At 46.7% G+C, this 60,697-nt stretch overlaps 1 protein-coding gene and 1 long non-coding RNA gene across 3 annotated transcripts; one reads left to right on the top strand and one right to left on the bottom strand.

The window, feature by feature from the left end:
* Window positions 1-35,151: 35,151 nt before the first annotated feature.
* Echdc3 (enoyl-CoA hydratase domain containing 3) lies at window positions 35,152-52,887 on the bottom strand. Its single transcript, XM_069990349.1, has 5 exons — window positions 52,630-52,887; window positions 48,251-48,372; window positions 45,640-45,737; window positions 42,941-43,141; window positions 35,152-35,972 (listed from the first exon to the last, which is right to left on the bottom strand). The coding sequence occupies exons 1-5, from the start codon at window positions 52,785-52,787 to the stop codon at window positions 35,661-35,663; spliced, it is 891 nt and encodes a 296-aa protein (XP_069846450.1). The 5' UTR covers window positions 52,788-52,887; the 3' UTR covers window positions 35,152-35,660.
* Window positions 35,891-39,060, top strand: LOC138805564 (uncharacterized). 2 transcript variants are annotated; one of them, XR_011365584.1, is made up of 4 exons: window positions 35,891-36,002; window positions 36,307-36,463; window positions 37,407-37,940; window positions 38,639-39,060. It is a non-coding gene; the product is annotated as an uncharacterized lncRNA (long non-coding RNA). The 2 variants fall into 2 exon arrangements; XR_011365585.1 differs by having other exon boundaries at window positions 37,404-37,940.
* Window positions 52,888-60,697: the final 7,810 nt, after the last annotated feature.

The following is a 60,697-nucleotide window of genomic DNA, read 5'->3' as shown; positions in this document are numbered from 1 at the left end:
AATGTATTTCTTATGTGTATGATGTCATTAGAAGGAAGTACATCAGAAAGATCACAGATGTGCTTTTTGGCTGTGATTATGTCTGGCTTTGTTAATTAGCATCAGTTGTTGAATAGGTCTCCATTTTGACATGTTCATATATATAATATAATATATATAATATGTAATATATGATGTGTACAATGTACTTTGATCAGATCCACCAGATCTATCACTACCCTCCTGCTCCTCCCCTGGCCAATCTTCACCAACTTTTGTTCCATTTTCACATGTGTACATAAAGTATTTGGGTCATCTGCACACTCTCCATTTACCTAGCTCCCTTCTACTAAAACTTGGACTGTGATTCTTAAAGTAGTATATATGTTCTAAATGTTCTGTTGTGACTATATTGCTTTTGTGATGAACAGAACCTGCCAAAGCTTAGCTGTCTGGCGATCTCAAACTTCCATGGGCATTGTTTGTTTGGTTTTTTTGGGGGGGGCCTGAACTCTGGGCCTGGGCGCTGTCCCTCAGCTCTTCAGCTCAAGGCTAGCACTCTACCACTTGAGCCACAGCGCCACTTCCGGCTTTTTTCTGTTTGCTTATGTGGTGCTGAGGAATTGAACCCAAGGCCTCTTGCATGCAAGGCAAGCGCTCTGCCACTGAGCCACCTTCCCAGCCCTTCCATGGGCATTGTTAGAAGGAAGATGATTGCACTTTAAAAAAAAAATCAGGTGCCTGTCGCTGTGGCTCACATACAAGAGGTGGCTCACAAGAGGCTGAGATCTGAGGATTGTGGTTCAAAGCCAGCCTGGGCAGGAAAGTCCATGAGACTCTGATCTCCAGTAAACCACTCAGAAAACTGGAAGTGGCATTGTGGCTCAAGAGGTAGAGCGCTTGGCTTGAGTTGAAGAGCTGAGGGACAGTGCTCAGGCCCAGAGTTCAAGCCCCAAGACTGACAAAAAAAAATCAGGCTATTCTCCTTCTAAAAATGAGGAAATACAACCTGGAGACTTTTGTATGACAAGTTTAGAATAATACAAAATGGAATTGAAAGTAAGGAGACTGGGTCTAAGCAAAAGGCCTTAACAATAGAGGATGTTCTTTAAAATGTGTTTTGAGTTGGTAAGTTCCTGAAAAGTCTTATTCTCCTTAGATGATTGGTTCTTGATTTCCCTTGATGGTGTCCATATTTGATTTGTTTTGGCTTATATTTAACATCTTTGTTGGATTTGACTATTCACTGGTTTTGAGTTACTTTGATTGTGTTCGAGTCTCTTTTGCTTTCTACTTTGTTAAGATTAATTTCATGCAGCTTGTGTGGTTTTGGGGTATATAAGCCACATGTTAGTTGTATTCAGGGCAGTATGGTTTTGTGACAAGAGCCCCTTTGCCACCATTAGTGCTCCAATAAAGATTCCTAATTCAGCCTTTTAAGTGGTGGCTTCTCTGTTCTCGTGACTGGATCTACCATACAACAGAATCGTTTCACAGCTCTATCAAATGGTGTACAATTTTATATTCCAGTTCAATACTGAAGGAAAAATAAATGTGAAAGGAAACTGGGAATTGTTCATTTCTAGTGGTGCTAAGGTTGGGACCCAGGGCTGCCCGCCCCCCCCCGCCCCCCGGCCTTGACATTGACATTGTATGTTTACAGCAGTGCTGGGATTTGAATTTGTGCTTTTTAGGTAGATGTTCTACCATGTGAGCCACAACCCTAGCTTCTATGGTCAGTTTAAGAATTCTATAAGAGAAGCATCTCCAGTTTTAAAATTATGAAAATAGAACAAGAAGATCTGTTGAAATTGTTTAGAGAAGGAGGGAAGGAGGAATGATGGAGGGAATATATTGATAGAGTGAATATATTAGAAACATGTGGAACTGTAATAGCGAAATCTCCCCCATATATAACATAAAATCAAACAAAGAAGGACTCCAGAAGATCCTCAAAAAGAGGGAGAAAAAGTCTGGGCACTGGTGGCTCATGTCTGTAATCCTAGCTACTCAGGAGACTGAGATCTGAGGATTGTGGTTCAAAGCCAGCCCTGGGAGGAAAGTCCGTGAGACTCTTATCTTCGATTAGCCACCAGAAAACTGGAAGTGGTGCGGTGGCTTAAAGTGATAGAGTGCTAGCCTTGAGCAAAAGAGCTCAGGGACAGAGCCCAGGCCCTGAGGTCAAGCCCTACAACTGGAAAAAAAATTGCTCATGTAAAGTTTAGGATTATCCTTTTTTCATGCAAAAAATTATTTGTGATTTAGACCCCAATGGTTCTCATGGGTAATGTCTCAAAAAGAATAGAAAAATGTAAACTCCCCATCTACTCCAGCTGATAATCATTAGAGGCTGGACCATCTGACAAGAATCCTATAGTAAGACCATTAATTTGTAACAGTCTCTCAATCCACTGACATATACAAGTGATTCTACAAGTGAGACGCACACAGCATATGCTACCTGGCCTGGGGAGTCTTGGGTGGTTAAAATATGTCTGAGGATGACTTGTTTTCCTTCTGCTGGTCTGGGTTTGGTTAGTGTCCTGTTTATAGGTGCCTTATGCAAATTTGGTGGAATTTTGAAAATGCTGTAGAAACCTGAGGTGTTTGGGGAGAGAGAGTGAGGATAATTCAATTGCTGAGCCAAAGAGAGACCTGTTTCCTTTTCCTTTTTGGAGGTAATGGGGTTTAAACTCAGGGCCCTGCACTTGCTAGGCAGGTGCTCTACTACTTGAGCCACATTCTCATCCAAGATTTTCTTTCTCTTTAGAAGACAAGGTCTAACTATATAACTCAAGCCGGCCTCACACTTGTCACCCTTCTGCCTTAGCATCCTGGTGCTGGGATTATAGTCATGTGCCTCTGTGCCTGGTAAAAGAGAGACTTAAAAATAAATCTTTATTAGCATACAAATTGCACAAAATGGCTTCCTTGCAGTATTTACATGTATGTATGAAACATACATATCTATATTACTTGGAAAGGAAAACTTTTTTTTTTTGGTCAGTTGTGGGGCTTGAACTCTGGGCCTGGGCACTGACCCTGAGCTCTTCAGCTCAAGGTGAATGCTACCACTTGAGCCACAGCGCCACCTCTGGTTTTCTGAGTGGTTTTTTGGAGATGAGAGTCTATGGACTTTCCTGCGTGGGCTGGCTTTGAACCGCAAGCCTCAGATCTCAACCTCTTGAGTAGCTAGGATGACAAGTGTGAGCCACCGGCACCCAGCAACACCCACCAGCCCCGAAGTTGGGTTTTCTTGTTGTCCTAAAATTGTAACAGAGGCCCAAATCCAACAGCCGATAGCAGTTACTTTCCATCTCTCACATTCGATGGTTAAGAAGTTCCCCCAGGGGGCTGGGAAGTTGGCTCAGTGGTAGAGTGCTTGCCTTGCATGCATGAGGCCCTGGGTTCGATTCCTCAGCACCACATAAGCAAAAAGAAAAAACCCGGAAGTGGCACTGTGACTCAAGTGGTAGAGTGCTAGCCTTGAGCTGAAGAGCTGAAGGACAGTGCCTAGGCCCAGAGTTCAGGCCCCACGACCGGACCCAAAAAAAAAAAAAAAAAAAAAAAAAGAAGTTCCCCCAGGAAGGCTGGTAGAGCGCTTGCCTAGCGCGTGTGAGGCCTTGGGTTCCATCCCCATAGTGGGACTGGAGTCTGCAGGAGCTAACCGCAGCCCCTCCCAGCAACTGTCATCCCCACCCTCAGCTTACAGCTTTTTAAGGCTGAATAATATTCCATTGTATATAGAGGCTGTGCTTTATTTATCCATTCATCTGTTGGTGGACATTTGGTTGGCTTCCACCTTTGGGCTATTGTAAATAATGCTGTTAGAAACATGGGTGGACACATATCTTTTCAAGTCCTGGCTTTCAATGACTTTGGGTATTTTCCCAGAGTTGCTGATCACATGCTGACTCTATATTTAGCTTTCCTAACTTCCACTGTACCCTTTCCTACAGTAGTTGTACTCTTATCCCATTAGCAATGGGAAAATAGTCTAACTTATTGCATCCCTGCCAGCATCTGTTATTTTCCTTAAAAAAAAAAAAAAAAGATATCCAATACTGGTGGCTCATACCTATAAATCCTAACTACTCTAGAGGCTGAGATCCAGAGGATCATGGTTTAAAGCCTGCCTGGGTAGAAAAATCTGAGAGACTACAGCAAAGAGTTAGACTGGAGATGTGGTTCAAGTAGTAGAGCCACAGCTGAGCATATATGAAGTCCTGAGTTTAAGGTCTAGTACCACTAAAACCCAAAAATGAAACAAACAAGAACAAAAGTTAAATAAATAAGACTCAATCTGAAATACAAAAATAATACTTGTATTAATAACTTAAAAAGAAAAAAGAGCTGCGTGCCGGTGGCTCATGCCTGTAACCTTAGCTACTGAGGAGGCTGAGATCTAAGGATCATGGTTCAAAACCAGCCTGAGCAGGAAAGGCCATGAGACTCTTATCTCCAATAAACCACTCAGAAAACCGGAAGTGGCGCTGTGGTTCAAGTGGTAGAGGGCTAGCCTTGAGCTGAAGAGCTGAGGGACAGCACCCAGGCCCAGAGTTCAAGTGCCACTATCAAGAAAGAAAAAAGAAAGAAGAGTGGACGTCATGGAGTCACTTGGGTTATATAACAGGCACATAGGATACATTTGCCTGTGGCAATGAGTTCCTGTCTTTCAGATGTCTTACAGTGCCCGGGGCCAGCTTGCATTCACCACTGCTAGATGTGTGGCCCCCACCTTTCCTTTGTGCTCCTAACTTCTCTCTCAGATCCCTCACCTTCTTTCTTCAGCTCTTTAAAATACCTACAGATCCTTGCTCTGATGTCTAAATATTAGAACAGTAGATCTTTATTATTGTTCTGTAGTTTGTGAAACTTAGACATGTTTAGCAGTCTTGGCAGGTACTGTGCGTCCCCCTTTTGAGGGTGGGGAAACTGAGGCTCACCAATAACTTGCTGCCACTCACTTATGTAGCAAGTGGTGAACTGGTCGCTCAGAGGCCACTGTTGTGGCTAGCTTTCAGAGCCGTCCCTCGTGGTTCTGTGGTTGCCTGGTAGAGTACCTTTAGCATGCATTTTTTTCTCCCTCTCTCTAATAAAGCCAACGAAAGGATTTGTGCTCAGACTGTTGACTATTTTCAAGGTTATTAAATTAGTACTGGGAAAAGGCAGAACCTTTATGAGAGATGAAGGAGTAGTAATAGACGTTAGAACTGTGGAAATCTCATTACAGATGTGGAAGTCTCACTTTATTAAATATTCATCCGAGTAGTGAGAGCCGAGGAGGGACAATGCGGGAGAGCCACAGGCAGAACGAAACCATAAGTGAAATCTCCCAGCTTGAGGTTGAGAAGTGCATAAAAATCCACCAGGGTTCTGATTGAAAGCCACAGAGTAATTAAACACTAAGTACAAAGTTCTGTTATATACTTGTAAAATGATTCTGTGCTTCCATGTTACAAATTAATCGAAACGAGAATAATTGCACAAGTAGAGCTAACATAGGCAAAGAAAGCTCCTTTTTCTTCCTAAGATAGACATAGCCCTTTAGCTGGGTGTTGGTGGCTCACACCTGTGATCCTAACAACTCAGGAGGTGAGAACAGAAGTCATGGGTCAAAGCTAGCCTGCGCAGATAAAACCACGAGATTCTATTTCCATTAACTAGCAAAAAGCTGGAATTGGAGGCATGACTCAAGTAGCAGAGAACCAGCCAGTAGCAAAAAGCTGATTGAAAGTGCGAGGTCTAGAGTTCAAGCCCCAGTACCAGCAGATACACAAAAACAGCTGTAACTCTTCAAGCAAACTCACAGAAGCAGCAAAGATCCTGTGCTCTGAGTTTCCCACTACACACAGGCCACTGTTACACAGGTCAGGGGCTGAGCTGGCCCAGAACACAAGGTGCTTCCATTTCTAACTCTCCCAGCAGGGACAGATGGGCCATCCTCATACAGCTTGGGCTTGTGGTGGGGTAATTACTCTCGCTGCACTATTTACATGTACATATTCCCAAGCAACGATTTGAGAATGGCAGGGATAATTGATATATGAACGTAATTCCATAATTGGTTTGAGCTTTGCCTTTTATCAGTCCATGTCCCAAATTTACTAAAAATAGCAAACTTAACTCATTTATCATTGACTTTCCTTCCTGTTCTTTCCTCTGCTGGGAAGAACTGCTTGTGAGGTACAGGGAGGAACAGGCCTGGTTAGGTTGAAGAGGTGAAGCAATTAAGGTCTGATTCTAGAGTTCAGGGGGATACACTGGCAGGAAGGAGTCATCTGCTTCAGTGGCTGGGCTGGTAGAATAAAAGACAGGTTGTTTCTAGCTTATATTACATTAAATACTATTTTAAGAAACTCTAAATGGTTGAGGTAGTTCAAAGAGGACAAAATAATTTTTCATTTCATAAGTGCATTTACTAAAAGAGACTTTAAATTACAAATGTTTTTGTTACATTAAAAAAAATTCAGGCTCAGTGTTGGTGGCTCATGCCTGTAATCCTACCTACTCAGGAGGCTGAGATCTGAGGATCAAGGTTCAAAGCCAGCCTGGGCAGGAAAGTTCGTGAGACTCTTAGCTCCAATTAACCACCAGAAAACTGGAAGTGGCACTGTGGCTCTAGTGGTAGAGTTCTAGCCTTGAGCTGAAGAACTGAGGGACAGCGCCCAGGCCCAGAGTTCAAGCCCCACAACTGACAAAAAATCTCCACAAAAAAACAGCAGAAACTGGAAGTGTGGCTTAGTGGTTAAAGCATCTGCTTAGCCAGTGCAGGACCAAAGTTCACACTCTTCCCCACCCCCACTATTTCCCTCACACTAAAAAAAATGAGAAAGAAAATTCAGAGGTCAGGGACAGCTAAGTTGTAGAGCACATACATCAGGCCCTGGGTTCAATCCCTAGCACCCCTCAACACAAATAATTTCCTTGTAGAATGGCTGTTGTGATTTAAGTAAGATTTCACTAAACCAGACATTTAGGAATTGGGTTGTGTGAAAAGTTCATCACCATATTCTGTGGCTCTCTTATCCCAAGATTTTCTAAGATTTAAGGCTGACCTAGTGCCAAAAAAAGAAAAGAATCCAAATTAGACATAACTTGGAAAGGACACTTCTTTCTGTCCAGAGGTGCTGCATCTAGCTCTAGACCTGAGGAAGGTTTTACATCTGGGTAAAAATATTTTTCAGAACTTCATTAACTAGCTGCCATTATATAACTCCCCTTTGGAAGGACAAATTGAGGGTCATAGAGACCCTAGAGAGTGTCCCAGTTCTTGATCCTAGTTTGACTTTTGTTGTTGTTGTTTTAAAGTAAAAAAAAAAAAAAAAAGACTTACCTCTTTTAGGGATACTTCTGGACAGGTATATCATTAAAACAAAGCAATGACAGATTAATCTCCTCTGATCTTTTTGGCAAACTTTTTTTTTTAATATAAAATTGGAAGTAAAAGCTATCCAGATTGGACCTGGGGACAAAAAAAAGGTATTTGGACATTTCTTGTAAATATATAGGCTTGGTCCTCTTGGCTGGTGAAGAGACACACGTAGGGTAGCAGGGCTAGGTATCTCTAAAGAAGTGAAAAAGTATCTCGTAACTGAAACAGGAGGATAGGAATGCGCCAAGACAGTGTGACATTTCAGCATGAGCCCTGGGCTGACCACCCTTCCTGGGATCGCTGTAGCATTGTTTGCTATCTCCTACGACTTCATTTCACCTGGCCTGTCTTCCAGATCAGCTAGTACCGAGCTGGGGGAAAGGAGCCTTCTTTGGCAGCCATTTCAAGATGGCTCTGTGATGACCCAGTTCTCTCAAGTCACAGTGGGAGAGCTGGTGATGAGGGCTGGGGCTTTGAGGTGGGGGGGCCCAGACCCTTTAAGAGGGTGGAATTTCAGAGAGGTGGGAGAGGGCCAGGGAAGTGACCTACTCCTCTCCCCAAGGTCGGTTTGTTTGTGACACTGAGCCTGTAGACTTCTGATCTAGAGCTTGTGAAAATTCTGTTGATGAAGCCACTGAATTATTGCTCCTGGGTTGTATTTTTTCACTAATGGTAAAGGACTGAGAGGCTTAGCCATCGAAGATTAACACACACACACACACACACACACACACACACACACACACACACACACACAATGACTCTTCATTACTTAGAAATAGAAAAAGTAGAAGCCCCAAGTTTGTAGTAAGGTGATTCTGAATTCTCCCCATTTAGTACTTCTCAAAAATGCTCAATGGGTCTGGGAGCCTGCCTCAAGTGTAAGGTGCTTACTCAGCAAGTAGATAGTCCTGAGTTCAATACCAGTGGCAAAACCAACAACAACACACTTAAAGAAGTGGACAGTGGCCGGGCGCTGGTGGCTCACGCCTGTAATCCTAGCTACTCAGGAGGCTGAGATCTGAGGATCGCGGTTCAAAGCCAGCCCGGGCAGGAGAGACCGTGAGACTCCTATCTCAAATAAACCACCAGAAAACCGGAAGTGGCGCTGTAGCTCAAGTGGTAGAGCGCTCGCCTTGAGCTGAAGAGCTGAAGGACAGCGCCCAGGCCCAGAGTTCAAGCCCCACGACCAACAAAAAAAAAAAAAAAAAAAAGAAGTGGACAGTGTACACACCTGTAATCCTAGCACTCAGGAGGCTCAGGTAGAAGGATTGGACTATACCGCAAAACTCTATCGCAGAAAACAAATGAAAACTCAGGGTCCCACCAAATTCAGCCCAGCTTCTCAGGGTCTACGTTCCCTCTCTGGTCTGCACTGCCTGAATCCCTTGCTTCTGCTCTTGCTTGACATTGTGCCTGCAGTTTCCTGGATTCTTCCACAGCTTTCAACTCCAGGCCTGTGCTTGGAGCCATTTTTATCTCTGCAGAGGTAAAAATCTTTCTGGGTTTTGAAGCTCAGCTTAAACACCACAGTACATGCGCTTTGTGGCAGAGTTCTGAGCAGTGTCTTGCTGGCTCTGCATCTACCTATCTTAAGCTCGCTCTCAGGGTCTCAAAGCTCTCTCCTGGCGTGAACCAGGGGCTGTGCACCCACTCCGCTTTGCACGAGGTCACAGAATGGATCCCTTCATGATTGCTATAGATGGAAACCAAACTGAAAGGAGGTACAGAAGAGACTTAAGGGTACCCCAAATCTGGTGCCTAGGCATCTGAGCAAAGAGCAGAAGCGGTCAGGCCACTTCCTCCTTCTCTTTACCTTTCTCCCCGTAAGCCTGCCATATAACTTTTTTTTTTTTAAAAACCCAAAGTGAAAGGTGTCCTGTCTCAGACCCAGAGGGAAGGAATGCCACAGAAAGATGCCAAGAAGAATCCGAATCAACGGGCCTCGCCAAGTTCCTTTTGTGTACTACCTAGTTTGCCAGAAAGGTGAACCTTTTTTTTGTCTTGCACATCACTTTTCTGCCTGCCTAGCCATTAAAACGCACAGTTCCTATTCCTTCAAGTCTTCATTTGGGACAGCACTGTGTCAGATTCGACGTACTAACTAAAGACTGATCTGTCTTTAGTTTAAGAGCCTCCTATAACCTACCAGGGTAAGGCAAGAAGCGGTTTGTTTGGTTTTTTTCTTTTGCAGGGGTTCAAGGAGAGAAGGGTAAAGAAATGTTATAAGATCACAGAGTTGAGTGAAGACAGTTTTTTTTTTTTTTTTTTTTTTCCAGTAAGAGTTAGTGAAAGGAGCCTCACAGGGTGAGGACACAGTGGAGATTCTGAAGCGGGTAATGCTAAATTCCCAGTCTACGCTGTACAGTCAACGGTGCTGTTCCGTAGAGGGCCACAGGAATCCCGGGAACCCTGCAAAATGGCCCAGACATGAATATAGCAGAGGGGACATGGTGACAACTGGGTCACTGCAAACAAAGCACATGGCCCATGTCGTTGTTCTCTACTGCTATCGCTGAATAGCACAGGCTAGATCATTTATAAAGTGATGAAGTTGATCTAACTCAGCATTCTGGAGGCTAGGAAGGAAAAAAAAAAAGCGTGGCAAGGCACTTGCTCAGCACCTGGAAGGCTCTGGGAGGGCATTGGGTGCTGAGACAGCAGGCGTGCTAGCGAGCTGGGCCCTCTGTCCTCTGCTGATAAAGCCACTAACACCAACATGGGAGGCCTACCCTTGCCACCCCAAGGAGTCCTGGTCACCTCCTGGAAGTCTCTCCTCCAAAGAGCACCCACTCCTCTGGCTCAAATACATGAGCCTCTCCCTCACTTGGAAGGATTTTTGGAGATCTCTCCCCTTCTTTCTTGGGGAATGGGAGAAAGCATGGGAGTTCTTCACGGTGTTGGTTAAGGGTGTGTCTACCATACACTGTAGCTGACTGGAAACTGTTGGGAGGGCCCTGATTGACCGTGTATGTGTGTATATGTGCGTGCGTGCGTGCGCGTGCGCACACACACACACAGGGGAGCCCAGGACCATCTTCTGCATTCATTGAACAGTGTTGTAGCTACTGAGCAAGCAGAATTTACCTTCTCCCTTCTGCTCTGGGGGGAGATGAAGTGCTGAGGGTGGCATTATAGCGGTGGAGTGGGGTGGGATGGGGGGGGGCAGCTCCCATTCCAGCACCAATGGGTAAACCGTGCCTACCAGAGTCAGGGTGTGGGTCCCTGGGTGGGAACGGAAGGGCTGAAAGAGCCGGTGTTGCTCCTCAGAGTGAGGCAACTCCCTGGATTCCTGATGAATACCTCCCACTCTGTGGGAGGAAAGCTCTGTGAGATACCTCTGCGCGAACGTGACTGGAGGCCATTCTTCTGGGCAGGTGTGCTGCCAGGTGGTGAAACTCCAGGGGGTGGAGCCTGGAGGGTGGCACCCTGAGGTCTGGCTTGGGGCTGTGGGCTTTGGGGTTCAACCTGGACAAGAAACAGGCCCTCGGTTGTGATTTCTGTGGTGGGGTCAGCCCCCCTGTACTTCTGAACCGCTTTCGTTTGCAGTCAGCTGCACCGCTTGGCAGCTGTTGGCACCCGGTTCTTTACTTGGATGTTGAGCCTCTCAGGAAATCACAGTGTGCCTGTCACCCAAGAGACCCAATTCCCATCAATGAAGGGTTCAAGGTACCCCACAAGGGCCTCCCCCCTCCCCCCCACCCCCGTTCCAATGCTGATTAAACAAACAAGTACACCTGATGTTTTCCAGAAGGACCACTAGAAAACTCTGCCTCGAGCAATCTTGTCTCTGAATGAGATAAGTGGGAAGGGATTGGGCAGGGTTCAAGGTTCAGGGGTCAGGACGAGAGGACTTAAAGACCATTGAAGGGGACTCCTTCCAAGTCAGGTATTGTTATAGGCTGAGTAGTATTCATCAATTCAAATGTTGGTATACTTAACCTCAGCACCTCAGAGTATTTGGAGAGAGTGTATTCTTGTTTTTTAATATTTTTATTATTTATTTTATTATTATTTTATTTTTTATTTTTATTTAATTGCTATACAAAGGAGAATCTCATTGTGTCATTTCCATACTTGTGTAGTGTATTCCAGTCAGTCTCACTCCTTTCCAGCCTTCTCCTTTCCCTTTTCCTAAAGGAATTGCATTAGGTTTCATTGTTTCATTTTCTTTCCCCTCCCCCATAAAACATTTTCTTAACCTAAAAGCAAGTAACTGACATTTTAATGTCCAACATCAGATTCAAATGACATTTATAATAAACCCAGTTAATCTATAAAAAAAGACTTTATTACACTAGCATAATTAAATTGGAAGGTATCAGCAATGATACAAGATAGGATGTGTGAATGTTCCATTCAGAGACAAGAGTATTAGGCAATTTTAAAAATAGAACCCAAAGAAACATAATTACATATTTAAGTAACTTAGTCAACTTACATGTTTCCTTTTTTATACCTAAAAGAGAATGTATATTATATAAGATTTAGAAAAGAGGCAAGGACATCAAGAACATAATTTTAAAAAATTAGTTATTATCAAGATGATGTATACAGAGGGGTTACAGTTACCTAAGTCAGGTAAAGCGAATACATTTCTTTTTGGAAAATGTCAGCTCGTCTGTCGCTCTCTCCCAGTTTTTCCCTCCCATTCCCACCACAAGTTGTACAGCTCATTTTCAACATAGTGTCTAGTGAGTACCACTGCTGCATTTGCTTGCTCTTTGCAGTATTCTATTTTTTTTTTTTTTTTTTTTTTGGGTCCGGTCGTGGGACCTGAACTCTGGGCCTGGGCGCTGTCTCTCAGCTCTTCAGCTCAAGGCTAGCGCTCTACCACTTGAGCCACAGCTCCACTTCTGGCTTTTTTTCTTTTTGCTTATGTGGTGCAAGGGAATCGAACCCAGGGCCTCAGGTATGGAAGGCAAGCGCTCTACCACTGAGCCACCTTCCCAGCCCTGCAGTATTCTATTTTTACCCCTGAAAACAATCTCCTTAGGCCATATTCTTCCTCTCTCATTCTCCTGGTTAGCCCAATCCCCTCCATTAGTACTCACTAGCAGAGTCTGTTTCTCTTTCCCTTTACCCCCAAACTTCCTACTGATCAACAGCTCTCATGGAGGTTCTCTACGCTGTTTTCATAGGAGAAAAGGTCTCTCAAGAGGAAATGAAGTTACAAAGAGGTCTTGAGTGTAGGCTCTGACCCAAAAGGATTGGGTTAAAAGAAGAGGAAATTAAGATTTTGACATGCTAAGAGGGAAGACAGAGATCCGGAGAGAGCCAATCTGACAGCTCCTTGATCTTGAATTGGTGGCTTCCAGAACTGTGAGAAAAACGAACTGGAGTTGTTCACGTACCCATTCTGTGGTTGTGATACATTGCTTAGGCACCCTGACTGAGCAGGCTAGTTCACACTTAGGAGGAAGGGAGGGAGGTTCAGGGAGCACAGCCCTGAGCCTGGAGTAACCCTTTGACAGCAGGAGCAGGAGCATACTGTTCCGATTCTCCTTTTTGTTCTGAAAATCTTAGAACAATGGGCAACTCAACATGCCAAGGTGGGCCAATGGAAGTTGCACTGATGAGTGACTCAGTCCTCATGTAAGTGAGTTGTGCCCTGGTTTGCACCCTGACTTCTCCATGTGCCCAAAGGACTCCTTTGCCCAAAGGACTGTCAGGAACGATCAGGCTAAAAATAGATTTGGTTCTCAGTAAAAATTAGCTAGCTAGCTAGAGCTCTACCTTAAGTGGCAAATACAAGGACCTGAGATTTAAGTTCTCTTTTTTTAAATTTTGAGATTGGAAGGCACTACTTCTTGCTTTTTATGTGAAAACACTCATTTTACTCTTTAATTGTTATAATTTTGTTGTAATTCTAGGTCTGTAATAGGTAGAAATTCTCTGAAATCTTGGAAAGAAGCGCGTCTCATTTCACTATAATTTTGATAATTATAGCTAGCAGTAGTTAATTTAATTGGCATCAGTAGGGAGAGCCAAAATATGCCTTTTGTTCATATTGTTGACGACAGACATGGTTTAGAACGGTTAATGTTTTGATAGGCTTCTCTCCAAAGTCCATTAAACATCTTCTAATTTCTCTTGTCAAGCACTGTCCACTGGAGACAGCTTACACGGCCTCAGGGTTATTGTAACAGGGTTATTATACCGAGGAATGCCACCAATGAGCCACTGTTGCTTTGTGTCCCTGTGGCTAACTGATTATGGTTTTCGGCACCTTGTGTCTACTTTGTGCCATCACCTGTTTTTGTCTGTCCATTTCAGATGCTCTCCCACTTGCTGTGGGCTCAAAGACCAGACATCAGGCTGGCTAAAATGTGCCTACAGCTAGGTAGAGTTACAGAGTTGGATATGGGTGTTGTGGATGCTATGGACTGAATGCCTGTGGCCCTCTAGAATTCATGTTAGAATTCTACCCCAGTGTGATGGTTTTAGGGGATGGGACCTTTGGGAAGGGTTTAGGTCCTAAGGGTGGAGCCCTCATGAGTGAAGTTAATGGCCTTATAAGAAGAGACAGGAGAGCTTATTTCCTCTCTGTGCTTGCTCTCAGCCAAGGAGACAGATGTATTCTGAGGAGACAGATGTGTTTAAGCCAGAAAGACACTGGGCCTGCCAGCCCCTTGATCTCTGGACTTAGGAGAAATATGTCTGTTGTTTGAAGCTCCCTGCTCCCAACACCCCATCTATGGTATTCTGTCACAGCAGCCCAAACTGACCAAGACAAGAGACACTGGGAATGCCTCACAGCATGCATTACTCCCATTCCAGCAGCTCCTGGGTCCTATTGGAGTCTAAGGATGGTGCACTTGAGCTCAACTAATCCAATAAGCACATTGCATTCCTCTAGGCATGTGATTGGTCCAGAAGTAAGCAATAGATGTAAGCAGGTCCAATCAGGGTGTACCTAGCAACCTAGTTCATAATGCTATAATAAAGTAGTTTTTACATTGTAGAATCTACTTTGTGCTTGCTTCTTTATTCTGAGCAATGGAGAATGCCCACTGGATTATAAGAGTCCTGTAGATGTAATGTATCCTTTTCAGGATATTTACCAGGCATTGGTTGTAGAATAGAAATATCTTCAAGTCATAAAACATTGTGACACAGAATGAACCATCAGAACATGTGGACTTTCGCAGAAAATATTAATATCTTAAAGGCAATATTATTGTTCGTATGGAAAATATAAAAGTAAACTGTAGTGAATTAGAAATACAAGATACTAGGTTTTCTAGATAGAGGATCAATATATAATATCAATTACAATTTTCAATACCAGCAACAAACAGGAAAAAAAAAGATACAATTGAAAAATGATAGGTAAATTGGGTACAATAATCCTAGCTACTCAGGATGCTGAGATCTGAGGATTGTGGTTCAAAGCCAGTCTGTGCAGGAAAGGCCATGAGACGCTATCTTTAAACACCAAAAAGTTGGAAGTGGGGCTGTGGCTCAAATGGTAGAGCACTAGCCTTGAACACAAAATCTCAAGGACGGTGTCAAGGCCCTGCGTTCAAGGCCCCGGACCATCACATGCATACGCGCGTGCGCGCGTGCACACACACACAATCACAATGTGTAGACAATAAGGGTGGACAGGGGAAGGCAGTGAGCAAACTCTCGGAGGTGATGCGGGGATGGAGAGTGGCATAGGTCAGAGTATACAGCAGAGACAATGGCAGTACCTGAAGGCCATGCCCAGAATCGGCCAGGGGTTATGGATCAGATGTGCTGTAGAGTCAAGCGAAGAATCAAAGATCTGTCCCAGTTTTCCTGGGAGGAGCACTGGCAGGAGGCACAGGTTCAGGTTGGGAGTTGATAGTCTGCTTTGCACACGTTACTTATGGTGGAGGGTCAGGGCCCTGTGAAGTCCTCGTGGAAAGCTGGATGCACGCATGCGGATTTTGTAGCCATGCAGGGCAGTGTGAAGAGTGATTCTGTCTTAACATTGATTATCCAATCAGCAGAAAGAGGAAAAAATGAAGAATATAGACAACAACTTTAAAAAAGTATTTTTTTAAACTTAAGTAGTTGTACAAAGAGGCTGCAATTCAACATGTGAATTTATGAGTAGAACACATCTTGATCAAGGTCGCCCCTTCCATCATTCTCTCCCTCCTCTCCCAGCCCTACCCCATCCTCTCCAGTTGCCTGGTTCCATGTTCCCACAAGTACATGGAGGAGTAAGACTACATTTGCCCACCTTTCCTCTCTCCATTTATCCCCCTCCTCCCTAAGCCCCGCCTCCTTCTGGCATCACGATATCCTTCTGCATCATGGTAGTCATTTTGTTAAGCTGCCAGCTACTTGTTCTACACATGCATATCATATACTTGGACAGTCATCATTTATATATGCATATGGTCATTTCTGTGTTTTCCTATGTTTCCATAACTTCCATATATGAGAGAAAACATGCACCTGTTGTCTCTTAGAGCCTGGCATCACTTAGCATAATTTTTTCCAGCTTCATCCATTTTCCTGCAAACGATATATTCTTCTTCCCCATGGAGGAGTAAAATTCCATTATAGATGTCTGCCACATTTTCTTGTTTTATTTGTCCACCGAGGGGCATCTAGGATCTTTCCCTATAGTGCAGCAATGAACATGGGCATGCAAGTGTCTTTATTGTATCCTGACTTATAATTGAAAATGGACAAAAACTTTATGTACATCAGTGGTCTTTCCTGAGCCATCCAGCAGGTTCTGCTACATTTGGTGGGAAGGCCCTGTGTTTGACCAGGGGACTATACCCCTGCAGAAGCATTCCTATCAGGAGACTGGGCTGACCAGCACCCCTGCTGTCTGCCAGCAGCACAAACCCCAGAGCTGAATGGCAGCACATAGGCTGTGTGAGTTTTACTCCCCCCTCCCCTGCCCCTACCATAAAGATAAAGGCAGGGCAAGGTAAACTCTGCCTTGCTGTGTCCTGTCCTTCTGTTCATCCACAGACCCAGCAGTTGTACTGGGAGTGCATAATGACAGGCTGGGCTGTGCCTGTGGGATAAAAGTCCCCACCCTAGTGCTTGGCAGTCTGGCCCCTCTATCCTCCAGCCCCATGTGGCAGAAGCCGAGGCAGCAGTCAACACAGCTTGCCATCCGGAAGGGGCACGGGGCTCGGCTCTGGTCTATTCTGGGGACAGGCCAACACATTTGCACCTCGACACTTGGGGCTGCTTCTATAAACTGGTTTAATCACATTTCAAAGCCAACAGACTGGTATCTTTGCACTGAGAGTTGACATAAAAGCTTTCACGTCTCATAGCAGAATTCTGTGCTCACTTTCCAAAAAAGGAGAGGGCACAGACTCCTCTTCAGGGGCTCTGGGGACTCTGGAAGGGGGTTAAGGCTCCTTTGAGACCCGCAGGGTGATGGCCTGTGGTCACTCTGCTTGCCTTGGCTAAGGAGATAACTAACCCCCTTCTTCCTTTCCTGTCTTGGGTTATAATTGCATCCTTCCCTCACTAGTCATTTCCTGTAGCATTCTTCTTTGGCTATGATAAATATTAATGCCTTTAACTTGCTGCTCCTCCTTCAGGCCTGTGCTTCTGTTAGGAGAGAGATTTTTCTACATTTGTACTTTCCCATTCTCAGAGATGAGCAGTGTTCATTTTCAAAGATGGCGTTGTCTAGGTCTGGTTTCTTAATTCAAACCTTCTTCTTCCTTTTTTTTTTTTTTTTGTCTTCAAAGGAAGAGAAGCCTGTAATCAGAGTGGAGTCCTAGAATTTGAGCCCACTCTGGTCTGTTTTCATCGTTTCTCTTGAGAATCCTTAACCTTGGCTTCCCAGTGGCTGGTGATTTTCTGTGATTATAAACAACATTTTGTACAAGTATGCACCTTTCTTTCCCTCTGCGAACTGTCATATGACAGTTCTTCAGGTTTTCAAAGAATTATACTAAAGCATTTATGTTTTGGGTGGTCCTGGAGTTTAAACTCAAGGCCCCTCTCCCATTTGGCTTGCTTGTTTGGATGGTACCCTACTGCTTGAGGCAGGCCTCCAGGCTTGGCTTTTTGCTGGTTATTTTGGAGATGGTATCACCAGAACTTCTCTCCCCAGGCTGGCTAGGGAAGATCATGATTAGCTAGAATTGAGTAGCTTGAATTACAGGCCTGAACTTCTCCTGACTTAATATAAATTTTGCACTATTGAGAAACCCTGGCTGGCTATTCTGAGCACCAGAGGCTTGGGTGTCTATGTGTGACCACACACAGTCCCATCAAGCCCATGATATCGTCTAGAGAGGAGCTGGCCCATGGGACAAGGTCAGCTCTTCTCTGAGAACCTCAGAAAATATGTTGATCCCTTTCCTTGCCTCTTCCATATTCTACCACAGAGAAACTGGAGTTTGAAACGGTAGCTGGTCTGCCTATACCCAGGCCTAGGTAGTTACAGAGCTCCGCTCGAACCCATGTCTTTTGTGTCTTCATCCTGTATTCTTTTCACTGGCCACATAGCACCCCAAATTCTCTTTATCAGCGTGCATACATTTATTCTTTTTAGCTGAAGCAATTTCAACTAGCCAAGTGGAAGCTCCTGCTAGGTAGTTGTTTTGAAAAGAAGCCTTCCAGACCAGCTGGGGCATGTGTCTGCCACCCACTTAAGAAACCATTTATTGTCAGGCACTGGTAGATCACCCCTGTAATCCTGGCTACTCGGGAGGCTGAGATCTGAGGATCATGCTTCAAAGCTAGCCTGGGCAGGAAAGTCTGTGAGACTCTTATGTCTAATTAAACATCAAAAGCTGGAAGTGGAGCTGTGGCTTACATGGTAGCTTGCTAGCCTTGAGCATAAAAGCTCAGGGAGAGCATGTAGGCCCAGAGTTTAAGACTCAGGACTGGCACAAACAAACAAACAAACAAAAACAGAAAGAAAGAAACCATTTCTTGTCCTTTCCAGCCTGCAGAACAGGCAGGCCTGTGTCCAGTCCCCAGCCCAGAGGTGCGTGTGAGTTACCACTCATGTCCCCTCCCTTCTCTCCCAAGACTTTAGTCCTTCAGGAGCAAGACCTTGTCCTAAGCATTCTCAGGACCACAAAGGCCTGAGTAAGGCAGATATTTGCAGAAAGATTAGTACTGTTTACAAATCTCATTATACTTTTTAGAACAATGTCTGGGTACCACCCCTGTAGACCAAGGTTCATAAGTTCCAAAGGCTTCTAGGGCCAGGCAGGGAATACAAACAAGTGATCCCAGATGAGTGGAGAAGCACAGGAGCAGTAGACGGGAGGACCATGGGGAAAGGTGCCCGGTTACATTCACATCTTCAAAAAGTCCTGCTGAGGCCAAACTTACAGCAAGCCCTCTCCCAACATGGGGGAATGTGGACAAAGAACTAACCAACTGCCATGTCAGAATGCTGCAAAATGAAAACCATCTACTGATGGAAAGCACTATTCACAATAGCCAAGCTATGGGACAGCCCAGATGTTCATGCCTGATGCCCGCATCAAGAAAATGTGCGATATATACACAATGGAACTGTATGCTTCCATAACGAAGAACAGAATGCTGTCATTTGTAAGGAAACAATAATACTGAATGACATAAGCCAGACTTAGAAGGACAAAGGGCACATGTTTTCTCTCATATGTGACGTGACACCTAAAATACAAATATCCATGTAAACACATGCAGAGGAAATGTCTTTAAACAATATGTTCTTTAACCAGAAAGAGTATTAGAAGTTGATACGTGGCTTTTCTGGGGTGTAGGCATTAGTAGGAAGGGGTAGACAAGTGAGAAGAGAGAGGGAAGGTGAATCAGGACACAATTCTTCTCTGGAATGAGGAAAGTTGATGGTCTGGTTTGGGCAGGGAAGGGGTGAGGGAGATTGGTAGAGGGGCGGATTATGATCAAGAAACATGTACACATAAATGGACTTGTTAACCCCCCCCCTTGCACAACTAATTGAAATCAGTTTGAAAAGCAAAAAGAACATGCAAGAGATTCAGGAATCTAAACCAATGATGTCTGCATTGATTTTTGTCCTCATGCCCAGTTTTAGTAATAGTCTTTTGTGTGTGAGTGTGCATGCGCACACATGTGCATGAGTGTGTGTATGTGTGCTAGTACTAGGGCTTGAACTCAGGGATTTTCATTCTCACTTGGCTTTTCTCATTTTCAACTGGACTTGAACCATGCCTCTGATCCTTTTAATAGGATTATTTAAGTAGTACGAAGGGGTTTCAATTCAACATGTCAATTTGTGAGTGCAGTGTATCTTGAGCAATGTCACCCCTTCCATTTTTCTCCCAGGGTCTCACTCTATGGTCCAGGCAGGTCTTGAACTCATGATCCTCCTAAGTGCTTTGATCACATGTATACCCTTCTACATCTAGCCTTTTATTTTATTTTTATGGTATAGTCTCCTTTCCTTTTTCTTTGGTTTTCAATATTCTAATATTCCCATCTATTCTGATGGCTGGAATATGTCTGCTCAAGTACTTAAATTCCAAACATTCACATGAGTGTTGAAGTGCAGCTCTTCTCAGACTTCACTAAGCTATAGAAGACATGTTTGTGACCAAATTATTTTCCTGAGATGCAAGCAAATCCCATGAACATCTCCCCATCGCGGTCTTATCCACCTGCACACTTGCCATCCAGCTTCAGTTCCGTGTGATCAGTTGTGTAGGGAAGTGGGGAGGAGGAAGGAGATGAGCGCTCTACCTGACTAATGAATAGAGCAAATGTCAACCTCGTAGGCTGAGAGGATGAGCATTAACCCTTAGTCCTTCTCCAACTCCTGTATGATATAACCTGAAGGACCGGATGCATAATTTGCAGGTCTAGTGCAAGATGGACATGCAGGGCCTTTTATTTAAAAAGGGATTGAGCAAGTCAAGGTGGAGGCAGCTGAGTATTAAACCAGCGTCAGGCCCTTCTGCCTGTGCAGGTCACACGCCCTGGAGCTGGCGCCCCGACCTGTGGGTGTCTCCTGAGGCTGGGCCGCAGTCAGGCTTCCTAGGGACTTACCTACCATGCTTCTCAGGTGACAGAACCATCTGCACGTGAAGAACCTCCCGCCATCTGGTCTGCTTGTCCCTGGGCCTTTTTGCCTGGCCCTCTCTGGAGGCTTTTCTGAGCTTCCAGGGGGATCTGCCCTTTGATGCCACAGTTCCCGCTTGGTTTTGCTCAGAGCTGGGGAGGGGTAGGAGAGAGCAGTTTGGTTAAGAGTGCACAGTAAACAACCCACTGGTTCTTGCTTCTTCCTGAGGCTGAGGGCCTGTTGCTGGCGTGGGAAAGTGATGACACGTCCCCCAGGGAATCAGAATGGCGGAGCCTGGGCGACGGTGGGGACTGAGCTGTAGGAATACGTGGCTCTGGTTCTGTGTGGGAAGCGGGAAAATGATCACCTCTATGTCTACATCCTAATTCCTCGCACCTGGAATGTGTTACGTTACCAGGACCTATGAATATGTTCATTCACATGGCAAAAGGAACTTTGCTCACCTGATTAAATGAAGGATCCTGGCTTAAGAAGGTGTTCCTTAGTTGCCCAGATACCCATGTGGGTCCAATACAATGACAAGGATCTTTATAAGAGAGAGGCAGGACACTTAGAATCCAAGAGCAAAATGTGAGCAAGGCAGCAGAAGTTGGAATGGTGCAATTGCTTCTTGAGTCACAAACCAGAGACTATAGGCAGCCTGCTGGAGCTGGATGAGCATCTGGAAGGAATGTAGTTCTGCTGTCACCTTGGGTTGAGCTTGGTGGAACCTATTTAGGACTTCTGATCTTGTGGACTGTAAGATAATACATTTGGGTTGATAGGCTATTGAGTTTGTGGTAATTTGTTATGGCAGCAATTGGAAGCTAATACACCCTACATCTCCCATGGATAAACTATTTGGCTCTTGGCTATTCATTCCTCTTTCTCCTTCTCAGGTACTTTGGGAGTGTTATATGTATTGGGTTTTATTGGGTTTCAGATGTTTGAAGAAAATTTAAAGTAGTTGGGTCTTTTATTCATTGAAATCCTATGTAGAAACTCTGTAAAATATGGAAGTGGTTATTCCTTGGGGACCCACAGAGTAGAGCAGGCAGAGGTGGTGCTGGAGTTAGAACCTTAGACTATTGCTACCAACATTCTCTTTTGAGTATTTGAACCCCATCATGCTAGCCCCCACACACCCATGCAACTTGATTTTCCTGCCATCCTTTTCTATCTAGCCTTCCACCCATGAGCTTCTACCTTATGTTGCTTGAATCACACTTATTCAAAAGTGGCTCCTGACCTGGAGTCGGTGGCTCACACCTGTCATCCTAGCGACTCAGGAGGCTGAGATCTGAGGATCAAGGTTCAAAGCCATTCCAGTCAGACAAATCTAAAATCTTACTGTATCTCCAATTAACCAGCAAACACACACACACACACACACACACACACACACACACACACACACACACACACAGAACAGGGGTGTGCCTACTACCACTTAAGTGGTAGAATGCCAGTCTTGAGTGGAAAAGCTTAGGGAGAGACAGCATCCAGGCCCTGAGTTCAAGCTCTAGAAACAGTACTCATGCACACATGTGCGTGCGTGTGCACACGCGTGCACACACACATTTTTTTTTGCCAGTCCTGGGGTGTGAACTCTGGGCCTGGACACTGTCCCTGAGCTTCTCTGTGCTCAAGGCTAGCACTCTACCACTGGAGCCAAAGAGCCACTTCCAGTTTTTTCTGTGTATGTAGTACTGAGGAGTCAAACCCAGGGCTTCATGCATGCAAAGCAAGCACTCTACCACTAAGCCACAGTCTCAGGCCCTCTACCCCCCACTTCCCCACAAATTTTTATGGTGGGATTCTTTTGACTTTGATATGGACATTAACACAGTCTTGTCAGCCTTGAGGTGTCATGAGCCTGCAACACTGTATCTCAGTGCCTGACAGACAGTTGGCTCTCACCAGCCAGCTTCCTGCCTGAGTCTGAGCCCTGCCTCCTTCGCTTCTTAGGGCACCATTGTTTGCATCCTTAACTATAAAAGCGAGATGAAGCTGGGTGCCCAGTGGCTCACACCTGTAATTCTAGCTACTCAGGAGGCTGAGATTTGAAGATCACAGTTCAAAGCCAACCTGGGTAGGAAAGTCTGTGAGACTCTTATCTCCAATAATCTACTTAGAAAAAGCTGGACGTGGTGCTGTGCTCAAGTGGTAGAGGCTCGGGGACAACACCTAGGCTCTGAGTTCAAGCCTCAGGACCAGGAAAAAAAAAGTGAGATGAACGCACCTGAACAAAACTGGTTAGCCAGCAATACATTTGATTGGGAAAATACTTAGTCAGCTTCTTGGGCTTGCCTGTGATAGAGAAATCACTTGTCCTAAGAGCGTGTGGTGAGCTGGAACTGAAAACTATAGATTGCCCTCCCCGTGCTCCCAGAAGCTGGAGGCCTGGTAAAGGCATGTCCACTGTGTTAGTCAGCTCTCTATTCCCGTAACAAATACTGCAAATCATCTGCTTATAACAAGGAAAATTTGGTATGGGCTCACAGATCCATTTCAGCCTGAAGTTAGAAGTCCATTTCTTTGGGTCTGTGATAAGATAATACATCTGAGTGGAGGGGCATGTGTGTTGGGGGAGACACCTGGGAAACAAAGAAGCAGGAAGGGGAAGGGCCCAGTCACCTAACTTCCTCCCACAAGACCTCACCCCCTGAAGGTTTTACCATGTCTCCATAGCACCACAGACCAGTCACAAAGGCTTCAACACGTAGCCTTTTGCGGGGAGGGGATATATTCAAGTCACAGTGTCAAGACAGATCTTCAGAGGCTCTACTTCTGCTCTCTGAAACATCATCAGTAACACACCCCTTCTCTGGAAAGCATTCTGAGGATGGAATCTCCTTTGGGTGAAACTTCAGGGTGCAGAGTTCTCTCAGTTGGACATGAGCCTGAATCCCAGTGCCTGGATACACAACCCAGGGCAGGACTGAAGCACATTTAGATGCTCAAAAACCTCGCCAGCCCAGATGATTAGGTAGGGTAGTGATTCTCAACTGTGGCTGCTCTTTGCCTCTTCTCAGGGGACATTTTGGGTTGTCATGGGGGGCACAGGTAGGGCAGAGTTTACCTGACTTCAGTGGGGCAGCCAGGAATACAACTCGACATTCTACAGTACACAGGACAGGCCCACACAGCAGATTGTTTGCTTATTTTTATGAAATAAAGAGCCAGCTGACCTTGCAAACAGTGCCATCCTTGAGCGAAAAAGCCAAGTGAGAATGTGAAAAACCAATTCCTAGCAGTGGGTGCTAATGGTGCAATGTCTGAGAGCTGAGGATCAAAGTATGAAGCCAGTCGGGGCAGGAAAGTCCATGAGACTCTTATCTCCAATAAAAACTGCCGAGAGAGAGAGAGAGAGAGAGAGAGAGAGAGAGAGAGAGAGAGAGAGAGAGAGAGAGAGAGAGAGAGAGAGAGAGAGAGAGAGGGAGGGAGGGAGGGAGGGAGGGAGGGAGGGAGGGAGGGAGGGAGGGAGGGAGAGAGAGAGAGAGAGAGAGAGAGAGAGAGAGAGAGAGAGAGAGAGAGAGAGAGAGAGAGAGAATATCTGTGGCTCAAGTGGTAGAGCGCCAGTCTTGAGTGAAAAAGCCAGGTGGTAGTTGAGGCCCTGAGTTCAAGCCCCAGTATTGTCTCCAAAAAACCAAAACTCTGTCTATGAACTTACACCTTTACATTGCCTGGCTTCACTGACAATATAACTTTACAATGTAACCTGGTAAATTAGTTACTTTTGTTTTAGGAATAAAAGCATATATGACCCTTCCCCGCCCCCCCCCCCCAAAAAAAAAGGAACCAAAAGTATTAAGAGCTAAATGTCTATCTAAACAACCATCGCCCTCTGCTGGAGAGAATTTTATAAACACGCCATTAAGTGTGGAGGAAAAGAATCAAGGCATGGTTCTAATTTAACTAATGCCATGGATTTTTCTCTTTGGACCTGTGGTGTCTCCTAGGGCAAGGCGTGTGTGTGGTTTTATGAGATCATGTTTTTCTTATGGAGTACCCTAAAAGTTGCATGTTGTTTGATCATAGTTCTCTTCCTTCTCTGCCAATACAGAATCAATTCATGAAATGATATAAAACTTAAGGGAAAAAAAGAAGCAGGCCTGAGGATGTTTTATTTTTAGATTTTTGATTACTTGAAAATTTAGAAAACATAAAGAAGAAAGAGTTAGGTTTATTTCTGTGTTTTCAGGGAAAAAAGCAGTTTGGAGTTCCTTTGCTATAGAAATATGAAAATTAAAATGTTTAAAAATTTGTCTTAGGGGATGTAGCTCAGTAGTGAAGTACTTTCCTAGCATGCTTGAGATCATGGCTTCAATCTCTAATGCCACACACACACACACACACACACACACACACATACACACACACAATTGCTTTTCATTTTGTTCATTTTGCCTAGATGCTATGACAGGTCAAAGAGGGCCCCTCTAAACATACCCTAGTCATCTTTCCATATTATTATGACCCTTCCATTTCTCCCTTCACCTCCCCATTACCTCCCTTATCCTCTCTCCCTTCCCTCCTCTCCCCTCTCCTTCCTTTCCCTTAGAGATTTTGGAGGCAGGAGTTTACTCTGAAGCCTAATCTGGCCTTAAACTTTCTCCCTGCTTCTCATGCTGGGATTCCAGATGTGACTACCAAGGCATTTTGGGGGTGTTGTGAGCGGTGCACAGAGAAGGATTTTCAGGAAAAGACTTAACTCAGCTTCGAGTTAGGCTGCAAACCTCCTCCCCTCCCCCCTTACCCCCCCCCAATCGCCTCAGCCACAGGGCTCTGAGGTCTCTATCTGGAGGTGCATGCTAGTCCTGCGTGCCCGGCTTGTTTTGCTTCACATTGTGTTCTCCAGCTCCATGGGTATGACGTTTACAAGGGTATCGACTGGACACTGATCTCTCCTACCTGAGTGTCCTCACACAGGAGCCCATCCACTTGACCTGTTGCCTGCAGGGGTGACCTTTGATCCCACCTGGGCAGGTAAGTGCCTGGTCTAGTTTCTTTCCTGTGGTCTCCTGCCCAATGCTCCACAAGGTGAGCTATGGTGGAGATCAGGTCCAGGAGTTTGGGTTGATTTCTGGGAGACATCCCCGTGGGGCCTCTACCCCCTGCTACTGGGACTGGCCGCTCTCCAGCCTCCCATCCAACTGCTGCCATAGGATCTCTTCCTTCCACTGCCTGTGGCATTCTTGGTGACCCTTCCTGGGTTTGCATGTTAGCCTAATTTCCCTCAGAGAGCCAAGGTTTGCACGCATGGATAGCCCAAGAGTGTGCTGTCCAGTTGCTCGCTGTGGTGGGCAGCGGGGGCTCCAGCCCCACGGCTGTTCAGTGAGCCTCAGGCATGCTCTGGGGAGAGCCCATCCACGGCCCTATTTTCTGTTGGCCAGGGAGCCAGAAGCCCCTTGTGTTTCTGTGAGGAGCAGGCATGGGTGGGGCTTCATGGCCCTCCCTACTCCTGGGTTTGCACCTGCCAGCACTTTCTGCTGTGACATTACACCTGTGCAAAGCCAGGGGCCGGAGAAGAGAGGCGGCTTGGCAGAGAAGTGATCTGGGATAGGGAGCCAAGCCATCTGCACTGTCTTTCTTGACCTAGGCATTTGCTTTGGTGGTGCTGTTTTCTAGTAGTTTCATTGTGTTTAGAAGTGTAGTTTAGTCCAGTGATAGGAGGTGCAGTGACGGTAGCCTCTTCAGATGCCTGAGGGCCAGTAACACCTGTACCTCCTCTTCCCCTCACTGCCCTTTGCCTCCTGGCTGGGCCGGAACCTTGTGTTTCAGGGTTGGGAAGGGGGCCTCCTCCTGAAGAAGAACGTGGAGGGACGGTCTTGATTTTCAGAACTGTGGGGGTGGAAACACTCCTATTCTCTCAAAGGTGTGTTATTCAAAGGTTGGAAGTCATATTGCTTTGAGATTTTGAATTCACTATTGTTTTCATAATTCTAGCTTTACTGTGAACTCCAAAAGCTAAATTCTGGTTCTCCAGTTTTTGAAGAGAACACATCTCTTTTTCTTTCTTCTGTTTGTCTCTCTGGAAGCTTCTTTCCTCTTCAGTGTTAAAAGTTCACCACAACAAGTGAGCTTGTTGTGGGTCTGGACAAGGACGTGCCTTTAGTTTGGGAGTTGCTGATTGGATGACCTCACCAAAGGCTGCTTCCATCTCCTCTCTCTTCTTTCTCTGGGAATTCCTATCACTCAATTGCTGTTTCCTAAAAATACTTTTCTTCCGTGTGTGTGTGTGTGTGTGTGTGTGTGTGTGTGTGTGTGTGTGTGTGTGTGTGTGCGCGCGTGCACACGAGCGTGCGCGCCTGTTCTAGGGTTTGAACCCAGGGCTTGGGTTCTGTCTCTGAGCATTTTTGCTTAGGGCTAGCACTCTACCACTTGAGCCACAGCTCCACTTTCAGCTTTTTTGGTACTTTCCTGCTTGAGTTGACTTTGAACTGCAGTCCTCAGATCACAGCCTCATGAGTAGTTAGGATTCTCAGTGCCTGGTTCCCAAGAACAATTCTTTTTTTTTTTGTCGGCCGTGGGGCTTGAACTCTGGGCCTGGGCGCTGTCCCTCAGCTCTTCAGCTCAAGGCGAGCACTCTACCACTTGAGCTACAGCGCCACTTCCGGTTTTCTGGTGGTTTATTGGAGATAGGAGTCTCACGGTCTCTCCTGCCCGGGCTGGCTTTGAACCACTATCCTCAGATCTCAGCCTCCTGAGTAGCTAGGATTACAGGCGTGAGCCACCAGCGCCCGGCCCAAGAACAATTCTTATTTGAGCTTCAGTACCCAGATTTCTGACTCAAGAATTTAACCTTGGAACCTGGACCAAGAGACTACCCTAAATGTACTAGAAAGGAAGCATAAAGCAATGCATATAATATAGTGTAATGTAATATAATTAATATAGCACAAAATAATAGATGTTTCCATATATAAATGGTTGCATATGACTACCATAGAGAACAGATAGTCTATCAGGTGCTTGTAATTACATGCATGAATACAGACCGTGTGGATCTTGAAGAACCCAAATACTGTGGGCAGCATTGCGTTGGGGGAGGGGACATAATTTTCCCAGTGGTGATCAACTCTTGGGAAAGTTCTGAACAACAAAAAGAAAAATAATGAGCTTTTAGTTCACACAGTTGAATTTCTGGGGGAGTCTGTAAACAGTACTAGTGGCAAATGTCTGCTGCGTTTGTCAAATGGAGTTACTTTCCAAGCTTAGCTCATTTGTAGCTAGGTTTTACCTGTCTCCACGTGCCATCTTGTGGCACACGAGACACTTTTTCAGCTTGCAGAACTGTCTTGTGCTTTGTGAGATGTCTTACATTCCTGGCCCTTGGTTGCCTGGTGAGCCTCATAGTCTGTTTTGGGTAATTTCCATCGTTAGTCTTAGTACTGGTATTCTCCAGTGAGAACACTGGTCCCCTACATCGTAGGTAGGGAAGCCCAGCTCTCAGACTCTGCCTGGCACAGGCCCAGTTCTAGTTGGATGTCAGCTATATGGATCTTCTTAGGCATGGAAGAAAAACAGGGTCCTGAGCTGAGAATGTGGCTTAGTGGTAGAGTGCTTGCCTAGCCTGCATGAAGACCTGGATTTGATTCCTCATTACCACAAACACAGAAAAGGCCAGACATGGTGCTGTGGCTTAAGTGGTAGAGTGCTAGCCTTGAGCAAAAGAAGCTCAGGGACAGTGCCCAGGCCCTGAGTTTAAGCCCCAGGACTGGCAAAAAAAGGAGAAGAAAAAGAAAAACAGGGTCCTTCAAGGGAGAGCAGCCATGTTTAAATGGGGTCCCTAGAGGACCTCTGCCACATGGCTGAGAAACCAACGTGCATAATATACAATTATTGCGACAACATGATTTTCACTTAGTGTTTATGGGAGAAAATAAGACCCATTTTCCTAAAACCCTTTAAAAAGTACTTTTTAAAAAGTACTGGGGTTTGAACCTAGGTCTTCATGCTTGCTAGGCAAGCAGTGTTCTAACTGGTGAGCCATGTCTCTAGCACAGTTTACTGCTAGAAAAGTAATTTTTTTGTGCTGGTCCTGGGGCTTGAACTCTGGAGTTGGGCACTCTCCCTAAGCTCCTTTTTGCTCAAGGCTAGTGTTCTACCACTTGAGCCACAGGACCACTTCCAGCTTTTTCTGAGAAGTTTATTGGAGACAAAAGTCTTAAGGACTTTCCTGCGTACGCTGGCTTTGAACTGTGATCCTCAGATCTCAGCCTCCAGAGTAGCTGACAGGTGTGATCCACTGATAGCTAGAACAGGTGTGTACCACATGTCTAGCTCTCCACTGAGAAGGTATCTCATGAACTTTCCTCCTGTGCTGGTCTTGAACCCTGATTCCACCTATCTGGACTTGCCAAGTAGCTAGGATTATAGGCATCAGCCACCAGCATTGATACTTTGGCCTTCATCTGAAATGCTTTGAAACTTTCACTGCTAACCAAAAAAACAAAATTTATTTGAAACAGTTTGTGTACAGCACAACTGGGCAAATACAGATTATGCTTGTTTGTCAAACAGAGTTGCTTTCCAGCCTTAGCTAATTATAGCTAAGGAGTCCCTTGAAGGAGGCCCCAGATCCTTGGCCACTAACAAAATGACAGTAGACAGAAATGGCACTGTGGCTCAAAGTGGTAGAGTGCTAGCTTTGAGCAAAAAAGCTCAGGGACAGCACCCAGGGCCAGAGTTCAAGCCCCATGATCACCACCACCGCCACCACCAGCAAGACATTAGTCACAAAATTCCGTACCTAAAACACAGGCCTCCTTGGGCCTATGTTCTGGAAGAGACCTATAGTGGGGCCATTTTTGAGGCATGGCCAAGCATTGGCAGTACCCTTTTATAAAAAGAACAAATCAACATCATCTGGGATTTAGCTTAAGACAGCCCAGGGAGTGGAAGGAATTGGGTAGATGAGGATAGATAAACTAGGAATGGCCACGAATTGATTGGACTTGTTAAAACAGGCTAATGAGTACATAACTCTCAACTTTGCTGTATGTTTGAACACGATCATAAAAAACATCATTGAAAGTGTCCTTTCGGGTTGGAATCGTGTGCCTGCCTGCTGGGTGGGGGAGGTAGAGGAGGACACATTAAGTTGATATTAATGCCCAAGAATGGCAGGAACTTCAGGCTCAGCTTCCAGATGCATCCCCATGTCATAAGAGGGTGCATTTCGGGGCTGAAATAACAGCCCATTAAGAAAACTGGACACTTCCCAGCACCTGCAAGCCCTGCACATTTCTAAGTCAGACTTACCTCATTGTCGGAATCAGTCATCTCTAAAACGTCAGTCCTAGCGATTATTTCGCTCTCACATTCTCTATAATTTATTTTAGAAAGAAACAGAAGCAACCCTGAAGTAGGCCTTTAAAGCAATGGCGAGTTATAATTCCAGGAGAGGCACGCTTCACTCCAGCCTGGCTGTTTGTCTACATTCTCAGTGCGTGCCCCGGGCAGCCGTCAGCACGGGAGGCTGCAAGTGGATTATCCGGGCCTTCACTGCAGCGGAGATGGATGGCTTCTAAGTGGAAACTCTTCTCCTCACAGCGAACCGGGCATGATAGCGAACAAAATAATGGTCAGGATGAACATCACCAGGCCCCTAATGAGAAGCTGTTGACAGAAAAATTGCTCTAACATTCATCAAAAAGCCAATAAATGCCAAGGAAGGGAGTGGAAAGGAAGCAGCTCATAAATGCTCTCTCAAGGGGACTCTGAGGGGAGCTGGGGACAGCACACCTGCTCTGCCTTTTTCCTGAGCATTGCCAAATAAACTCTGCACATTTATGGGTAGTTTCTTTTGGAGAGGGATGCGAAAAGGGAGGGATCCCTCCCCCTACCTCAGCTTTTGGGCGGAGGATCCTGGGTTGGGTACCACCACTGGCTGAGTCTGTTATCTTTTTATTCACTGTGTAATGTCCCAGTCTGTAAGTTAACCAAGAGCTAAAATCCCTTCAGGCTTGAACAGCCAAAGCTTTCTACAGATCAGACCATTGGCTCACGGAATGAGTCAAAATGGATCCTATTCAACTCCAGCACTCTCTCTTGCCTGTGCTGTCCAGTTAGTGGCCGGGCCAGGCTTACTGCCTCATGGCAACAGGTCTGGGGCCCCTACAGCTTGTTTCTTCTTTGTCCTTGATAGAGGAGGATGCTCACTAATACCGAATATGAATCCCTTTCTTGGCTCGCTTGGGTTTTCCAATAGCCACACGGGGACGGAGGATGTAGGTGAAGGAGGGGTCTTTGGGAAGTGATGGTAGTGCACGCGAGAGTAAGGGATGTGGGAAGGCAGGGATGAGGTGAGACAGCCAGGTTCATGACACGTTCCTTTCTCTGAGCTCTCTGGCCTGGGTGGCTGGGGGGGAGACGGGAGCGACTGCTAATGGGTATGAGGTTTCTTTGTGGCAGGGGGTGATGTTTTAAAATTGATTGTGATATGTAATATACTATACACAACCTAAGAACCATTGACTGGTCTATCATGAGTATAATGTAAGATCTAAGGGTATCTGACCAAAGCCATTATCTTCAAAAGCATCAGTAATTCTATTACCTAGAGAAATGCTATCACTTAAAATGTACATAATAAAAAGTGAAAACCCCATTCTTCTATCCACCCTCCCCTCCCTTCTCCAGAAATGATGAAATACATTACATGGCTTGATTGTGTGTGTGTGTGTGTGTGTGTGTGTGTGTGTGTGTGTGTGTGTGTGTGTGTGTGTGTGTAGACAATTCTGGCTGGCCTTGTAATCATTTTGTATCAGGCATACAAGTACTGGAATTACAGGTGTGCATCACTACACTCAACATGACCTAGTCTAAGAAATATACACCATTCTTTCCTTCATAAGAAAGTCTACTCCAGGAAGTGGCGCTGTGGCTCAAGTGGTAGAGTGCTCTCCTTGAGCTGAAGAGCACAAGGACAGCACTCAAGCCCAGAGTTCAAGCCCCACAACTGACAAAAAAAAAAAAAGTCTACTCCTATTTTCACACGAGAGTCTAGTTTATTGTGTATTCTTAATGTCCGTCTGTCTCTTGAAAATTGGGTAGAACTATTTTTTTAAGTTAAAGCTCTCTCTCTTGCATACACATCCCTGTAGAATTTTTTAAGACAAACAAGGCTCAGTATGCTTGGCAACTGTTGGATACACTTTGCTTCTTCCACACTGGTATACTTACATTTTCTAATTCTTCTAGAATTGTCAAACAAATATTTGTACATGTCCAGTTCATTGTCAGGTTATACCACTATCATTATCTGCTGTGTTAAGGGAAAGTATCCCTTTCCTCTCAAGTTGAAGTTCACCAATTTTGATCCCAATCAAAAAAAAAAAAAAATCTTACACAACCTCCCATTACCTAACAGGTCGTTTAAACTCCTGACTTTTGACCCCATCTTAACTTTCTCTTTTGGCTCCCATGAATCCCTGGCACATAGCGATCTCTTGGGTGACATGCTTACCTTCACACTGTCCTCTGTCTTCTCCCCTGGGAATATCCCTCCACCCATCTACCCTGGGCCACACTTAGCTGATCTTCTGGATGTCCTTCTCGAAGCTTCTTCTGTTTGCATGGCTAGAAGGAAGCTCCCCTCCCACTGGACTCAGGCAGCACTGGGGGCCTCTTCATCTGTGATAGCATTCTACCTTGGTTTTTTGGTTATTTAGGCTATTCTTATCTCCACTAACACTAACGAGAGAATGATTTAGGATGAAAATACAGAAGGCTCAATTCTAACAATAATTAGAAATCCAAGAAAGGATAGCAGTGTCACCAACAAGGGACCCAGCTTCTATTCATCTGTCCACTCCGCCATATTTGCTGGACCAGGTGATCCTCTCATGGTTGCAGGGTGTTTGCCATCAAAATTTGAGAGAGCACATTATGTGCACAGAGGACAGATCTTAGGGTAACCTTGTGCCCCTCAGCTCCTGATATTCCCCGTGAAGGTGGGCAGGACCTCTGACTTGCTTTCTAATGAACAGAATATGGCCAAGATGGCGGAGAGCCGTAATTCCATGAGTGTGCTCACATTGTGTGAAGCTGTATCATCTGCCTTGTTAGCAGTCTCTCTCTTCCTTGCCGGCTTTGAGAAATTAAGTTTCTGTGTGGTGAGTTGTTCCATGCAGAGAGCCACATGTGGAGACACAGAGTGTGGCTTCTGGTCAGTAGTAGCCAGCAAGAAACTGAGCTGGCAGCCATAGTATCTTACAAGTCTTACAAAGGAAACCTGTCAACTTCAATCATGTGGAATTTAACAGCTTAAGCCATATATACCTTATGGTCACGAAATCACAATCTTTTAAGCACATGCGTAAGAAGTAACTGAAAAATCAAATTACTCAGCTCTTTTCCCTTAGTTCTAAGAATGAAGGTTGGAATGTGACTACATTCTGAGGCTCGGTGTGGGAGGGCGGGGCCTTTCTAGGCCTGACTCCAATGCAGGTGGGGAGATTTTAAAAGGATCCAGCGCCAGGCTGGGAAGTTGGCTCAGTGGTAGAGCGCTTGCCTTGCATGCCTGACGACCGGACCTCCCCCCCTCCCCCCCAAAAAAAAAGGATCCAGCGCCCTCGGTGTCTTCACATTCCTCCCAAGCCAATTGCAATTGTGTGCAGTTTCATCCCACACCGTGTTGCTTCAATTTTTTCTTAAGTAGTTGTACCAAGAGGTTACAGTTCCCTGTCGGGTTATGAGTACAGTGCATCTGTCGTGTGTTGCTTCATTGCTTAAAATGCAAATAGAGAGCCAGGCACTGGTGGCTCATATGTAATCCTAGCTACTCAGGAGGCTGAGATCTGAAGATCATGGTTCAAAGCCAGCCTGGGCAGGAAAGTCTGTGAGGCTCTTATGTCCAATAAGCTATTCAGAAAAAGCTGGAAGTGGCACTGTGGTACCAGTGGCTCAAGCTCAGAGAGGCTCAGGGACAGAGCCCAGGCCCAGAGTTCAAGCCCCAGGATGGGGGGAAAAATAGGACAGGGAGCATGCCATCTGTCACTTCCACCCCAGTGCGATTGCTCACAAATTTTAGTTTGAAAAATTATCACCTGAATTTTCTAAGGAATCGTTTTGGGGTTCCAGAAATCACCATTTTCACTCAGTTGGTCTGCTGCCGAGCTCTGAAATCTGTTTTTGAACCACTCAAGCATGTAGATGTAGTTGACCCCCAGGGCTGTACTTTAGAAACACTAGTCTTTAGTGACATGGGTTTCAGAGGATTGAGAGGGGAGAAAAACAGCTAGTTGAATAGCAGAAGGGATTCTGGGAGCACTGAGATCAAATTAGGAGTAATGGCCAAGCCTGATGGAAGTCTGCCTCCTGAAGGGCCTCCCTCGCCGATGTATCTTCCGAAGGTTCCATGTGGCCCCAAATCTTATAGTGTCTGGAAAATGGATTTCTGGCTCTCAAATGTAATCTAATATTTCCAATTTTACCACCGCTCAGAGTAAAATACCCACAAGCATTTCATGTGAGCAGAAAATTACCTGGTTCAAGTTTTGTTACCTCCCCAGTGCTGTCAGATCTGGAATGTGGGAACTGGAAGGACAAGCGAGTCTTCAAACAGGAAGAGAAACCGGGTCCTTTCAGAGGCTGCCTGCCTGCAGCCTCACAACTGGGGCCTGTACTCCGTGTGCATGGCAGTCAAATCAGTGCTTTTCCCTAAACCTCCTTTGGAAGGCAAATTGTGTTCCCATCGCTCTGCCGTGAATGTTTGATCTCCTGTCTTTCCAAGTCTTTTGGGATCACAGCCTTCACACTCCTGTCGATCCAGTTCCATACACTAATTTGGCTAAGGGGAAACACCTGAGCATCTCTGGGCCTCACACATGCCATGGGGGAGAAGATCAGTGCTGTAGGACAGCTGCGCCTGGTTTTAGCTGTCCCAGGTTGTCTGCTGTATTATCAGTCAGGGGGCTGATGGCCTGTCACCTGCCCATTTGCTTACATTCTCCAAGGGCCAAGCCAGCCTTTGCATGCTGCCTCATCCAGGACAGGCAGACACAATTCCATTCTACTTGTTTTACGGCACCTGACCCTGCTGGGTGTGGCCTGGATTGGGTTCAGCTCGGCTTCAGATGCAAAGGCTATGGAGGGAAAGATGAATGCATCGGGCTTGCCAAAAGCAGTCATCCCATGTGGTTATCAGAACCATTTCACTCAGCATTGTGGTGGGGGAAAAAAGCATAGATACAAATAAACGCAGAATTTATATTTGCCTTGGGAATGTGTACATGATCTGAGCTCGGGGGTGGGTAGCACATTCTCTTTCTGGATTATTTTCTGCACAGGTAACTACTAAAAATATACGTCCTAAGTGTGCATTAGCTCACAGGCTGGGAAGCCTGTCCAGAGGCCTGATGGTCCCATGGGTTGAAGGAGTAGTGCACGCTCAGACTAAAGTGGGCCTTTAGTTTTGATTTTCATTTGCCGAATGCATGACAAGGCTCTGCGGCTTTCCTCCAAAGCCCTGGGAGTTGTGTCACTCTCTCCTCAACACTGTGTGACGCCACAGCCACAGGGGCAGGAACTTCCATGGGGGCCGCTGAAGGGGGACAGTCTGGGATCTTTACCAGAAGCCGAGCACAGTTGGGAAATGCATGGAGGGCGACCCTCAGTGGGAAGAAGGTGTCTCCTGCTTTTACCCAGAATTCCTGTCACTGTAAGCTGGAGGCCAGGACCATCATCGGAGAAGATGGGGCACATATTGTTATGTCCATCAGAGTGGTTATACAAAGTGTTCATGGACTTTTTTTCCCCTTTAACATAGTCTGGAAAGTTCAAATGCTCAGTCTCTATACACATTGAATTTATTTAAATCACATAAGCTTATTCCAAAGGCACAGGTGTGATTATTCCCTGATGGAACTAAGATTTTCAGGGTGGCCAGCATCTCATGGAGATTTGAAATGTGTCACCTGTCATGAGGATTGAGCTACCTAAGAGGACACGATGAGTCAGGTTGGCGCCCTTCCTTCATGCCTCTGTGGGCTGTCACCTTTTAGGTGCGGGTGGCGGTCCCCCATGCAGGGTGCTGGGAAAGAGCACGTGAGATGCCAGGCTTTCTGCCCCGGTGGCCCACCCCAGTGCCGCCATCTTGAAGCTGGATGGTACTTCATATACTCTTTGGGCCCTTCCCTTTGGAACTGTGGCTTTTCCCGTAGACCACCTTGGTGCTTTGACAGCGGGCTGTCTTTCTGTCACAGCCAAGAGGCAGTGGTGTGACAGAGTCTGGAGGTTAAGGCCAGGGGTGACCTGGCACTGCCCACTGCCCCACCTGTCCACCCACACATGGGCTCAGTGTGACCAGATGGGCTTCCTCTTCTGGATGAATGCCTTGATCCCTTCCTGCCCGTCCCGCAGGGCCAGGTTGTCCACCATGGCCTGGGAGGTGAGACAGTAGGCTGTTCTAAGGTCCTGAGGCAGCTGCTTGTAGAAGATGGCTTTGCCCAAAGACACCACCGGACGGCTCAAGGAGGCGATCTTCTTGGCGATTCTCATGGTCTCTTCTTCCAGCCGCTCCTCTGGCACGACTTTGCTGAGAAGCCCATGAAGCAAGGCCTGCTGAGCAGAAATGGGCTCTCCAGTAAAAAGCATCTCCAAGGCCACCTGAGGGAGGAGTCAGGCCAGGTCATGAAGGTATTCTATTCTTCCTATCCCACAGCCCCCCCCCCCCCCCACTCCACTGCACCTCCACCCAGGTGTCTGCTTCCTCCTGTCATCTACCAGGCCCATGCTCGACTTCAACACCCGGCCTCCTGCCAGAGATGAGATTAGATCTTTCTGAGGGCCAAGGACACTTGAGTAGCCGGGAAGGGGAAGTGCATCTCCACAGATCTGATCAATGGCCCACCTGGGGCGGGAGATTCCATCCGCCTCTTCCCAGGGCCAAGTGCGGGACAGCGGCCCATCTTAGGAGAGGCCCCTGTGAATGTCACCACAGTGCGGCCACCGCCTCCTGCCACCACCTCAGAAGCCACTTCCCCCAAGGAGGCACGCCCACCGAGGCCAGCTCAACGGCCTGATCGTCCTTCTGGGGAGCAAAGGGGATCAGAAGACGTGACTCCTAGAGACCGCAGAGCCTGGCAGGACTGTCACAGGTGGGTGAGAGACAGCCGGGTGGGGGTGCTTTGGCCTTCCACCCCACCCGCCAGAGGTCAAGCCCTCAGGCAGGGGCATCCCCCCCTCCCTCTCCATGGGTCCTCAGTTCTGCAGGCTGCTGCACCCCAGGCTTCAGTCTATAATTCACACTGGCCTCTCTGGACACAAATGGTTGGCAGGGCAGCTCCCTAGAGACCCGTGCACATGGTGTAGGGGCCTCCCCCCTGTTCCCCCCCCCCCGCCCCCCCCCGTCCCATTCGCTCTCTGGCATCCAGAGAGTCTGTCACGTCAGCTGGCACAGAGCAGAAGCCAAGGTGGAGACAGGCACCACAACCTGCGAGGGGCTCTTTTTCTTCTGGTAACACAGCTGACTCTAGAGGAATTCCCGTAGATCACATGGCAGGAAGTGGCCATGCCCCTACACCGGATGTAGCATGAAAGAACACCCCTTCCTAGTCATCCCTCTGCCGATTCCTTCATCACTCGGAGCCATCAGACCGCAAGTGACTTGCAAAGGTAGCTCAGAATGGATCAGAGCTAGCACCAGGAAATTGTAACATCTGAAGTTTCTATGTAGCATGACCCCCAGAGACTTCCCTTAGCAGACAAAGGCAGGCATTTAATTACTCCCAGGCAGTGGGATTTGGGATTTGCGGTCCAGGCTGGTGATTGGTCAGTAGGTCCAGTCCCCCTTCTCTGATGTCTTGTTCTGGTAGATGCTTTTCTCAGCCCCCCTCATTTTCTTTTCCTGTCCTCTGTCTCTCCTGGTCACATTGATAAAGCACCCATTGGAGTCTGGTAATATTTGGAGTCACAGGACTCCAAAGGTCGTGTTAAGTCCTTTAGGGTTCATGTTTCCACGGGCAGGGGCAGGGAGTGGGCCTGGAGCGGGAGCCTCAGCCTAGGTCCTGAGTATGTTGCTTTCTCTCTCATCCTCAGCAGGACTGTGACTTGCCTCCCAGATGCTGCGAAGAACAGCCAACTAGAGATGCGGCACGTTGGCATGTCAGATGCAATAGAAATGACTACAAGGACATCTATGTGCAGACGTCACCTCCCATCAGATTACTATAAAAGATGAAAGCTGCTCATCTTCCCAGAACGTAGTTATATGCAGCTTTGCCAAAGGCAATGGAAGGACCACATGCTTTAGCCAAGTCCCTCCTGCTCTGGGATTCACCATTTTTGGTGTGAACATCTTTTTATTATCAGTTACACAAGGTTTACTTACAATGAAAAAAATCCCAATCATTGTCAGTAGGTGTTTTTTAGATCTGCCCACCCGTCCTCTTTCCATTTGGTGTGAAGTGATGGAATCTACTGCGAAGTGGGATACTGGTGAGCCAGAAGGGCTTGGCCCTGCCCTGCACCCCCCTGTGGCTGAGGGAAGACCTTCCTCTCTGGCCTGATATCAGGCTTGGAGTCTGCTCTGACCTCTGCAGTCCCTTCTCAAACCTACGCCTGTGTCCCACCAAGGTCAGCTTGTCAATAACAAGAAGTCAAGAGGAAAGGGGAGGAACTGGGCAGATGGTGAGGAGGCTGGCTGGTTGAGGGTCAGGCCTAGATGGACACCAGGAGAGAGAAAAAAGCCAGGGGCTTCCTTAGTAATTAAAGTACAATGGTGGTGTGCCATCATCTTCTTCCAGTTTGGGGACAAAACTTGGGTGGCTGAAGGACATTCCGTGTATGAGTAAGCCAGTGCTTTGCCTTTAGCTCAGAAGCTCAACAAAGTCTTAGCAGAATTAGGATTGCTCAGGAAAGGAAGCTCTGTCTGAACAGGGTCAAGGGCGGCAAGGCCTGGACTGGGTTCTGGCCGCGCCTTTGGCTTTCTACCATAAAGTTCACGCTCCTCTCTGAGCAGCGGCAGCTTCCCTGTCTGCCTGGGGCTGAGGGGTGGGGGTCAGGTTATTTAGTACTATATTGATTTATATGGATTTTGTCAAGACAGATACACAAATGACATTTCTTAGGAAAAGAAACCAGTTACTAATTAGCATGAGCTTTACTTAGTATTTGAGTTTCTATGTAGTATGATCTCCAGAGACTTCAGATGAAAGAGAAGGAAATATACCCCCACCTTCTCCCTATTTAAAAGCTCATGCTGCCTTTCAGGGTGCCACCCCTTGGGTCATCCCAAAAACTTGGTAATTTAATGCTTGTTTTTTTTCCCCCAGGGATAATGCATCAAGCGTAATGAAATGGATTTGAGGCTGTGGTCTAACTCAGATGTCAGATGAACTGTTAGGAAGAACTCATGGTTTGAAGTCAGGCATACCGGAGTCCCAGCCCTGTGCCTGCTAGTTACTAACTTAACACCTTTGATAAATTATACAACCTATCAGAGTCTGTCTCCTCATCTGCAAATGGGATCCCTCTCCTCCTAGAGTGATGGTTAGAGAAAATAGATGGAGAGCTTATGATACAGTGTTGGATATTCAATAAGTGCCTAATAAAGGTGGTGGCTAACATTAACATTTCTATTCCAACTGTATTTGTGACTCTATGAGGCTGGCTTTGAGGGGTGACAGAAGGGTCACGGCGCATGTCACACATGTGTCACACCCATGGCGGAACCACGGGCAGTACTGCAGTTACTCTTTTCCATCTCTTGGATGGGCACAGTCCATTCTGGCTGCTATAACAAAATACCATACAGACGGAGGATGGAAAATTGTGAAAAGCATGGACTCCTTACTTGGGCTCACACATTAACTAAAAGCAAGAGAAAGGGTAACATTCCCCTCCTTTTTGTGTGTCTTTGCTCTAAGCTATTCTCTGGAATCACTTTAAATCACCTTGGATTCCAGGGCAGACAGGAGCGACTGATAACATCTTTACAAGGAGAGACTGAAACCACCCCCAAGCAACAGTGAACCTCCTGGGACAGACCACCCCCAAAGGTGGGCAATCACTTGGGGCCACAGCATTCCCCAGCATGGGAGAGCAGGAGACACGGACTCCTGGGAGCCAGATTACACCCCTCAAGAGATGACAGTGACAACAATTTCTCTAGAACCCTTAGAGAGCCAGGCCTAAGATTGTGTGGTCATCCAAGCCCCTCCTGACCTATCCTGAGACAATCAACTTCCAGGCCAACCTGTCACCAACCCCGGCTACCTGGGACTAGGCCTGGTTAATAAGTATAGGGCTACCTTTCACTCCCTGCCCTGATTCTTTTTTTTTTTTTTTTTTTTTTTGTGGGTCCGGTCGTGGGGCCTGAACTCTGGGCCTGGGCGCTGTCCCTCAGCTCTTCAGCTCAAGGCTAGCGCTCTATCTCTTGAGCCACAGCGCCACTTCCGGCTTTTTTCTTTTTGCTTATGTGGTGCTGAGGAATTGAACCCAGGGCCTCAGGCATGCAAGGCAAGTGCTCTACCACTGAGCCACCTTCCCAGTCCCCCTGCCCTGATTCTTAAAGCTTATGTCTACCCTGAAGTTGGTCAAAGATGATCCAAAGAGCTCAGTTCCTGTGCCATGCTGTTTTCTGACATGTGGGACCCCAGGAATTTGGGGTCTAACTCTGGATTTTCAAGGTTGAGGCAGCCACTGGGGCCAAGGCCCTCACATGGGACAAAAACAGGCAAGGCAGCCATCCGGGGTCCCTTAAAAAAGGAATGAATCCCAGCACGAGGGCTCCATCCTTAACCTAGCCACACCCAAAGCCCTGCCTCCCAGTGCCAATGCCATAGCTTTGGTGGACCTCTATCAGCAGGAGCACTGGGGGCAGGAGACCTGTGGTGTTCGTCTGTTGGGGGGCATGGGCAGTGGCGTGAGGAGATGCAGGAGGCAAGAGTCATGAACACTCCTGTGCGCGCGCGCGCGCGCGTGCACACACACACACACACAGGGCCCTACAGGCCCCCCTGGGGAGGGAAAGCCCGCTGATAAGAGTCCTGGCTTCTAACTCCTCCCCCACACCTGTGTGTTCTCTCAGAGGTGCTCTCCACATCCTGCCGGTCACACGATTAGTGTGTCTGCCACAGGTGTGTGGCAGGCCCCAAACTGGATTTCACCCTAGTCAGGGAAGTGCTCTGAGCAGCAAGGACCTGCCTAGCACACTTTCCAGCTTGGAAAGCCATCTCTGTTTAAGTTAGACTAGCAGGAAAGAAGACTGGACAGACACACAGATTAGAAATAGGGAAATAGGTAGAACAAGGGTTCTGGTTTTCCTCCAGGCCCCCAGCCACTGGCTCTGTCAGGTCAGCTTGTCCTGGGGAGGGGGCAGCTGCACCAGGCAGGGTAGTCCATGTGGCAGTGGACATGCATTATTTAACTCGTGTGAAAAGAGAAACTGAAATGAGGAAATCACTGGTGGTCAGGCTCTGCCAGCTTGAATAGGGCTAGACAAGCAGTTCCTCAAGTGACCAGCAGGGGGCAGTGAAGGCCTACACATGTGGTAGCCTTTGAGACAAGGGCTTGGCTTCCAGTCTGTCCAGGCCAGTTTACAAAAGCACCTGCTTGTGGCTCTGTGGCTGACCATGGGGTATATCCATGCCATGCACGTACTTGGACCTGTGCATGGTATGACAGGCAGGTATGACAGGCTTTTGTACAGATTGAGAGCTTTATGGATCCTAAGTTTCCCCCCTAAGCAGGCCACATGGGTCAGTACTGTGGATCTAGACTCCTGGCTGAGGCTTAAGTTTTGACATATCATTCCTCTACCAAATCCCCTTTATTGATAAGCTGATCATTACTAATGAGCCATTACTGTTCACCTCAAACCATATTCTTAACCTGAGTAGGACAATCGGGAAGGCTCTCTGTTCATCTTTTGATGAAGCCTGTTCTTGACAAAACTGTCCTCAGTTCTTACAATGTCCTTGTCCCCTCATCTGTCCCACTGGACAATTATGTGAGGTGGTGCTGAGATTTAGGCTACTTTAAGACCTAAGTTTTTCACATTTCCTAATCTTCTCAAAGCCAAGTTTAAATTTTGATAAATATGATAGATATAGTGTTAAGTTTCTAAGAATCAATTCTAAGAAACCTTGATTTCAAAAGTTTTTTAATAGTGACTGAGTTCTCGTTCTTTTAAGGCGGTACCTGGGTTCGGACTCGGCCTTGCACTTGTGAGGCCGGCTCTGCTACCACGTGAGCTGTACTTCCAGTAAGAAATGTCTATGTATTTAAGATGAATAACTATCTAGGCCCAACAAAAAACAGCCCTTGTGTTGAAAGACATTTTAGCAGGCTGTCACCGTCTGCAGTGTGGAGCCCACTTTCAGAAATGTGTGTGTTGGGGGTGTTGGTCTGTAAAGTTCCATTTTTAAATGAACTGACAAGGAGGCAGTACAAAATAAAGTTGTCCTTCCTGAAACCTGGTGGCCCGACTGCTTGATTGCTTTGAGTGCATTCCACTGAGGCCTTAGGCATGTGAGAAACTAATCATTTTTCTAGTTCTTGCTAAAATAGATAACATATTCTAGAAAGCAGTTTCCCTTTCTTTTCCTTTTCCTTTTCCTCTTCCTTTTGGAAATACTGACCCACTAGAGCCACAACCCCAGTCAGTCATTTTTACTTTTTCAGATAGAGACTTGTGTTTTTCTCTCTGGCGAGTCCCGGCCTGATCCTACCTTTGCCTTCCTAAAGTCTAGAATTACAGACATGTACTAACCATGCCAGCTTGTTTTTTGAGATAGGATCTTTATAAGTGTTTTTCCCCCCTGTTTTTGTTTGTTTGTTTGTTTTTGGCTTGGGCTAGTTTCAAACCACATCCTCCTATCTCTGACTCTCAAGTAGCTAGAACAACAGGTATGTGCCATTGTACCTGGCCCTAAAAAGCCACTTCCTTACTTGCTGTCTATATGATTTTGCCTGCTTCAGGATTTCCCACTGAGAATAAGGATGCCCTTCTGCTAGCTAGAACAAGGATGCCGATGGCTTCCATGCAAGGGAATAATACTATTCTCTGATGTCAGAGGAAAGAAGAAAACTGTATACAAAAATGGATTTCTCTGTATTCATGACAAGATAACTTTGTAACATGGTTCTTCCCTGGGTAGATTCAACATCCCACTCATGAGATATTCATGTTCCTGAAATCCAGCCATTGTGAACCTAACACAGTCAATCAGCTACTTAAAATCCTTTCCAGAAGAAGGAGGATTATGGACAAGTGGTTAGCCAGCGGTCCAATCCCCACTTCTTGCTACTGGCATTGTGTCAGCATGCTGCTGTACCTCATGGGCAACCATTCAGTGCCATGGAACTGTGCCTCGGATCAAATAAGATTGCCAGAGTATCATGCCTCTAAGAAAGCAAGTCAAAACCAGCAGCCAGTCATAACTGAGGAGCGTGCAGGATTGAAATGCCTGTGTTCACAAACTGCCAGCTGGAGGGGAGGGGGCAGCTGGCTGTTCTGTGCTTGACTCGAGAGGGCACACTGATACACATGGTACTTTCAACCAGCTCTTTCTGAAACCTCAGGACCTCGGAGCACAGAGTCTAGAAAAGGGTCTGGGGGAAGTTTAAGTTACCTTTCTGGGTACCACTCTGCCCAAGGCCACCCCAGGGGTGGAGCAGAAGAGCCCGATGTTCACCCCAGGAGTGGCAAAAGAAGACTTGTCGCTTGCCACCGCAAGGTCGCAGCTGGCCACCAGCTGACAGCCGGCAGCTGTGGCCAGGCCGTTGACCATGGCGATGATGGGGACCGGGTGGTTCTGGATCAGCATCATCACCTGCAGGACGAAGCACAGCGCAGAGAAGCACGGCAGTATCTGTGACCAGACTCTTTTCGTATGTGTTAGTTCATCAGGTCTATGACAGAAGGATGAGAGGAACGCAAAGGCACGAACACATACTGAGCATCTGCTCTGAAGCAGACTGTAATTTGGTTTCTCTGAAAACACCCCGAGGAAGGATCCCATTGGGGCCACAAGGACCTGCAGCCAGCAAGGAGTCCACGGGTTGCAGCCGGTCAGAGCCCGGCTCTGTCAGGAAAGCGATCCCCCCCCTCCCCCCTCCGGCCGCTTCCCCAGCGCCCTGCGGAAGAACAAGGCAGATAGATTTTTGTCTCTGGGGAGCAACCAAAATGCTTCACAAATAATTCTTTTCTCCTGTGTCTATGGGAAGCCATCATGTTAAAGTCTGAAATTGGTATCTGATGCTTCCTTGAAAAATTAAGGTAGGAAAGGGACTTGAAGGCAATTTCCTTAGTAATTACTTCTCAAATTGCAACCCTGCCTACTCTCCCAATTCTATTAAAATGGGGAGGTGGGGGACACCCCGCTGTCCTCACTAGCGACAAAGTTCCCTAAACAGAGCCACTGGCATGCAGAGACCCCTGCCACCATAAATTGTCAGAACCCTAACTTATTTTTGCAGCTTACTTTTTTTTTTTATGATACACTAAACAGATTGTGTTGCTATGGCAACTTCAATTTCTAAATTATTGCTCTTTGGACCTTCGCAAGGAGGGAGTGGAGATATGCACTACAGCTGGGCTTTTCCAAATCAAGACAGCAATTCAGAGAAAATGACCTTCATTGATTTGAAGATTCTTGCCTTAGAAATCTAGCTTTTACACTAATAAACCTTTGATATTAGTTAGCTTTTCTCTACAATAACTAATTATCCAATCACCCGCTGAGTAACGTTTTAGTCAAGTGCAGACTACATTTTTCCAGGGCGTTCCTCCAAGATTATAATGGAGGGGAAAGATTCCTATGGGACCGGGGCTTGAACTCAGCGTCTTGCACTCTTGCTTGCTCATGGCTGGTACTCTACCAGTTGAGCCATGCCTCCATCCCTGGTTGTTTTTTTGCTGGTTATTTGAAGATGGAATCTCTTGGATTTTTCAGCCCAGGCTGACCTCAGACTGCTATCCTTCAGATCACACCCTCTTGAGTACCTCAAGTTAAGTGTCAGCCAATGGTGCCAGCAATTATTGCTGCATTGTTTGTGGTGATGCTGGGTAAGCAAATCTGCTGTGTGGCCAGGCATAAGGAGGTATAACAATGTGATTATGTACAGCACATCATTTTCAACAAGGATAATAGGTGGCAGTCCTTGATACCTGTACTACACTATACTACTTGATGCCAGGCTTTGAACCCAGGGCCTCAAGCATGCTAAATAACATGCTCACCACTCAGCTATAACCTCAGCTCCTCAGCGTGTGGTCCTTCCACTTACTAAAAAGAAAGTTTCCTACAAAAAGAAATGTATTCTGTTAGGGCAGCTGACAGCCTCAGACAGCTCAAGGTCACCTCTTCTTTTACTTGTACCACCGTCTCTTGTGTTGGATTGAATCTGATGGAGTTCTGTTCAGCAGGACTATAGATATGTTAGGCTCTGCTGTGTGTAAGCCCCGTAGCCGGGTGTGGAGCTGCTATAGATATGTATACGTGTAAGTTCACTCGGAGATGCTTCCAATGAGGAAATTAGCTAACCACATATTTACTCAGAACCGATCCTCATTGGTAAAATCCCTATTCTCATGACTACATTTAAAAGCTACTCTGTTTATTATACAATAGACTTTTCTTTTTGAGGAGTGTGTGGACTGTCTTGAGAATCTGACGTGTGTGTGTGTGTGTGTGTGTGTGTGTGTGTGTGTGTGTGTGTGTGTGTGTGTGTGTGTGTGTGTGTGTGTGTGTGTGTGTGTGTGTGTGTGTGTGTGTGTGTGTGTGTTATACAACCTGAGAATCAAATCGGCCCTGCACATGTCAGCCAAATATTCTACCACTGAGCTACAAACCCAGCCCCATGGGCACTTTTTTTTTTTTTAATTACTGTGGTTTGAATCCAGGGCTTTGTGCTTACAAGGCAGACTGTTTTGCTCTGGTTATTTGTGCGATAGGTGTTTACATTTTGCCCTTGCAGCCTGGATGGTGATGCCATGCCAGGTGATGCTGGGATGACAGGTGTGCCCCACCATGTCCAGTTTCTTTTTTTGCAATAGGGTCACCCAGAACTTCTTTGGCCTAGAACTTCAATCCTCCCAATCCCTGTCTCCTCAAGAGCTAGGATTACAGATCTGAGTCTCTGCACCAGCCACTTGTTAACATACAAGCCAAGGAATTGCTTGGATGGAGAACCTGCCAGGGAGCCACAGAGTTTTCTGTAGCTAAGCCTTGTGGCAAAACCTTATCTGTAAAGCAGGAAGCTAAGCCCAGAATGTAAAACAATGATGGCTTCCTACCTGTACTGTTTGCTGCCCTTCATCCTGGCTTACCTCAGAACACGTCTGGAACACTTCAGTATGGTAATTACAACCTTGCTCCTCCGTCAGTTCCTTTAAATCATGACCAGAGGAAAATACAGGCCCTTCGGCTGCCAATGTTTCCAGTGGAAAAAAAGAAAAAGGTGTCAGCAGGCAGAAGGGGAGGCTCATTTCCAAGGCAGCGTCCATAACCCACTCCATCTATGCTTTGGGCACGGGGCGGACGTTACTGCCCGCTTTTGACCGGAGTAACTCTGGAGTAACTCCAGGTCTGGTAGAACACTGTGATGAAAACTCCAGGGAGGGAAGCACCTACGCCCTGAGACTCCCTGCTGGGAACTCAGGTCAGGGTGTAGTGCTGGAACTCAGGTCAGGGTGTAGTGCTGGAACTCAGGTCAGGGTGTAGTGCTGGAACTCAGGTCAGGGTGTAGTGCTGGAACTCAGGTCAGGGTGTAGTGCTGGAACTCAGGTCAGGGTGTAGTGCTGGAACTCAGGTCAGGGTGTAGTGCTGGAACTCAGGTCAGGGTGTAGTGCTGGAACTCAGGTCAGGGTGTAGTGCTGGAACTCAGGTCAGGGTGTAGTGCTGGAACTCAGGTCAGGGTGTAGTGCTGGGAACTCAGGTCAGGGTGTAGTGCTGGAACTCACGTCAGGGTGTAGTGCTGGGAACTCAGGGTGTAGTGCTGGAACTCACGTCAGGGTGTAGTGCTGGAACTCACGTCAGGGTGTAGTGCTGGGAACTCAGGTCAGGGTGTAGTAACTCATGTCAGGGTGTAGTGCTAGGAACTCAGGTCAGGGTGTAGTGCCGCAAGAGGGCCCGGGGCAGGGAGAAGGTGTGTTTTACACAGCTGTCCCTTTACTCTCTTGCTTTTGGTTTTGGACTCAGTGTAGCCTAAGTAAATGGACTCCTTTAGGTCCACTGAAATCCACCAGGCCACCATGATGGCATAGGGGTCAGGAAGGTCAGAGTGAACAGAACCAGCTGGCACAGGTCTTTATTTTATAAAGGAGAGCATTAAAGGTGTGGCTGGTGTCACTGTCACTAAGAACAGAAAGCCATTCTGTGGATACACTGACAACGTTTTCTCACACCCCTCTCCTCCCATCACCCCCACCATTTTTTCCCCCTAGTTTGAACTCAGGTCCTTATGCTTGCTGGGCAGATGCTCTACCCCTTGAGCCATGCCCCCAGCCCTTTTTACTCTGGTTATTTTTGAGACAGGGTCTTCCCTTCTGCCTGGGTTGGTGTGTAACTGCATTCCTCCTGATTTCTACCATCCAAGTAGCAAGGTTTTCAGATTGAAGCTGTGAGTGCTTTGCCTGAGCCTTGAGTTTGTTTGTTTTTTTTTTTTTTTGCTTGGGCCAACAACCTCAGCCTCCATCTTCCTCCATCTGCCTCCTGTTGCAGTTGGGATTACAGGCATGAACCACCACTCTCAGCCTTGCGGTAGTTAACAGGAAATATTACCCTTTTTACAAGCGAGGAAATCGGCTAGTTAACTTAGTGGGTTTTGCTGTAACCAGGTTACACTTCACCTAGCTGCTATGTCCTACTAGTTCTGTTTTCGTTTCCTTCACTGTTTAAGTTGAAAAAAAAAATCTGCTTAGCCATTGCTAAGAAGGCACTACTGAGAGTGTCTGACTCCAGAAAACTCAGGTCCTTAAATTAAACCAACAACCAAACAAGGTATCACAGAGGATCATTCCTTATGTTCTCAGGTGGAGTGCTTGAAGATGCTGACCTTACCATTATTTATAGCACTCCTAGCATCACATGAAAAGATAACTCTATAAACATTCTTCTTTGAATAAAAACAAAGGCAAAATATGCCCACTTCTGGCACGGTTAAAGATGAGACTGAAAGCTGGGCGTCGATGGCTCACCCTTGTAATCCTAGCTACTCAGGAGGCTGTGATCTGAGGATTGAGGTTTGAAGCCAGCCCAGGCAGACAAGTTAGAGAGACCCTTATTTCCAGTTACCCAGCAAACTTCTGGAAAAGTAGGTGTGGCTCAAGTGGTAGAGCACTAGCCCTGAGCATAAAGGCTAGGCAAGCGTGTGTAAAGATCCTGAGTTCAAGACCCGGAACTGGCACATTAAAAAAAAGAGAGAGAGAGAAATAGAGAGCGTGCAGGTATCAGGGGCAAACCTTGGAAGAACAACAAAGAAACATCCATCAAATGCCGAAGAGGCAGGAGCTGGCTGACCACTTACCAAAAGGTTAACTATTAATCCCATTTTACAAGGTCCATGAAAAACTTGATACATGTTTTGTTTGCTTTGTTTTGAGGTGCCAAGGATCACTCATGTTAGACAAGTGCTGTACACTGAGCTCTAGCCCCATCTCTGATTGTGATTTTAATGAGACCAGCACAGCAAAATGCCCGCCATGTTTAATATCTACCAAAAAGGAAGAGGTTCGTTTTCACCCTCTTCGTCACAACTTGCACAACATGCACAGTGTTAGGACCAAGTCCTCAATGACACAAGTTTTCCAAAACAAATGTTCTTCAAAAGAGTTTAGATGAGTTCTCCGGTTAAGTAAGGGAATGCTCCCATTAACTAAAGAATTTTTGAGAAACTTCTTCTAGGCCCTGCAGAACACGGGCTAGAAATCAGATAAATACCTGAAATGACAATGACTTTCAGATCTTTGCTTTCTGCTTCGTGAAGAATGTCATTTTGGAGAGATTTCAGCATGGCGAGTGACAGCGCATTCCTCTTCTTGGGATTGCTCAAGACAATGTTCCTGTGAAAAACATTTTATAGTCCCCGGGTCATACACCAGTCAAAACAAGCAGGGACCCCTGCAAGTCCTCTAATTGGAGAGTTATTAGAAAAGCAAGAAGAAAGCTACTGATTTAGAAGATCTGTCAACAATCTGGAGTTGTAGCTAAGTCAAAACAAGGAAAAGACGACTCAAGAGGCAGGCTGGTTTTTCTTCCTTACTCTTTGATTTGGTTCTCTTCCTTCTTCCCCTCTCTCCACCCCCCCCCCACCTCAGACCCCCATCTCCATCAGAAACCTGGCTGCTCTCTCCAGGTTACCTCTGCCTAGAGAGGATGTAAGTCAGGTGACAGTGGCAGGCACCAGTGGATCTGACAAACACTGCCTACCTTCAACTTACTTCCTGGCCTTGTTGTTCAGATGAGGTCAGGAAAGGAACCAAGAGTAAAATATACTCCCCCAAATCTCCTCCCATTCACCCCAAAGGTAGCAATCAACCAGTGCATCAACCAGTATGTATATATGACAGCATTTTTATCTTACAGTAATTACCTCCTGTAATCCCTTTGCTTTTTTTTTTTTGTGCCAGTACTGGGTCTTGAACTTGGGCCCTGGACTCTCTCCTTTAGCTTTTACACTCAAGGCTAGTGCTCTACCACTTGAGCCACAGCTCCACTTCCAGCTTTTTGGTGTTTAATTGGAGAAAAGTTCCATGGACTTTCTTGCCTGCACTGACTTCTAACCTTGGTTCTCATATCTCAGCCTCCTGAGTAGCAAGGATTACAGGCATGAGCCACCAGTGGCCAGTGGCCTCCTGTGATTCTGTAAAACAATGGGAGGTTTGCTGAAGGACAAACCATACAGTGAAAGATCTCTCCTGGACATATCATCACCAAAGGCTGGCATTCAGAAGGCTTGTTCATGACCTTAAAGTATCTCATATTCTGAATAAAACAACCTGCATTATGCTCTTACTGCCTTCCATAAAAATGTCTTATTTTTTGCTGTTTTAAGAAATGGGCAATGAACCAAACACAGATTATTGTTCTATATTTTATACTCCCAGTCAGTCTCCACCTACACACGCGTCTGCCTTCCTCTTTATTGCTATGTAGTCAACTCAGCTGGCTAGGATCGCGTGCTGTGCCATGGTTTCTTTGTTTGGTGGGGGGAAGAGGGAAACAACTTTGATGATTGAATTTATTTCAATGTGATAAGAACAACCATTTTCTTTGGAAAACCATGTCAGCGTTGCTACTGTTTGCAGGTGGCTGCAGAGCTCATCTGCAGCTGGACACTGAACCTCCATTTGGCGGGGAGGTGGCGTGACACACCTGTCTATAAGCTTTCCATAGAACAAGGAGGGTGCCTGCTGTGGCAATCACAAAGAGCCGCCTCTCCACAGGTGAGCTGAGCCCGAATTATATTCTAAAGCCTTAGGCAAAACTGCGCAAAAGGATTGGCTCTAAATGCCCTTGCCGTGTGAAGTGCCTTGTTTCTGTGTGGGATGCATCATGTTTTGCATACTGTTGGAGCCTTCCTCTCCTTCACCCCTCATTGCTGAGTTCACCGATCAACTCCAGAGACTGGCTGCCCCTCCCAGCCCTCCACCAAATGAATCTCACTGGCTGACTCCTAACTGCCAGGGCCGAATCCACTGGCCATCTGGATCTGTCTCCTTAGGGAACATAGTCCTTCTCTTCCAGGTTTCTTGCTCTGGATGTTTTTCCTGACATTTGTGCCCACGATTCTCTACGTCCATCTTTGCCCTCTTCCCACTCTACATATTCCTCCCAGGCAACTTCACCCATGGCTGTGGTGAGAAGGCTCCCTGTGTGCGGTCCTGAGCTCTGGATGTCTGCGTTTTCCCCTATGCTCCACCTTGGCTGGCCTTGAACTTTACCTCTTACCCGCCCCCCTCCCCCACCCCCCCCAAATCGCTCCTCTCTTCTGAGCTGCCACTTGGTGGCCTACGTCAGAACCTGAAAGTCATTCTAGATGTCTCTTCCTGCCTTACTCTGCTCCTGGGCGAACCCTCTGGGAGAGACTGAGCTCTTCCAGTGGCTGTTGAGGTTCAAAGCTTGCTTTGCACCCAGACCTTCACCAACACCTCACATCTGAAAGAGAAGTTTTCTTTCAGATGAGGCCACCGTGGGGGCATGTGACATAAGGATAGAGCAAGTGCCCCGAAGCGTTGTCTGAAGACCACCACTGTAAACTCCCAGAAAGTCAATGAAGTGAGGGACCGCCATGTCCACACACAGGTGACAGGAAGCATCCACTGATTGAGTGCATGTGTTTCAAAGCTCCCACTCCAATTCCACTGACCACGGTAGATGAGCATGGCATCAGGGTGGCACAGCAGGACACTGAGATGGCACAGTAGGGTGAAAGTGGCTTTGGAAGCAAGGAAGGCTCTGCTCTCCTAACTCCTGGCCACACTACCAGTGGGCTGTCACCTCTCTGAATCTGACTCCTCACTGTGAATGGAGGTAATAGTGTCTATCTTGTAAGTCACTGTAATAATTGGGGGCGCTAAGTGCCAAGTGCTAGGCACAGCATTCAGCTCATAACTGGCCCTTCGGATGTAACACCATAGTTGTTCTGGACACAGCTTTGGAAAGGGCACTCAAGCCCACTACATGGCTCTTAGCATTTATGACAGGTGGGTCCCTTTCACCTCCCTTACTGATTCGTGTTTGATTCTAGAGGACTCAGTCTGCCATCTTTTGCCATCTGGGTGCCATTCCTGGAACCAGGTTTCTGACTTTTTGTTGTTTGTTTTGTTTTTTTTGAGACAAGGGGGTATCATTGTGTAGTCCAGTCTGTAGTCTTGGCTGACTTTGAACTCAGGATCCACTTGTCTTAGTCTCCCAAGTGCTGGGATTACAAGTGCATGCCACTAGACTTATTTTATGACCAGCTTACAGAGCAGAACCATCCTTTAAACACAGGCAAGAAGCAGCTGCCAGCAGGTCCCACTTATAATCCTAGTTCCTTGGGAGGCTGAGAATGGGGTACCATCTAGCAAAGGCAAAAGGGGAGCTGGACAATGGCATGTGCATGATCCTGGTTGGCAGATAAGAGGCTCAGATGCATACCTGGGGGGAAAAGACCCTATCCTAAAAATAATCAGCAAAAAACAGGGCTGGAGCTGTGGTTAGGTGGTAGAGATCCAACCTAGTCAGCATAAGGCTCTACATTAAAAACCTAGTACCATCAAAGCACAGAAACCCAAAAAGGAGGGGGATAAGAAAGTTCCCAGTGTGGGCCCAGCTATCAGAGCAGTGCTCTGGACTGCCTCCTGGGGTGTCCCTATTCATGACAGGGAGCCCAAAGGGGAGAGTTGTACCTCCATTCCAAAACACACTGCAAACGAGGCCCTGGACACCCCAGTGTGGCCAGGCAGTCTGCAGAACGTGGTGACAGACGGGACATGGCATGCTGGACAGGCCGTCAGTAGACCTGCGCGCTGAGCCCTTGCAGGGCAGCAGGAAGGGTGGAGGAGTGCAGGGGATGGGAGGAGGCTGGAAAGCCCCAGGCCAGAGGCTAGCTCTACTCCTTCTGTTTTTGAAACCACCAAGGTGCAGAGTAAGGACTGAAAAGTCATATGGCCTTCTTGATCTCAGATGGGACAGTTGGTAGGTGTGACAGTAGAACACTACCTGATTGCTTGGTAACTCTTAAATAAGGAGATATATCTCCTTACCTTGCCCTGGCCAAGAAACATCAAGGCTGGGCCCTGCCCAGGGCTAGGAGCTCTTCAACCTTATTCCAATCACTTAGGGTCTGTTTGAGTAGGTTTGTTGTTGTTGCCGCCGAAGGGCAGTGCTCAGGACAGGGTGTCCCCGGCCTGCCTGGTTACCTGCCCCCACCCCTGCCGGGAGGGTGAGCTCAGGAGCAGCTCAGCGCAGCCGGCCTCCACCCTGGAGCCTGGCCAGGCGTGGCAGGTGTTTCCTCCCAAGCTGTGGGCTGCCACACGAGGGCCTCCAGTCCTCAAGAGACTGGGCTTCGTGCTTAGAGGACTCAGGGGGTCACTGGGGCCCATCCCAGGCGGCTCCTCTGGCAATCGTCCCGTGGGCCCCGCTCCTGTCCAGGCACGGGACACCTGTAGACTGGGTATACAGGGACTCCTCCCCGGAAGACATTCACCAGCCAGAGGCGGCCGTGGCGGGTAACTGCCGGGCTGTGACCCCGGGCGGTGACCCCGGGCGGCGGCCCCCCCTGCGTACTGACACCCCCCGACCCCGGGGAGCCCTCACACGGCCTGCGGGCTGACCTGATGCCGTCCCGCTGCCACGTGCTGGTAGGCCGCGGCTCCGACTCCGGCCTCCCGGGCCCGGCCAGCCCCCGGCTGCACAGGCCGGCGGGGAGCGGGGTCCACCGGCCGCGCAGGAGCCATCTGGGCAGGGCGCGCAGACCGCCCACGGTGGCCATGGCGGCTAGAGAACCGCCAAGATGCCGTCCGATCCCGTCTGGTCGCAGGCTCCGCCCCCGGCCCGACAGCAGCGACGGGGCCCGGCGGTGAGCCTCAGGCTCCCGGGCCCAGACCTCGCGATGACTGCTCCACCCCCCGCCGGGTCCCCGCGCCCCGCCCACGGAGTCTCATTCCAGCCACTCCGAGAAGCCCCGCCCGCTAGACACGCCCCCAGATAGCCACGCCCAAGAAGACGCGCCCCCTAGAAAGCCCCTCCCCCGAAGCCCCGCCCCTAAGACACCTGCTTTCGCGGGCTGACCCACCCCCAATGTCTTATGCTAGTTCTTCCTGAAGCCCTGTCCTGGAATTCCTGCTCTGTCCCCAATGCTCCGCCTCCTGTCAGGCTCTGTGCCCTGTGGTGGCCTAGGCTCCATTCTGGTTTCCTCGTGGGTGGCTGGGTGCCTCTTGGTAGCGTTCCAGTGAAGGACACACTGATTTGTTTATCAAGGCTGTGAGTTTTCAGGGGGAGGGAGAATCGAGTTGATTGACTTTGTGTGTGTGTATGTGTGCCAGTACTGGGGTTTGAACTCGGCCTCTCCGGCTTTTTGCTTATGGCAAAAAAAAGTCATAAAAAAGCTACTCTTCCTGGTCGCCTGATGAACCATCCTCCAGTAGCTAGAATTGTAGGAGTGAGCCACTAGCGCCTAACATGGTTCATGTCTTCATGTACCACAATCAGAAATGTGCTGGAGACCTGGGTTAGCAAAATGAATGTTATCAGGTGGTGCCATGAGCTATGTTGTGAATTGCTTTTACCACACCACCCGCAGGAAGAGCTTCCAGACCTTGCTGGTGATTGCAGATCATAGCTGCTCAGATGTTGACTTTGATTATGCTGTGTTTTCTCATGGAGACCCATGGGATCTATATGTGTAACTTGGGGTTTTCAAATGTGCCCAGGGCAGACAGGGAATCCTCATCAAGATCTCAAGGGCTGTCACGAGACAGTGTACATCCTGAAATGGAAAGGGAACTTTAAGTAGGGTGAGATGATCATTATTACAGTTGGGTAGTTATTTCCTGCAGGTATTGATTTCTCAAAGTAGAGAGCTTTGAATAAGTGGACTTGGCTCTCAAGGTCTTACTGTCTCTAGCAGAGATAACTTATCCAAGATCCTTTCCCACAAGGAAGTGTTGCAAGCATGACCATTATGACAAGGACATATTCAAATGGGCCTACTGAGGTTACATGATGACTTAAAAGGCCAGTGGCTGGGTTCCTTTGAGTGAGGCAGTTTTTTGGTGGTTGTTCTTGTTTTGTTTTGTCAGTTGTGGGGCCTGAACTCTGGGCCTGGGCACCGTCCCTTAGCTCTTCAGCTCAAGGCTAGTACTTGAGCCGCAGCACCACTTCTGGCTTTTTCTGCTTATGTGGTGCTGAGGAATGGAACCCAGGACCTCATGCATGCGAGGCAAGCAGTCTACTGCTGAACCACCTTCCCAGCCTGAGTAAGGCAGTTTTTAACTCTCAGTGTCATCACTGGACAAAATACGTCACAACATTTTGAAATATCAGTTGCCACTCCCTCCACATTCCACTGCATCTCTTTGATCCTTGTTCCATTCAGAAAGCTGAGTTTATTCCTCATTCATTGCCTAAAAGGAATAGAGGATCCAGCAGAACTCAGGCCCCGAGATGCAGTTCTTGACTTGTGAGTTTTCAAAGCTCAGCACTTTGGAGGTGGACCGAATTCAAGCCAGCTGTAATAGTTTAGGGGGAGCAGCTAGTAAGTCAGAACAAGGCTTCCTATGGTGACATTAAGATTTTCCAGGTTTAGTGGCAGGAGTACTCAAGTAGGACTTTCAGGAAAAGGGAGAACAGAGCAACTGTTGAGGGGACTTGGTAAAAGGGGTGAGCCAGGGTCCCCTGGAGGAGGATAGATATGGTGGGAAGCTTCAGCCAAGATGCTTTTCTCTGGTAAAATAGCAGGGAACTTATTAAATATCTGAGCAGATGGGCCCGAATGCCACATAGTTTCTCATGGCCCTGTCTAATACTAAAACTGGTCCCTGTCCTCTGAAAAGGGCTCAGAAACAGTGTGTGAAATCACAAGTTATAATAAGGACATCTTGCATGGGTGACATGGCTTCTGTTACAGTTTGGATCTGCAGTGTCCTCCACAGGCCCAAGTGTTAAAGGGTTGGTCATCAACCTCTGGAGCTACTGGGAAGCAGTGGAACCTTTAAGAGGTGGAGCTTTGGGGCTGGGAAGGTGGCTCAGTGGTAGAGCGCTTGCCTTGCATGCTTAAGGCCCTGGGTTCGATTCCTCAGCACCACATAAGCAAAAAGAAAAAAGCCGGAATTGGCGCTGTGGCTCAAGTGGTAGAGCACTAGCCTTGAGCTGAAGAGTTGAGGGACAGCGCTCAGGCCCAGAGTTCAGGCCCCATGTCCGGACCCAAAAAAAAAAAAAAAAAAAAAGAGGTGGAGCTTCATTGGAGGAAGTTAGGTCATTGGGAATGTGCTCTTAAAGGGGATGTTGGGACCTGGCCCTGACCCTCCCACTCCCTCTGGCCACCTGACACAAATAGGGCCACCTTTGCCTGCACTTCTGCTGAGATGCACTGTGCTATCATAGGCACAATGCAATAGGGCCAACCTACCTGGATCTGAAAGCACTGAAATCAACCAAAATAAGCTTTTCCCCTTATTATGTTGATTATCTCAGGCATTCTGTTATAGTAATGCAAAGCTAACACCTACATCCTTGAGGCATGCTAGAGTCTGTGAATGCAGGAAAAACAGAAATAACAAAAGGAAAGCTCAGTGGTTCAAACAAAGACTTCTGCTACAGATCCGTGGAAGGCTCACATGTGGCATCTGTCCCTAGCTGAGATCCTTATGAGAAGTTGCTAGGCACTGTGGTGGAGGGAAGACAAAAGAAACCAAAATGGAAAGTATGAATTAGCATTCGAAACTTCTGCAATTTGCCAAAGCAGCTCAGGTGGCCACCCCAAGCTTCAGGCATATTGAGGAAGAATAAGCCTCTGTGTGTTTGGAAGAAAGGAATCCAGTGGCCACCACAGCCATATACCTTCAAAGGGAATATAATTGCTTCTTCCAAGTAGGCCTCACCTCTTTATAAAACTCCTTCAGCTATAAACTTATCACTAGATTAATCCATTGATGAAGCAGAGCCCTCATGATCCAATCACCTTGCAACAGTGCCACCGGCTGGGGACTAAGCCTTCAGCACAGGAGTGATTTTTGAGGGAATTATTTCACATCCAAACCATAAGAACAAGAAGTAGGGTCCAGTCACCCTTCACATCCACCCCGCAGATACCAAAAATCCATGGATGCTTGATTTCCTTGTATATAACCCATGCACATCCTCTTCTGTGCTTTTAATCCCTTCTGATGGCTTCTAATGTAGAGATGGGAGTCTTGTTCAGTGATCCCCCGTTCAGAGGTCCAGCGCTTGCCTAGCATGCATGAGTACAATCGCCAAGTACTGCTGGAAAAAAGCAAAGCAAATACTACTGGCGTATCACTGTGTTGCCCTGATTCAGCATAACACTCAGAATGCCAAGTTCTTTTGTCTTTGTTTTCTTTTTTCTTGAGTTAATGTACATTTGTTATATGAGGGGTTTTCATTATGATTTTTCCATACATATACTTTTTTAAAAAAAATTTATTTCCCCAAATATTTTCAATCCATGGTTGGTTAAATCCATGGCATGGAGCTTGTAGGGGTGGAGGGTGGAGGGTCAGGGGTTTTGAGAAAAGGGAAAGACTTAATCACCCGAACCTCCTAGATGAAATGAAGAGTTTTAGAAACAACTTCCCCACGTTCTTACTTTTCTAACAATGGCAGGCTCTGTGTATGGAGGCCCCCACTCTGTGTCAGTGCTGTACACCCTGCTTTAACCCGAGCCATCTCTTTGAACAAGCAGAAGGGCTTAGATAACATGAGCTCGGCTCACTGAGGTTTGGTGGGCTATGTGGGCATTAGTGATTGAGCTCCTAGGACTGATGTCAGATGGAGGATTGGAGCTATGGATGGAAGCTTCCATCCTCATCAGAATTACTAGGCCTGCTCTTCCTCTCCCTAGTTTCTTCCAGGGCCTGGAGCCCAGTTTTGAAAGTGGTAAATGCACTAAGAAGGAAGTGGAGATGGACGGCCAATACGTTATTTAACTCTCTGAAACGCTAGTCTATCCTTAAGCAGTACAAGGCTCGGCAAATTTAGGCTGTGGCTCAGGGCCTCCTCTGCCTCTCATTAATTTCTGAAAGAGTTGCTCATCTTTCTTCTCTCTTGTTCAGTGCCCTTCTCATCTATTTTCCACACGGCCCTTCTCCCTGACACAATTTGATTTCCAGGTTGCTGGCAGGCTTCGCTCTGGCTTTTGATTTATGGGCTCCTTCCCTGGGCCTCATGTCTTTACTGTGCGGATGTGTCTTTGCTTTCTTTTCAGATTGCCTTTAAAGACCCACAGGTGGGTGCAGAATATTGCAGAAATAACACAGCATAAAAGGACGGATTTAGGCAGCCTGGTGTCTTGGGTTTGATGTCGGCATGAAGGAAGATTTAGACCTCCTTGGGGTACCAGTGAAAGAAAATTGAAAGGTAGATTTTTTTTGCTTCTTACGCATTGGTTTTGAAGTGCTCTTCCCCCTCCTCGAGGAAGTTTTTGGCTAACCAGAAAAGTTCCTTCCTCTTCTTTCTTTCATTTTTCTTTTTGGCAACACTGGGGATTGAACTCAGGGGCTCATGATTGCTAGGCAAGCACTCTACCACTACAGTCATATTCCTAGGTCTTTTGCATTGAGTTCTAAGTTACGGACCTATTTGGACCTTGATCCTTCTATTTTTACCTCACTTGACCCTTCTTTTAAAAAATCCACTTTTATTCTTTGATATTTTATTTATAATCCAGAAGTCATGGCTCAAATGTCTTTTGTAAACTTTTACATTTCTTTACAAGCATCCATGCCTCAAATGGGTGAAAATATATTTAGAAATAAACTGAAGGGGTCATTCAGTGCATGAATGAAATTAATTTCCTTTTATTCCCTCAGCACAGATTGTTGAGTTTTTGTTTTTTTTTAGAAAGCCTATTTTTAGACAAACAGCCATTTCAAGTTAGGGACAAGGAAAAGTGATAAAAACTGATGATGAAGCCGGTGGCTCATGCCTATAATCCTAGCTACTCAAGAGGCTAAGATCTGAGGATCATAGTATTTCTAAGCCAACCCCAGGCAGGAACGTCCATGAGACTCTTATCTCCAATAAACTACTCAGAAAAAGCTAGAAATGGTGCTCTGGCTCAAGTGGTATAGAGTGCTAGCCTTGAGCATAAAGAGGCTCAGGGACAGCACCCAGGCCCTGAGTTCAAGCCTCAGGACTGGCAAAAAACAAAAAAGCCAAAAAATAAAAACTGATGGTGAGCTGGGCAGTGGTAGCTCATGCCTGTAATCTAATCTACTCAGGAAGCTGAGATCTGAGAATCTTGATTTAAAGCCAACTCAGGCAGACAAATCTAGGAGACTCTTACGTTCTAGCAAAAAACTGGAACTGGGGTGTGACACAAGTGGTAGAACACTAGCCATGAGAGAAAAAACTGAGTGAGAACATGAGGCTCAGAGTTCAACCCTAGTATAGGCCCTTAAATAAAAAACAGAACAACAATAGAAGAAAACCTGACGATGAAGTACATGTACCATAGTATCATGGTTGCAGATAACAGGAGCCCTTCTAGTGCATTCTCCACACATCCCAGGGTGGTATTTCTAAACGTCAGCTGAGATCCAGTTATTGACAGCTCCCCTGGCTCTTAAAACCAAGGCTCATTGCCCTGACCTGTAAGGCCAGCATGGACAACTACCAATCTCTCTTCCCCCCTCCTCATACTAGCTTTATTTTCCCTTCTAGTTTCTTTTAGTCATTTTGTCGAGATATAATCAACATCAAAACCATATAGAGTCAGTGTGTACAAGGTGTTTTGTTTTTTATATATTTATTTATTTATTGTTGGTCGTGGGGCTTGAACTCTGGGCCTGAGCGCTGTCCCTCAGCTCTTCAGCTCAAGGCTAGCGCTCTACCACTTGAGCTACAGTGCCACTTCCAGTTTTCTGGTGGTTTATTGGAGATAAGAGTTTCACAGACTTTCCTGCCCAGGCTGGCTTTGAACCGCGACCCTTAGATCTCAGCCTCCTGAGTAGCTAGGATAACAGGTGTGAGCCACTGGCGCCCAGCTTTGTTTTTATTTTTAAAACAAGGAATATTTTCTTGTGGTGCTGGGGAATGAACTCCAAGCCTTGTGCATGCTAGGCAAATGCTCTATACTGAGCTACATACATCCATGGCCCAAGACAATGTCTCATGTAGCCTTCAACTGACCATCCTTCATAAGGCCTATGCTGGCCTTCAACTGACAATCTTTTTTTTGCCTTTGCCTCCTGAGTGTCAAGTTCACAGGGATGCACTACCATTCTATGAGTTTACCTACCTTTCTGATCTCATCCATTTGCAGAGATCCATGCATGAGAAATGCAGAACTCACTATTCCTTCTGTCTGCACTACACATTTCTATTTTGATGACTTGATTTTATTCTGCTAAGATATCTCATGGGTGAATGGATGAAAGGCTCTATGTCGTGCCCAGTCTTTGAGGCCCACATCAAATGTCAAGTCTCTGCAGCCTTCTGGTGCCCTCAAGCTGGAATTTACTTTACCTTCTACTAGCCTATGGAGTATGTTTTCTCCTAGCAGTGAGAGGCATTTGTTGCTTTCCATTTCTTTATTTTTTTTAGACTATAGTTTCTTCTAGGTGTCTGCCAGTTTCTACGATACTATAAGGTTTTTCAGGGTGAATTATACACTCTAACCGCTTTCATATCTGCCACACGAATGCTTTAGGTGCTTTTGATGTGCTCAAAGTTACTATAAATTATTGATCCAAAGTGATTCTGAGGTTTCAGAGAACTGGAATGGTAGTTCCCTTGTGGACACACGGGGGCAGCCTAACCAAGCAGAGCTGCTTGGACTACACTGGCAAGATTGGTTTCTCAGTGATTTTAGAGACCGTGGTGCTCCCTTTGGAATTCTGTCTTCCTGGTTGAATTGTCTGTGGATAACAGAAAAAAGAAAATTAGAGGACAATTCAGCTGAAAAAAAGTAAGAGCGTTAGAAAATCAAATGCCAAAGAACTATCACACAGCACCAAACCTGCAGGGCCAGTCACGGACTGGGCAGGGAGACTGTAACTCTGGGTAGGGGGAGGGGAAGGGGGGGAAGCTGGGGTATGTGCAGGGGAGGGGCTGCTTTCCAACCCCCTTTTCTCTCTCATGGAGAAATTGCTACTTAGAGCAGACAAGGTACAGAATATAAATCAGGAACAGACCATATAATTTCTGCTCTCCCACTGAATCCAGACTTCTGGCTTTTTAAAAGTGCAGGTGAACTGGGTGTGGTATCTGAAATCCCAGCACTCAAGAGGCTGAAGCAGAAGGATCCTGAGTTCCAGACCAGCCTGGGCTACAGGCTCAGCCTGGACTCCATAGTGAGGGTATGTTTCAAAACCCAAACAAACCCCATCAGAGCGTTTGTAGTGTTTTGCAGACTTCTCTTACCTGTAATAAAAAATATTCTTTTCTCCTTTCAGTAACAGGTTTGCCGATGGCGAGTCTTTTTCATTAAATTTGTTTGGTCTAGAGTTTTACTTCTCCTTCTGAATGTATTTATTTATTTATTTTCTTTCCTTGCCTTCTTTCCTTTCTCCCTCTGATTTCCCTCTCTCTTCTCTTCTCATTCTGCCTGTCTCTCTCTGTCCATCTCTCTGTCTCTGACTGTCTTGCTCACTTCTGGGACTTCTAGGGATTTGAATTCAGGGCCTTGTGTTCTCATTCCACTTTTCTAGCACACTGATTAAA

The sequence above is a fragment of the Dipodomys merriami genome, unplaced genomic scaffold, assembly GCF_024711535.1.
Source record: "Dipodomys merriami isolate MVZ:Mamm:240054 unplaced genomic scaffold, mDipMer1.0.p SCAF_4, whole genome shotgun sequence".
Classification (NCBI taxonomy): Eukaryota; Metazoa; Chordata; class Mammalia; order Rodentia; family Heteromyidae; genus Dipodomys; species Dipodomys merriami.
The sequence above is the reverse complement of the archived record's forward strand: the minus strand, read 5'-3'. Positions and strand labels throughout refer to the sequence as shown.

Bases quoted from the DNA above. Each gene is read 5' to 3' on its own strand.
- Echdc3 (XM_069990349.1), bottom strand. From the start codon at position 52,787: ATGGCCACCGTGGGCGGTCTGCGCGCCCTGCCCAGATGGCTCCTGCGC. The intron at 45,738-48,250 runs GTATTTATCTGA...AAACATTGGCAG, and splicing joins GAAAGTCATTGTCATTTCAG to CCGAAGGGCCTGTATTTTCC. The intron at 43,142-45,639 runs GTAAGCCAGGAT...TTCGTCCTGCAG, and splicing joins TGTTCCAGACGTGTTCTGAG to GTGATGATGCTGATCCAGAA.